This window comes from Aethalodelphis obliquidens, unplaced genomic scaffold, assembly GCF_003676395.1.
Source record: "Aethalodelphis obliquidens isolate GAN/ISIS:26980383/991018 unplaced genomic scaffold, ASM367639v1 scaffold26, whole genome shotgun sequence".
NCBI lineage: Eukaryota > Metazoa > Chordata > Mammalia > Artiodactyla > Delphinidae > Aethalodelphis > Aethalodelphis obliquidens.
In genome coordinates this window covers 12265457-12327416 of record NW_020837970.1, presented here as the reverse complement: position 1 = coordinate 12327416, position 61960 = coordinate 12265457, and the positions used below count along the sequence as shown (strand labels likewise).

The following is a 61960-nucleotide window of genomic DNA, read 5'->3' as shown; positions in this document are numbered from 1 at the left end:
CATACAAGGGGGTTTTTGAGACAAGGAAAGGGGAACACGACCCAGAAGCTTGGGGTAAAATTACTCCCTCCCTTCTAGGCAGGCAGGCAGATTTGCTGGACAGAGGGGTTTGGGGACCTTCCTTCCCAGTTGAAACTAGAAGGGTAGAAGGGGATGGAGTTCCATGGCCCCACTGCTTCCCACTCTATGCACCTTGAACATGAGCTGACGGCATGGAGGTGGAAGGAATCTCATCCTCTTGCAGTGCTGGAAGGGAGGGCTTCACACAGGACAAGGGTGATGGGCTCTTTTCATTTTGTCTTTTCTTTAAATTCAATCCTGAAGTCATTTTCTGTTGACCTACCACACAGGGACAAGCTTGACTTCTGTTTCCTGTGGAGAGAAAACAAGGTCATTTATTTGATTTTGCACCTCAGCCTCTCATAGGAGCATCAAGTATGTGGTCTTTTCTCCCTGCATTCATCTTTTCTAACTGAGCAGCACATCAAGGGTTAACTCTGGCTTCTGGGCCAAATTAGAAATAACCAGTCTATCTTTCCTTTTTTTTTTGAAATGGCGAAATGTCTCTCAGCGGAGTTGCAGCTTTCTCAGACCCTTTCAGCATTTGTGTTTATTACACTCGGGTGTCACTCACGTTTGACATCCGAACCTACATTTCCTCCTCCTCCCCCTCCTTCAGGCAGCCTATGATAACACTAAAGATTATTAATGTTGGTTTTGTATCTCATTAGGACAGAATTGTCACTTGTACTATTTCTGTAGCATTCAGCGTTGCTGTGGCTAACACTACTGTATATGTTTCATCACTGCTCTGAAGGTCAAAAGCCTCATTTTATTTTGCTGGTTTGATTTTTTTATTTTCTAAAGGAAAAAAAAAAAAAAAAACTGCCCTGAATTAAATGGCTGTTTTAACAGTAGGCTCTTAGCATTACACCACATAGTCATTTTTCATGTTCTTGTTTAACAGGCAGTAAGGTTCTGGTTTAAATTAAATAGCTGCAAATGAGACAATTTATAACCCATTAGGTTGGGTGGAAAATTGTTTCTCAAAAGCAAATAAGTAATAAATCTGGTATCTGCCTATAACTCACAGTTGATAAGAAAGTGGCCATTACTCACTAGCATTATATATGATTTGGGCTCTGGGTAATTTGGAAGTGTTAGGCTTGTGTCTTTGCAACAGCATTTTTATTAGAAAGAGTCCATTGGCCTTTTACAGGGTATTAATCCCTTTGTCATCTACCATTGATGCCTTACGGTTTTTGAGTCATTTAAAAACCTTTTCTTGATGCATGACAAGTGTAATCAGTACCTGCTCATTTATTTGTCTGTAGTTTTGCTGTATTATTTAATGATTTTTCCAGTGTTTTTTTCTCTCCTTACAAGTATGATATTCTTTAGTGTTAAGCCAAGGCATTGATCATGTATCTGTCCCTATAATGAGTTAATAAACTATTTTCCAAAAATGTTCTCTTTTGGAACCAGATGACTAGAATTTCCTCAGCCTTTCTGCACGAGAGAATGTATTTCCTACCAGGATGGGAAATGTTGGTTTTTGAGGGAAAGAGCAGGTGGTTATAAGAAAGAACGGATCTATCTCTGAAAAAAAGGTAACCCTTGTACATTGCTGATGGGAATGTAAATTGGTACAGCCACTGTGGAAATCAGTATGGAGGTTTCTCACGAAACTAAAAATAGAACTACCATATGACCCAGCAATCCCACTCCTGGGTATATATCCAAACAAAAACAAAAACGCTAAGTTGAAAAGATACATGCACCCTACTGTTCATAGCAGCATTATTTACAATTGCCAAGATACGGAAGCAACGTGTTTCATCAACAGAGGAATGGATAAAGAAGATGCGGTAAATATATACAATGGAATACTGCTCAGCCATAAAAGAGAATGAAATTCTGCCATTTGCAGCAACATGGATGGACTTGGAGGATATCATGCTAAGTGAAATAAGTCAGGGAAAGACAAATACCGTATGATATCACATATGTGGAATCTAAAAAGTAAACAAATGAATATAACAAAACAGAAACAGACCCATTAGACATAGAGAGTAAACTAGAAGTTACCAGTGGGGAGAGGAAGCGGAAGGGGCAAGATAGGGGTAGGGGGTTAACAGGTACAAACTGCTAGGTATAAAATAAGCTACAAGGATATATGGTGCAACACAGGGAATATAGTTATTTTATAACTATAAATGGAGTATAACCTTTAAAAATTATGAATCCCTGTATTGTACACCTGTAACATATAATATTGTACATCAAGTATACTTCAATAAAATAAAATTTTAAAAGAGAACGGGTTACTCAGAATCCTAGGATAGGAAGCCTCCCCACCAAAAAAACAAAACCAAAAACGAACTGAACCATCTCCCTACCTCAACAGGCACTTCAGAAAAGCACCTAAACCTAGGAAAGATGCTTTCTTTGATGACACTGTTAGGCTCTTCGGGGATCTCTTTCCATCTGGACACACATTTTTTAACTTTCCTGGGTGCAAGGGAGGAGTGAACCACCAACTCCGGAGATTTGGGCTCAACAACTCTTCTTTGTTAACTCTGGTCTCCAGAATTGCCCATGGCTGCATGTTCACACATGTGGGCACTGTGCCTACAAGCTCAGAGACCCATCCTACATGCACTGTCACCTTCACAAACACCCTTGTGTCCATTAACTCAAACCTAAGCACAATAGTCACACACCAAACTCCACACTTAAACCCCACACACATCTCAGGATCACAGCTGGCAGCTGCTCTGTTAAGATCTTTACAGTGCCTGGAGTGTGGTTGCTTTTCTACTGCAGGGAACCAAGAGCCAGAGGCTGCCCTGCCCAGGACCACCCCCAAAGTGGCTAGTGAGCCAGCCCCAAGTTAATTGACAGATCATAGGGAGAGATACTGCACATTTTGCATGCAGGAGAATAGCCATTATTTGCATATCACTCTCAGAGCAAGCGTTGTGATAAAGAAGAATTAAACACTTGTCAAAATGAATTTAAAATGACAGCATCCCAGGACACCAATTTGACCTCTCCTGAGTCTAGGACAAGCCAAGAAGGGGTTGTTGAGAATTCAAGCCCTGCAGGAGGGAGTTCCAGGACTTTGGGCCCACGGGAGGGCCCCCCCTCCCCTCCCTTTCCTATGGCCAATGGAAGCTCATCATTCCTGCCCTTCCTCATAATGAGATTGGTTTGGAGCTTCGGAGTGTGCCCGACCCTGAATTTCTCCATTGCCTCCTACTGCTTGCTCGTGTGTCTCAAGTCCTGCCTCTCAAGCTCACCTTCCAGTTGCTACTACAGAGTAAGGAGTCCCTGGGCTGCACAAACCCCATCACTAGTAAACTTATCTGATTTCTGGAGGCCTTTTCTTTACTCATCTGCACCAAAGTTAGTTTTATATATGGTTAACATTCCTGCTCCAAGATTCCGGAGTTGGTATCGAAAGAGAGATGTAATTACTCCTCTCCCAGACCAGTCCAATGCCAATAGCTGAGTGAGGCAGAGACTACTCTCTTTAAGCCTCCTTCTCCTTGAACTTAGTAGATGCTCAGTAATTTTGATGGACTAGCACATCATGCTGGACTCAACAGAAGATCATTTAATAGTGAGTGGCCGAGACTGAAGATCTCTGAGGGCCCGCATGGGGATGTATCTCCTAAGAGGCATGCCTATCTTCCATAACACTTCTTACCCGAGACTGATGCTGTCTCCTTTTATGTTCTCTGACATGAAACCTTGAGTCTTCTTTGTGGCATAGAAATGTTACTGGGAATTTTAACTTTCAATATGCTTTCCCAGTTACCAGGCTATTTGTCATGACCTGTGTCCTTTAAATTTCCCTATGAGTGAGCAGGGGAGATATGATTATCTCTCAGATGAGTTCCAAGAGTGACTGCCTGGGTTTGCGGGTCTAAACAGCGGGCAGAACATCGGAACCGGGTCACTTAAGTGTTCTCATTGTCCTGTTGGTTCCGCTCTCCCAGGGCCCGGGATGAAGCTGCCTTCCCACTTCTCCTACCTCTGTCCACCCAAGCGGCAGAACTCTTCAGTCTGAAGAGGCCAGTCTTGCAGCTAAACGTCCTAGCCTTTGGCTGGAAGGACCGGAAACCAAAGGAAAACCGAATCTTTGACAACTTTGTGCAGCTTTTAGGGAATTATCTCGACAATATAGACTTGGACACGGTGCAGGAGGGCGCAGCAGAAAGAGTGGGTCAAAGGGAATCCCGCAGCTTTGCGGGTTTCTCCGCAGCCCAGACCCATTCGGCGGTCCGCTGGGTCTCCACTTCCCCAGTCGCCCCCAAGTCTGGGGCTGGTCCGCGGGGGAGGGGTACGGGGCTGCAGCTCAGGACGGCGCCCGCCGCTCCGGCCCCAGTTCAAAGCGCAGGGGGCGCGTCCGCCGCGCAGCCGGGAATGTCCGGCCGCTTAAAGCGCTCGCCGGCTCTTTTGTTCCCCAGACCGGGCCTCCGGGGAGAGGGGGCTGGGGGAGGGGACCGGGAGGGGAGGAAAGGGGGGGCGGCAGGCGGCGGGAAGAGGGAGGGGCGGGCGCGGGCGGTGCGAGTGCGGAGCGCGCACCCCGGGCGAGGCTGACAGATCGCCGGGGTGGGTGCAAGATGGCGCAAGCGGCCGCGCTCCCCCTGCGCCCCCGGCGCTCCTAGGCAGGCATGTGGCCCCAGCCCCCAGCCGCCCGGGCTCGGCCCCGGCCGGAGCCCCGGCCTCGGCCCCGGCGCCGGCCCCGCGGGACGCTGTGAGCCGCGAGAGGCCCCAGAGCCGCGCGTAGCCGAGCCGAGCGGACCACGAGCCCCATGGCTGCTCCGCGCGCCGCGCCCCCGCGCTGCCGGCCCCGGCTCCTGCTGCCTCTGCTGCTGTTGCTGCTGCTGCCCGCGCCGAGCGACGGTGAGCTAGGGCGCCCGCGAGCCGGCGGCTGAGGACCGAGCCCCGGGAAGGGCGAGAAGGGAGTAAGCGGGCGCGAGGGGCGGACCCGGGGAGAGCGGCGCGGACCTGCGGGTCGGAGGGACTTGCCCGAGAAAGGGAGGCGAACGGGACGGGGCGCTGAGGCCGGGTTGCCGGGGGCGGCAGGGGAATGCTGAGGATGGAGCCCCCCCGAAGAGAGACCGGCATTCCGTCCGCTGCGTCTCCAGGACTCAGGGCAGTGCCTGAGCCCGGACTGAGGAGCAAGGAGCGCGGCAAAGCAGGAGCTCGGCGGGCAGGCTGGAGTTGGGGAGAGGGGGAAACGAGCCATGGGAGACCACAGGGCTGAGGCCCGTCCGAGGGGGCGCGCTGGGGTGCTTGGAGCCCAGGGGTGGGCACAGAGTGGCCCGAGGCGGCCGAGGCAGCAGACGGCAGACCCCGGGGGCGGAGGCCGGGACCGAGCGGGCTGCGCTGGGCGGAGAGCACGTCGTGGATTTGGAGCCGGGACTGGGACGCGGAGTGCGAGGGAGAGGACGAGGAGGAGGAGGAAGATTCCCGGCGGGCCGCGCGTGGGGAGGGAGAAACCCGAGAGACACCCCGCGAGCTGAGGAAGAGGGGAGAGAAGCCGACCGAGGGCTAGCGAACGGTGGGGATGCTCACGTGCCCGCCCTGCCCCGGAGGGTGCACACGCAGAGCTCGGGGTTTGCCGGCTTTGCCGCCCGGAGCTCCGTCACCACCATCCTGTTCCCTCAGTGGCTGTAACGGGCCCATCTCACGGGAGAGGGGCGCAAATCTAGTCCCTTCCCCTCCCACCCCAAGTTCTCAACAGACACTCCTCTGGGCAGTATCCTCTCCCCTCTTAGCTCGGAGAAGCGGAGTATCGCGGCCGCCTCTAGGAGAAACTTTATCCCCCAGTTGCTGTACTGGGCTTGGGGTGGGGAACTGAGGCTGCTGAAACGCAGTTCCTGGTAAAGATGGGTAGAGATTTGAAGGGGCGTGACCCTCAAATGTCTTAAAATACGAATTACCTATCCCTGAGGGTGGGGGAAACGCCCCTAACCCCAGCCTTCCTCCTTCTTTCTCCCCACCCTCCGCCCCATCTCCCCCCAGCCAGGGAGGGCGCTGGTCTGTTAGGGACGGGCCAGCTCCCGGATCGCTAGTTCCCTGGAAATGTGAGGAGGGGTCTGTGGATGCCTTTTCAGCCCAGGTGGGTTCATTCCTCCTGGAGTGAAGTTGTAACTGGTCTGGTAAGTTGCTCGCTTGAGAAGTCGGAGACTCGGCATCATGCCTGGGATTGGAGCTCTTGTCCTTCCTCTCTGGCTTCTTCTGATTCCCTGACCACCCTCCTCCCTTCTCTTCTTTCACCTCCTCTTCCAGTTCTTTCCTCTTCTGCAGGAGGGAAGAGGTTGCTGGGAGTAAAGGTTCTAGGAACCTCCCTCTTTCTAAATTTTGGGAAATCTGAGTAGATGTTTGGTATCCCTCATCCTCCTATGACAAAGGCAAAACAAGAAAAGCAACCAAAACCCAGAGCATCCTAGGGGTGGGGCAGTGGAGCTGGACCATCGCCTAGCCTGTACCTGGTACTGGGCCCACACACCTTTCTCCCTGCCAGGCATCGGACCAGGCCTCAGATGGTTTTGCCAGCAAAATGAAGCAGTGATTTATTACTATCTCACTTTATATTTGTTTAGAAATTTTAACTTTTCATAGTGCAGTGCCTTTGAGTCTGGTAGTCATATTTAACAACCCTACAATGCAAGCCATATTGTTGTTCCTGATTTAAACAGACGAGGACCGAGAAGCCCGGAGAGGCTGAATACTTTACCTGAGGTCACACCCTGAAAGTCTGTGAGGCTTCAGTGCTTAACCAGGGTGACCGCAGAAGTGGCAGCGGCTGCATTGTAATCAGTGTTGCTTTTAGAGCCCAGATTTGCAGCTGTTAACTCTGAGGCCTCCAACAAGTTGCTTAACATCTCTGGGTTTCAGTTTCCTTTTCTGTAAAAGATACAAATAAAAAAAAGATGGTAGAAACAATATCCATTTCTCTGAGATGGTCTGTTGATTAAGTAACTATACTGCATGAGATGCACAAAGGTCTATATATTAATAGAGATTCCTATTAACATCACAGAATGATGGGGACACAGATCCAGAGAACTTGGAACACCTGTGTCTGCTCATTCCACACTAACCTCTCCTTTTCCTCTCATCTCCCCCGCCTGATGCAGGTCTCGGCCACTCCGCCGAACTGGCGTTTGCTGTGGAGCCAAGCGATGATGTTGCAGTCCCTGGGCAGCCTGTAGTGCTGGGCTGCAAGGTGGAGGGGACCCCTCCAGTGCGAATCACCTGGAGGAAGAATGGGGTGGAGCTGCCCGAGAGTACCCACTCCACCGTGCTGGCCAATGGGTCGTTGATGATCCGCCACTTCCTGCTGGATGGAGGAGGCAGCCCTTCAGACGAGGGGGACTATGAGTGTGTGGCTCAGAACCGCTTTGGGCTGGTGGTCAGCCGGAAGGCTCGAATCCAGGCTGCAAGTAAGTGGGTGCCCTTACTTTTTTTTTTCCAGGCCCTGGGGGGATAGAGGGAGCAGTTCCATCTTATGCAGCTTCTGGAACCCGAATTTCTCAGCATGGGTCAGTTGAGAGGGGCATAGCAGTAATTTGCAGTGGTGGAATTATATCTTATACTCATTTAACTGATTGGAATGCAATTTGACAAGAATGTAGCCAGACACTGTTGTGGGAAGAGGGAGAGAGAGACAGCAAGCTTTATCCAGTTCTTGGGTCAGTGTGTCTTAGTTTCCATATGCCTGTATATTGTGAGCATCCCAGTCTATTGAGTATGATTTTTGTGTTTAAATATAAACAGTTGTCATACTTTGGAGATAATTTAAGAGATGTTTTTTTTTTTTTTCCTTTGCGGCACGCGGGCCTCTCACTGCTGTGGCCTCTCCCCATTGCGGAGTACAGGCTCCGCACGCGCAGGCTCAGCGGCCATGGCTCACGGGCCCAGCCGCTCCGCGGCATGTGGGATCTTACGGGCACAAACCCGCGTCCCCTGCACCGGCAGGCGGACTCTCAACCACTGTGCCACCAGGGAAGCCCTTTAAGAGATTTTTGAAGGGTAATTTTGGTTACATGCAATTTTTCATTACGTGCTGACTTTCAAACCTTTTGGGTAGAATAAAACCTCACTGTACCGGTGATGACATTCTGAAGCTTGTCAACAATTTGCTTTACAAAAAATATGATAGAATAATTTCAGGGTTAACACAACGATGACATTACTCCCACTCACCTTCATGCTGGTGTACTTTTTAAAAAATTTCAGCTTTATTGAGGTGTAATTGACAATAAAATTATGAGATTTTTAAAGTGTACATTGTGGTGACTTGATATTTGGTGTGCTTTTTAGATTGGGAGAGAAGAGGTGTTTCAGCTCTAGACTTGTGCTTTGCTTGTGCTGTTGGGCCACCAGTAATTGTGGTGATGAAATGATGGCTGTGCTTTACTGCCCTTTCCTGCAAAAAGTCTGTTGTTGTTGTTTAATCTGTATACACTCATTGTTACAAAACAATGAATCTTTACATAAACCAAAATTATTTATGTATCTTGGGAAGGTGGCAGGCTGTGAGGGTGGGCGGTCATGGTTGAGAACCACTGCTCTTGAGGAAGGGCAAAAGTTTTGCCAAGTGGAAAATGTTCTCCATCCCATATCTCTATGCTTCTGTGTGTGTGTGTGGGGGGGGTGTCCCTTAAAGGGGTTGCTTTAACTTTGGTTGGTAATCATTTTAGCTAATACTTATAAAGCAGGTGCTGCATACTGGGCTCCCTGCCTAAGTGCTTTACATGAATGATCTCATTTAGTCATCGTGATGACACTGGAAGATAGGCAGTTATCATCCCTCTTTTACAGATGGAAAAACTGAGATTTAGGGGGATCTGTGACATTCTGGTGAGCAGAGGAGCCAGGACTGCAGTCTAGGTATTCTGAACCCTGCACAGTCCCACTTAGCTCCTGTGGCACGCTGCCTCTTCCCCATCTGATCGCTGACAAGTTTCTTCCTGGCTCTGAGGGCATTTGCACAGTTGCTCTGAACGGCTGGTGAGTGATGAATCATTCTGAGGCAGGAGCCCTCTAGTTGGGTTTAAGATGCCCCTTTGTTCTAAGGAAGGCTCATCCAAGCCCCCATATGGAGCTCTCTGGGAGGCAGCTCTGGACCTTGAGACTGAATCACTTCTGGCTCAGCGACCCCTCATCCCCCGGTCCTCCTGGCGGTGTAGGGGAAGGCTGGTGCAGCTTCTGAGCAGATGGCTGGGTGTGAGGAAGAGAAGCGTGGACGGAGTGTAGGGACCCGAGGAAGATTTTCGGGCGGGAGAGAAGAGACTTCTCAGGGAGCTGCTCCCTGGCTTGTGTCCACACTGAAAGTTAGATGGCCCCTGCATCACCAGCCTAGAATTCTGGGAGATGAATCCCCAGGTGTTTATATATAGCTAATTGTAAATGTGCTTTTCTGTAAATGGTAATACCTTCAAGATGTTTGGCTTCCTTAAACTCCTAACAGTATAAGAAAAGTGAGCTGTGGGCTCTGACTGGGGGAAGGGCCAGTGGGCGAGGTCAGCTTGGTTAATCCTTTGGGGTCCTGGGGACAGCTGGGGGTTTGCCTCCAAACACGGGCAGTCTGATGCGGCCTCTCTCCCCCACAAGGCTCGTGGCCCCATGGGGAATGCTTGGATACCAAGCAACCGGGTGGCTGGATCCCCTTTTCTTACTTCATAGGCTGATGTCCCTAGGAACCTCCAAAGCTGATTAGCTGCCTGGGTTTTCTCCTTTGGTAGTAACTCCCTGCCCGCATGCCCGCAGGCAGGGCAGATGTTGTGTGACATGGGAGGGTGCCTTCTGAAAAGGTGTGAGGTGCCCTCCAGAGCCCCTGATTCTCCTGCCTGCTCTACAGGGGCTGATAGGGCGGGGGTATGCTAAGCACCTCTCACAGACACACAGTCCACCCAGTGGACTACCCCAGTGAGGCAGCTAGGGGTCCAGGTGAGTGTGGGCAGGTCTGCTGGGGCATCCAAGCTCTGGGCCAGAGGCCGATGGCTGGGAATGCCCCCTCTCCCATCACAGTGGGCTCGGATGCTGTCATGGAAAGATGGCCTGCCCAGGATGGGCTAGACTACAGGCTGATTCCTTGGGGGCTTTAGTTCCAAGTATCTCCTTTTTAGGACAGAGTGGCTCAGGGTCCTAGGAACACTCGTGCTTCCAGCACGTCTGGTTTCTCTGCCTTGCCGTTCCATGTGTTTATAGTTTGGGGGCTGAAAATTGAGACACTTGTTAAGGATGAGACCCTGGACAAGTTAATCTCTCCGTGGCCCAGTTTCCTCACCATTATGTGAAATGTGCATATAATCCTGCTTTGTAGGATGGTTGTAAGGACTAACACACCCCATGCTTTGCCTGGCACAGAGGAGGCACTCGGTAATGGAGGCAATACCTTTTTCTTCATTTAAAGGTGATTCCACTCGTGTTGCCAGCAATAGCAGACTGCCTGAATCCGCTCCCAGCCCCCCAGCTTTCTCCCGCGCTGAGATTCAGTTAGGGAGTACTCTAGGGAAATCTCTCAAGGAGTAGAATTATTGGAGCCAGAGTACAACCTGTTCTGTTTTAACCCCTTTGTGGGAGGGCCTGGGGATTCTCCCAAGCCTCTGAGCATCGTCTGAAGCTTGGCTGGCCTGTGAGACCCTCTGCCATCCCTCTGGAGGGGCTCCAGGAAGGGCATGTGGGTCACCCGATCCAGTGGGAACATGCATTGACTCACACCTGTTGAGGTCTGTGTGCCTGGATGACTCCAAAGAGGGATGGGCTAGCTACGAGGAGGGGGGATGATTGGGAGGGAGACCCACCCCCAACTCTCCTCAGGCAGATGCCCGCATTTCCTGCCTCTCACTTCCTGGCCTCAGTTCTTGGTCTCAGGCCCCTTGGGAAACTGGAGCTAGATGATCTAGATCAGGACTTCTCAGACTATGCCTGTGAGTTACCTGGGGATCTTGATAAAATTCAGATTGTGAATCAGTAGGTCTAGGCCAAGGCCTGGGGTTCTGCAGGTCTAACGAGATCCCAGGCGATGCCAATGGTGCTGGCCCACAGGTGCGGAGGAGAGCCCCCTCCCATGTCAGAATCACTGGTGGGGGTGGGTGGGTCTGTGGGCAGCACAGTGAAGTCCGTAGAATGTGGGCTTCAGGGCCGCACCTAGGTGGGTCTGAGCCCCAGCTCTGCCACTCACTGATGATGTGTCCTTAGCAAGAGTTACTTTTAATTCTCTTGAGTCTTTGTGCTCTCATCTGAAAAGAATGAGCATAATCCCATCAGCCTATCAGGGCCGTCGGAGGATTAAATGAGGTGATGGATGGAAAGCACCTGGCACGGGACTTGGCCTCTAGGAAATGCTCATTAAGTATTACTGTTAGTGCTAGGTATTGAGCGCTAATTTAGGATGAGGACCAGCCTGTTCCAGTGCAGGCAGGGCTCTCAAAGAGCCAGGAATGCCTTCCCCGCAGCCTGGGGCCATCCTGATTGGGGTACCCAACAATGGTTATGAGGGTGGGCTGTGGAGGCAAACACACCCCCAGCTGGAGGGACTTGGGTAACTGGACTCTCTGAGTCTCAGTTTCCTCATCCTTAAATTGGAGGAAATAATACTTAGCAAGGAGGAATGCTATGAGGATGACCTATGAGAATATGCGTAAAGAACTTAGCACAGTGCAGGGTACGTAGAAAGTGTTCCTTAGATACTATCATTATTCTGGGGAGGTAACAGAGGTGAGAAATGTGAAGTTCTAAGCTCCTTTAGATGTGATGGTTCCAGGAAGGCACTGGTGAGCCCGACTCCTAGAAAGTGGCAGCGGAGTATGGTGAGAGGAGTGGAAGTCCAATTCTAGTCCCCTGCTGTCTCCAGCCCAGTAAGTCACCTACGTCTCAGGCCCTCAGTCACCCACTCCTAAAGGCTGAATCATTCTCAGCCTGTCTGAGGGAGGACAGCTGAACCAACTACTCTGGAATCTCTTTCAGCAGCAAGACCCATGCTTGTGTGGATCTGGGGGCAGGGTCTGGGCATAGGTCTGTGGAACCAGGTCTGGGTGGGGGGTTGGGAAAACTTTGGGCTGGAGCTGCCGGGTGGTACAGCTTGTGTGAGGGGACCCCGGAGGGCCTCAGTGTAGACAGTGGGATGTGCAGGGAAGCGGTTCCTGGCACAATGGCTGGTAACCCTGGAAGCCTTTGTCACCTGGAGGCCTTTGTCACCCAAGCTTTTCTTTCCCCCTTGAGGGGCAGCTCAGCCAAAGTAACCCTGAGGAAGTCTCCCCTCTGCCCCTTGCACGCGTCTGCCTACCCATTAGAGCAGGAAGCAGGTGCTGCAGCTGAGGTGCTGCCGGTGTGATGAGTGAGTGGCCATGACAAGGCCTTCTCTCACGCCAGGCGGGTCACCCATAAGTATGCTGTGGCGCAGAGGTAGGTGCAAATGGGTGAGGGTCGGGGCCTTCTCCCTGCCAGTCAGTACTCCACAGACCAACCCCATTTGGTGTTCCTGAGAAGCTGTGAGGTGTGATGGAAAGGGCCTTGCCTGGACACAAGGAGTCCTCTGTGGCTCTGGGCAAGCCACTCACCCTCTCTGGACTTTGCTTTTCTCATCGTAATATTGAGCAGTTGGACCAAGGTTCATCTCTGCTCTACTGTATTAAGGCTTCCTTTCCATCCAGTCAGTCCTTGGGACATGCCTGCCTTCCCTGAGCCTTTTCCCAGTCTATTCTGTCCCTTACCCGATCCCTCCCCAAAGACCACTTAGTTTAGAGTAATTTCTTCTTCCCGCTCCTAAGGCAGGGAGTACTTGTGGGCTGCGGCATTCAGGCTCAGCCCTCCTCTCAGTGAGGGCTGCTTGCATTGTTAAGTAACTGTTTTGTGGCTAGATAGTCCATCTGTCTCCTCAACTAGATTTTAAGCTCCTAAGGGGCTTCTCTTCCTTTTGTATTTCTCACATCCCCTGCCTGTGGAGCTTGGTAAAAACTAAATGAACATGTGGCCTTCTGGGTGCAAAGCTCTGTCTCTCTCAGCTTCTCTTTTGCTTTCTCTCTTGTTTCTCCCTACCTCGTAATTGATAGCATAGCTCATAGGCACAGAAGCTTGTGAATGGGGAGGATCGGCAGGGGAATATAACACACTCGGAGCAAAATCATGGGGTGGCGGCTGCTGTGTGTTTATCTAGAGGAGTTGAGACTCTCTCTTCCTCACCAGATGGGGTGCGAATCAGAGACCAAATTGCTTGGTAGCCCTCATGCCTGGGCCTCGGGATCTCCTGCCTTGGACTTTATTCCCTGGCTGGATGAAGGCTGTGTCCCCAGTCCCCCACTGGCCCCAACTGTGGGGGGAGGGCCGCCCCTCACCCCACCAGCAGGACTTGAGTGTGGAAGTCGAAATCTTCTGGTTCCCACACCTTGGCTCCACTGTCGCAGGCAGCCAGCTGGCCCCTTGAACACAATGTGCAAATCTTCTCTGTTCCTGTTCCGGCATTGTCCGTGGCCGGGCGCCTTGGCTGGGAATGTGGGCCGGTGAATAGGAGAGGCATTTGCAGCCTGCAAATGAAACAGGCCCCCAGCCCCCCTTAGCCCCCTATTCCCTCCCCACCCCCAGGGAGAAAGGACTTTTTCACTTCTGGCCTTCTTGTATTGCCTTTCCCTCTCCTCTCCAAAGTCCCTGCAGCCGCGCGCGCGCGCGTGCGTGTGTGTGTGTGTGTGTGTAAGAGAGACTTTTCACAGCAGCTTGAAGGTTGTTCAACACAGCCTTCAATAAAAGTAGAACAGAAGGGCACCCAGGATGGAAAACCAAACAGCTCACTGCTGTCTTTGTTTAAACTGGACCAAGTGATTCCAAAAATGTCAGCCTGTGTAACTAACCTATGCCTCCCTAAGATCTCTGGCCGTAGCCTTGTTGCAACAAGAAATGTAGAAACCAGTAGTGCGTGTGTATATTGCCACGTGGGCCTCTGTGGGCACCTGAGCATACAGGTGTGTGCTGAAGGAGGTGCACGGGGCTTACGATTGGGGTCCAGCTCTCCTCAAAGGAGTCTCCTGCGGGAATCCCTCCTCCCTTGAGCAGTGTGACCAGGCTAGAGATCTAGAGTGGACAGAACTGGTGCAGGGCAAGAGGGAGTGGTAGATAATTCTATTAAGTCCTGCAGCTGAAGTGAGGGAGGAGGGAGGAAAAGCCTTAGGTCACTGGTGGAGCGTGGGGCTTACATGACGGGCATGTGGGCCTGGCCATAGTACCTCTGGGGAGTCTAGGCCATAGTTTTCTTACTCATTAGACGAATGCCAGCAATCTGGCTGCAATCCGAGCCTGCTGGCCAGGGCTGCTCCATCCTCCATCCTCCCTCCCCTGCCCCAAACCCCCCGCCTCCCCACCAAAGGACCGTTCTTTGATTTCTGAGCTCGCTTCCCCTGCCCCCAACTTTGTTCACCCTGTTCCAAGAAAGGCTAACCCTTTGTGACTGCCTTCAAATGCAAGGGAGGAGCAGAAAAGAGAGTGACCTCTATGGATGGGAGCAGTCCCGGGGGCTTCCTAAAGAGGGGTGACTGGACAGATGACATTGTGACCCAGGGAAAGTGGAAAGGCAGGGGCCCAGCAAGGGCCTGAAGAGGGGCGAGCAAGGAGGAACTGCAGGCCAGACCCCAGACCACAGGGAGATGGAGCGGGTGGGAGTATGGGCTTAATCCAGGCCAGCGCCACCTGATTCAGGCAGAGGGCTCCAGCTCACGCTCTCCATCTCTTCTCTGCATCTTAGTCTCGGGGCTCCTCAGTCTTTGACACTCCCACACTCTGCCCCACCTCTGCCTTCCTGTGAGGCCATGTTTAGGGTCTCTGTCTTTATCGCTCCTCAGTCCTCGTTTCTCCGGCCCTACCGTCTTCCTCTCTCCGGCTCTCTTTATTGTTCTGTGCTTCCTCCTGCCTCTTTCTCCAGTTGTAGCAATTCCAATTCCTGTGTCCACCATCCTCTGCTGCGCTTGGAGGGAGATACCTGTGTTTCAGGAGCAAACGTAGGTGAGCTCAGGCTTCAGCATAGAGCAAAGAGATAGGAAGAGGAGAGTCTGAGAGGGTGAGGTTCAAAGAAGACCCCGAAGGAACGGGTCTGGGGCCTCCCCAGCAAGTCGGAGTCTCCCTGGGGGCACACCTTCCCGGAGAGGAATCTGAGAACACTGGCCCCTGCTCGGGGCCTGTCTCTGAGCCCGGACACTGACCACAGTGGGTGGGTGGGGGCAGCCCCCGGGCTGCTCTCTGGAATGCTGGTGTTGGGTTGCAGTGCAGATGCGAGCAGTGATAATGGGCAGGAACTGGACTTTCTGGTCTGGCTGCTGCCCCCAAGGCCATTGGAATGTGAGAGGGGGACTAGCAAGAGGCCCCAGGGACTTGGGGTGGGCAGATGGAGACCAGACCACCTAAATGGAGAGGAGGAGGAGAGAGAACCAAGTTCTAGCCCTTTCACTGAGTTGCAGGCTACAGCAAAAGAATCCTAAAATTCCTGGTTCGTCTAGGACCTTGGAGTCCTCCCAGCCTCTAAGTAGAATCACAGGCATCCAGACTACGGGGGACACGTTGGAGCTCAGCTGGTCCCACCTTCTCATTTTACAGACTTGAAAACTGAGGCCCCAAGGGGGTAACCTGCCTAAGGATGTGATTGGTCCTCCAGCCTGGGCAGGTTAGAGAATCCCTTGTGTCTCTTGCCTTGCCCAGTGCCTCACTGCTCTCTGGTTGGGGAAGGGGGAGATCTCTTTATATCCCCTCCAGGGCAGACTGGCACATATATTTCGATTTTCTGTGTGTGTCCTGCCCTACCCCAGGCTCTGTCTGTGGTTGTAGTTCTGTATGTGAGCGTTAGCCAGCAGATCTCGGGTATGGGCTTCTGGAATATTTCAGAGAGCGCCTGAGTTTCCACAGCACCCCGTATGCTTAGCTGAGTGGTTTGAGGGCTACCTAAGTGCTGGTGCTGGTGATGAACTAACCAGTAGTAGTGGGAGTGGTCCTAGTTATATGCGGCTGCACCGTCCTCAGCCCTCTCTGTGTGTTAATTTACTTAATTCCCACGGCATTTCCATTGGTAGTGTTACTAGTCCTATTTTACTAGTCCTATTACTAGTCATTTTACAAATGAGTAAACAGAAGCCCAGAATGGTGAGTTAACTTGCCCAAGGGTACACAGTAAGTAGAGAAGCTACATTTGAAACCCGGTCCACCTGACCCCAGATTCAATGGCCTGAGTGTCCTTAGTGGGGGGTGAGTCCCTTGAGAACATAATCAGTATTTTTGCCTCAGAAATAGAGCCAGGTACCTGGGCACATGCAGGGTGGGTGTGCCAGAGCGTTGGGAACAGAGAACAGCTCAGAACCCTGGCCAAAGTGGGAGCCACTTCCAGCTGTGCCAGACGGGGCTACATGCCCCCAGCCCCAGCTGCTGCGGGAGGCCTGCGGAGAGTCTGGAGAGCAGTTAGGCTGGAATGCTCTGCGGAGAGAAGTCTTGTCCTACCTGTGAGGCTGGACAGAGTGGCTGGGTACGGGTTCCCAGCAGGAGAGGAAGCCGGGAGGGTACTGGGGAGCTTGAGATAGAGGTGGGAGTTACATCTTTCCAGGAGGAAAGACACAGGAAAGACACGTTCCCCACCACCCCCCGAGGCCCCCCTCAGCTCCCTTTCCCTTTCTTGTTTCCCACATAATGACGCTGATTGCTCCACATCTGTCATAATTACTCTTTGTTTGAAAATTCAGAACAAATCACAGGAGAGGAACTGGTGTGGCTCGGGGAAGGATCCTTCTCCCCGGGGGTTCTGGAGGTGGGGGCTGGGTAGTAGGGAAGATACTAATCAGCCTGGAGGATGCAGGAGCCAGGCTGCTGACTGTCCTTGTGCTGTCCCCTTGCCTGGGCAAGCTGGCCTAAGACCTCGTGGAGTTCTGTGGTCCCCGCCCCGACCACAGTCCCTGCCTGCCGGGGTGCCTGGGAGATTCTGCCACAACCCCGACCTGGATGAGGGGTCTGTGTGAGGCCCTGGCTCCCCTGGCCCCACTGAACAATGTATTGGATGGCGGGCTTCATGGTAAACCCAGCAGCACCGCGGGGAGGGCAGGCTGTGTCTGCTGGGAGGGCACAGGGCCTTACTGGCAAGGGGAATGGGCAGTTGCGGCTGGGGTCCCTAGAACAGGGCAGACTTTGGGTCTCTGGGTGAGAACCAGGAATGGGGGTGGGGGAGGGAGCAGCAGACCAGACCCGCTTGGGATCCAGCAGCAGCCCTGGGTGCTCAGCGTTTCTTCACCCTCACTCTCGGCAGCCTGACTTCTGGGCTAGGTCCTGGTTCCTGCCCCCATCCCTACCTGAAGGCTCTTGGTTTGGGTGCTGATAATTCCATGGGGCATACGCCTTGGCCTGTGGCCCTGCCTACCATGGACCTGCCTCCGTGTCATCCTCCCCACCTAGCCCTTTCCCACCTGGAATGGTGTCTGCAAAGACGGCACTTGTGTGGGGAGAAATCAAGGACAACCTAGAATTCATCCCCAAACCCTGCCTGTAATAGAACCCCGCTTGCTCTTGCTGTGGGACTGTGGTGGGACTACAGACACCCTCAGGGAGCTGGAGCCAGTGTGAGATGCAGATAGACTTGCACTGACGACCGGCTCTGGGTTCAAGTTTCCTCCTTCCCTTAAAGCTGTTGGGCCTCAGTTTGTCTTGGTGGGAAATGGGGGGGAGCACTGCCCTGCCCGTCTTTCAAAGGCGAGAGGATGAGGAGGGTCCGGGCATTTGTAGAATGTAGGGTTATGCCCCCCATCCACCAGTGGAGGCACCCTTTATTCAGGCTTCAGAGGGCACTGGTGTCAGCAGGGCAGCGAAGCTAGGGGGAGGGCTGAGTCTTGGAGACCGGACTTTACGGGAGGTTCCTGACTTAGACTGGTTTGGAGGGGACATCTCTTCTGGCCTCACCATTATTGACTGAGGGTCACGGGAGGAGCCTGGACTTGACATGGACACCATCATTACTTCCGTGCCCTCCTTGGCTCCCACTTCAACAAGAAGCTGCTTTTAATATGTAAATATTCAACTCATCCCTGTGTGACTTGGAACCCACAAAATCCAAAGTTCACCTTCCTGGACCTCAGTTTCCCCATAGGTGGAAGGTAGCGTGGAGAGGACCAGATTGCAAGGTTCCTAAAGTCCCTTCCCACGTCTAAAATGCTGAGACACTGACTTGTTTTGTCTTGAACCCAGTTCCCTCCTCCCCGGCTCTCCTCTCTACCTGTCTCCAGGCTGGCTCTAGCTCTCTCCTCCACCTCCCTCTCCCACTCCCCTCTCTCCTGCGCTGGGCTTGGCCTCCTCCTTTTTGAAATATCGGGATCAAAGTTCTGCAGCAAAGCTCTCTTGTCATCCTCACCCTGTGTTGCTCCCCCAGCCCGGTCGCCGCCCGCCTGGCTCCCGGCAGCGCATGTGTCCGAAGTGGCCTGCAGGGTCCTCACAGCCCAGGCGGGGTGTGGCAGTGTGCTCGCCCGTCCTTCACAGGGACTGGCTCTCCGCCCTGGGGAGAGCACGGTGGGAAGAGAGTGGACCGGGGTGGGGGGGGGGGGGGGGGGGTGGTAGCCGCGCTCCAAAGAACGACCCCTCTCTTGCGTCGGGGAAGAGGGATGCCCCCCACCTCCAGCACCAAGCGAGGCTGCTTCTCCAGGAGGCCCGGCTGGCTTGGCTGGCCAACACGCGGCAGAATCGATGCGCATTCTATTAACCTTACCGCGCTGCGCTGTCTCTGAGCTGTCAGGTCACCAAGCCCCATGTGTCTGTGGCTGTGAGAACGCGTATGCGTGTGCAAGTGCGTATGAGTATCTGTGGCCTGCGAATGCGCGTGTGTCCTCGCTGGAGCTCCAGCATGGTGCGTCGGGGTCCCTATTTCCCTAGGCTTCACCTGGTAACTCGGGAACTGGCTCCCACTAACTGGTGGCCTCCAGCTGGTCTTGGGGAGCAAAATGGAACCGGAGAGTGGAGGTCTCGGGTTCCCAGACCCCTTCCTCCCAATTGGCTTGGGGTATAGGCCAGGGATTTCTGACATGGGGTGGGAGATGGACAAAAGTTTGTGGGCAAACCTTTGAACAGGCAAGCTCTACTAGGGAAAGGAAGCAGAGCAGGTCCCAGAGCCTTCGTAGAATGGCAGACTGAACAGAGATGGGTGCTTGTGGCCCTCACAGTGCTTGGGAGTGCACTCACCGAGCAGCAGGCAGGAATGGGGAGAGAGGAACTTTCCAGGTTTTGCTGATTCACCCTGACCCTACACCCCCTCTCCCCCAGCCTCTTGCCCATGTTTCTTACATCACTGCTGTGGAAGCTGAGATCCAGAGAGAGGGCCTGGACCCAAGTCCTGGGTGTACAGAACTGGGACTGAAAGCGGTCAGATGCTCTTTCCAATGTGCTGATTGGCCAAATGGGATGTGGGCTCTAACTTCAGAGCCAGGATCTTAGAAAACTGAAACCCAGTATTTGGCTTGTGATAAACAATTCTTGGATCTTCTTCTGCCATCTTCACATCTGGCTTGTTTCTTCCTCACCTCGCCCCCCACCCCCTCGTGGGTTATCTTTGTTTTGCCTTTTATATCCCAGCTTATATGGAATGTCACCTTTCTGCAGTAATTCCCCTCACCCTTATTGTTTTTTTTTTTAAAGAGAGGCATCTTTTTATTTATTTAATTTTTGGCTTTGTTGGGTCTTCGTTTCTGTGCGAGGGCTTTTCTCTAGTTGCGGCAAGTGGGGGCCACTTTTCATCGCGGTGCGCGGGCCTCTCACTGTCTCGGCCTCTTTTGTTGCGGAGCCCAAGCTCCAGACGCGCAGGTTCAGTAGTTGTGCCTCACGGGCCTAGTTGCTCCGTGGCACGTGGGATCTTCCCAGACCAGGGCTCGAACCCGTGTCCCCTGCATTGGCAGGCAGACTCTCAACCACGGCGCCACCAGGGAAGCCCACCCTAATTGTTTTGAGGTCTCTTAAAATTGTATTCCAGACCTCTGGTACCTTAGAGAAAACCCTGTCTAAATCAGTCCCACTTGAAGATTGGGTTAGAATATTCTTGATTCCAGTATATCAGAAGACCAATAATGATATTACATAGAATGAGCCTCAGGATTGAGCCTGTTTGTTATTCCTGCTCTCCTGTGTTTCTGATTTTGCTTCTCAAATCATTTTCCCATCTGTGACAAAATCAAGATTATTACAAGCAAGGCTGGTAAGCGTACGGTTGATGGGATCAAGGCTTTCCTGAAATAAAGCTATATAGCTTTTATTACATCAATTCAAGAAGGATTCCTTGAGCTGTATGCCCAGCTTTGCTCTTTTGGGGTGGGGAGAACCAGAAGACACTGGTCTGTTCTGGGACAGTGAGTATATAGCTTGTTCCACTGGTTTGCACAGTCCTTGGCAGGAGGGGCTATAGCTCCTCTGTGCATCCTCAGCTCCTCTGTGCATCCTCTGTGCATCCTCAGCTCCTCTGTGCATCCTCAGCTCCTCTGTGCATCCTCTGTGCATCCTCACATGGCTTGGCCTGGAGTTGGTGCCTGGGGAGGGTGAGAATGGGGAGCTGTGGGCATATGGAAAGGAGGGTAGGAACACCCATCCTCTGGAGCTCAACAGCCTGGACTTGGGGGAGGGCAGGTAAAACTGAGTCAGATATTACTCAAGGGCCTACTGGGTGGTTTCACCTAAACCAGTCTCCGAAGGTTTCCGAGTCCCTACTGTCAGGAGCTGAGAGCAGCCATGTCTGCATCTAACTGTATCCTGAGTCTCCTAATCCAGCTTCTTCTAGTCTTAAAAGGCACCCCTGGGCTTCCCTGGTGGCGCAGTGGTTGAGAGTCCGCCTGCCGATGCAGGGGACGCAGGTTCGTGCCCTGGTCCGGGAGGATCCCACATGCCACGGAGCAGCTGGGCCCATGAGCCATGGCCGCTGAGCCTGCGTGTCCAGAGCCTGTGCTCTGCAACGGGAGAGGCCACAACAGTGAGAGGCCCACGTACCGCAAAAAAAAAAAAAAAAAAAAAAAGGCACCCCTATCTCCCTATTCTGTTCCCTTCCAGGGTCGCACTGCTGACCACTTGGGGGAGGATTGGGACTGGACTGAGCTGCAGGTGCCATGACTGAGTGCTGAATGGGAAGGGGTTGGCCTGGTGAGTTCAGATCCCGGTGTGCCACCCCAGGAGAGGTGGCTGCTGGTACTCAGTCACCTCAGGGTGGAACACCCTTCCAGGCAAGCTATAGAAAGTCCCAGGATGCCAGACCATTGGCCTCACTCCCGGAATAGCTAACAGGCCAGTTCCATGCTGGGAAGTGTCCCTCTTCCCTCGAGCTTCATGTGCATCCTCTCTGGAAGGACTATACCTGCATATACATGCCTACCTTCCTGTTATCTTGAAAAGTCATAACCATGATAAATCAAAGCATCCTGTGAATGCATGTTGCTGTGGGAATGGATAAGAGGAGAAAAAACACACTCTCATTATTATACTCATTATCTTCTTATCAAAATAGTCACCCATGGAGCATTATTTTTAAAGTTACTTATGGTCTTGGGTTTGGGGAAAGAAGAGATGCGAGGAGAAACAGGCTTCCTTTAAAAAAAGCACTTTTTTAGTTAAAAGTATTGAATCTCTAATTTGGGCCTGGAGGCTCCTCATGTTTTATGAATAGAGGATCATTTCCAAAGTATAATCTTCTGGGGATTAGACATTCAGGCACTCTTGTTGAAATCTGGACAAACCATAAAGACACACGTATAGTAATACATAATAACAATTATACTTGTAGTTTCTGTTTGAATGGTCATTTTAGTCTTGTAAAATGAAGCTAGTTGCCTGTGTAGCATTAGAATGATCTCTGATTACTACCAACTAGCTGTTGCTTCCTTGGATAAGCCCTTTCTTTTCTCTAGATGAGGGGACTTTAAGCATCATTCCTAAGGGTCCTTGGGTCTGTGGAGGGGGCTCAGGGGCTGGAGATGGGGGAAAGAGAAAAAGTCAGATTGGTGGGGTTCCAGGCTTCCTACATCTACCACATCCACAGCAGCTCCGCTTTATCTTTTTGTTTTGTTTTGGAGTTCTTTAAACCAACTAACTAGGCAGATCAACTAAGTAGGCAGAAGGGCCTAAGCAGGGGAGTAGTTCAGCAGCAGCAGGTGCTGGGACGCCAAGTGGGCTTAAGATTCTAGAGCCTTAGGCAGAAGAAATATGACTCTAAGATGCAGATTTAGGAGAATTATAAAGAAAAACATTATGATCATATTGGAGGTTATGACCAGGGTTAAATTAAACCCTGATTCAGAGTTGGGTTAGAAAAACAATGACCTATACTTAGATTTTTCTCTCCTTTTAAAAAGCATGCTTTTCATGTATCACTGTTACAACCAGTGCTAGGTAATGTTAATGTGGTTGATCAGTCAAAAAAAGGAACCATTTTGGCTGCTGTTTAGTCCCTGAACAAGTGTTATGTGTTATCCATTCTTTAATTTTATTCTCTGATAAATGGATGGATGGATGGATGGTCCTGTTTCAGACTCTAGTTATGGGCTGCCCACAAAGGGCTTATAATCTAGTCGTGGTAACATGGACATTAGAACCTTAGAAAAGATTGCTGCCTCAGAAAGAGCTCTACTGTAATATGCATTGTAAGCGGTGCTAGCTAGCTAAGGGCTACTGGGTCAGCCCAACAGCCTACTGTTGATCTGAGCAACAGACCTTTTTATCACTTGAGAAGCCTGATAGAACATTGGATCTTATGTATGACATTCCTCCTTTAGGCAGAAATAGTCTAAGAGCCCATCAGAAGGGATTAGGAAGTACGTGCTCCCAGGAAAAGGATACTGGAACTGAAGGATATTAAAGCAGGTCAGTTCTCAAATCAGCACATCTCCAAGAGCATCTGTCCTATACCTACCTGCCTCTGAGCTGAGTACTCTGAGGGACAGAAAGATAAGACACCTCCTGATCTTGAAGGATGTAATCTCCTCTTCCCGCCCCACCAAAAAGCAACCTTACTTGGTGGTGACCGTGAAGAGAAGGCAGCCTGATAAGGCACAGAAACTGTTGAATGCATAAACAGTGTGATCATCAGCTTGTCCATGTGCATCGTGATTTCCTTTAGTGCTGATTTCTAAGCTGAGCCCCTCACATCCTTATACAGGAAAAAAAGGAAATGCCTGAGGCTAGTCTGGTTCCTGATAATGAGTCGGCTTCCATAGGCAAGTGGTTGGAACTCCAATCTTACCTTTCCATCCACCATTCTCATCGGGACCTTTCTTGAATCAAAACAGTGGCCTCCGTGCTTCCGGCATTACCTCCGAATCCTGAAACCTGGCTCTGCAGACCTTGGATAATTTGGACCTCCCCTTTCCAACCATTTCCCTCTTCCTCCCAGAAGAGGGAAATGGTTGGAAAGGGGAGGTCCAAATTATCCAAGGTGCCAGTCCTTTCCTCAGTCCAGGCTCCCCACAGCTCCCCATCTTCCTGCCCCTTCTTTTCAGGGTCTTGTTCCTCTCCTCACATCTCTCCCAGCCATTCTCTGAACTTCTCCAGCCCTTTCAGCTGGTGGCACACAGTTGAGCACTGAGGGATACAAATACCCGACTCCTCCGATTGTTCCATGTGTTCCCAACGAAATCTAATTAGGCTGTCGAAGGCAGGGCCGTGCCTGTTTTTTTGCTGTTTTTTTTTTTTTTTCTAAGTCGGGCACAGAACCGGGCGACTGCAGTAGGTGCCGCTAAGAATCTGCTGGTGGAGAGGGGAACCCCGGGCTGTCATGTGTCCGCCCGCTGGGCTTCCACGGGAGGCGGAGGGATTCTTTCCCGGGGAGACCGGACCTGCTTCCTCAGTTTCCCCGGGCCAGCCCGGTCCTCCCGGACCCGGGCCCAGCCGGGGAATTTGCCCCCGCCGGGGGGAGGGGGTGGCGGGAAATGGTGCCTCGCTCGCCCCAGCGACATCAAACCCTCGTTTGGCTTGCGAGGACAATGGCTGTCTTATTTTCTCCATTCGCCGCGCACAATGCCGGATTCTCTCATTCACCCGCGGCGGTGCGAGCGAGGTAATTAGCCAGCGCCATTCAGCGCGGACACTATTGCTATGCGGGGGGGCGAGGACGCCCGCGTCGGCGGGGATTAGCCGCGGGTCGGGGTGTGCAGCTGCGGCCACTTCAAAGGGGCCCGGCGGCCCGGCCGGCTGTGGGAACCGGCGCCGCCTCCCTCGGGAGCCGCGCCGCCGGCTCAGGCCCGGGCCCCGCGGACGGGACGCGGCCGGTCCTCCTCGTCCCGCAGCCGCCTGCCGCGCTCTCCTTCGGAGCAGGCCCGGCTCTGCGCGGGCCCCGAGCTCCGGCGGCCGTCGTCGCTCCCCATCACACTCCCACTTTCATCAGGACCTCAAGTGCTTTTTTCTTTGGAGTCCCGGGAGTCAAAGGGCAAAGAGAGGGAAGGTGGGGGAGGAGCGAGGGGGGGATGGGAGCTTGACACAAAGCGATGACCTTTGCGGAGTGGAGCAGATGGTCCCACTTACTCCTGCCGCCGAGCGAGCGGCTCTCAGGGCCCTGACCCCGCCCGGCAGCCGAATGCCTGCACTGGGGCCCCGCGGGGGCCGGGCTCCCACATGCTCCTCCACCCGCCCCGCCGCCCGCTCTGCGCCTGCTGGCATCGGAGTCACACTGCCTGGACTAGCCGGCCCCGTTGCTCGCGGGGGGTGTGGGGGGTGTGCAGGCGGGTGCTGGGCTGAGAATCTGCCCTCGTCGGATGCTGGAGCCCGAGGCGAGATCAGGGTTCTCGAGAACCTGCCAGGCCAGGAGTTCCCAATTCTGGCTGTGCATTATGAGGCAGCCTCCTGCGCTTTCACAGAAATATAGGTTCCAGGGCACCACGCCAGACCAAGGGAGTGGAGTCCGGAAATCTGCATTGTTACCCAGCACCCTAGGTTATTCTGATACACAGTCAAGTTTGAGAAGTGGGTAGCGGGTGCTTGGTCCAAGTCCTTCATTTCATTGAAGAAGTTGAGACTCAAGGAGAGGAAGTAACTTGCCCACCATAGGCAATGAATTGCGGTAGGGTGGGGACTTGGGTGGAAAAGAAGATAACGGGGAATGATCCCCAAGACCATATGATCCTTAAAGCCAGCATTCAGGACACAGTTAATGAGGACTTATTATCTACCTAGTATTTGTTCTAGGTGTTGGAGGTAGAAAGGTAAATTAGACTGTTCTGCGCCGGTAAGGGACTCATCGTAGGCTACTAGTAGGCGATTGATGTGTGAGCAACTGATTCTAATAAAGTCTGATAAGAGCTAGGAGAGAGGCACAAGGCAACACATTGGAGGCAGGAATTAATTCTGCCTCCTTTGGGGGATGTGGAAGGTGGGGTGCTAGTAGAGAAACTGGCAAAAGAGTTCCAGGCAAAGGGCACAGCAGAAGTAAAGGAATATAAGCATGACCATCTATGATATGTCTCGGGAAGGCAAACTTGTCTCACACAGTCAAAGTACAAATCACATGAAGAGAGAATTAGCTGCATTTGGAGCTCGAAATATGAATCAGGACCTAATAATGGAGACCTTGAATGCCATCCCAAGGAGAGTACCTTGATTCAAGGCAATGGAGAACCACCAAACATGTTTAATGATCATATTGGATATTCAGGAAGATAATTATGGCTTCAGGATGGAGGAAGAAGAGGAGGGAGAGAGCACTGGAAGTGGGAAGGCTGGAGAGGGGAAGCTATTACAGAAACAGTTGAGAGTGATGAGAGCCTGAGCCAAGGCAATGGGAGGGAAAAGGGAGGTTAGACCAGGATTTGGTGACCAGTTAGCTGTGGGGGAGAGGGAGACGGATGAGGCAGTGACACCTTGGTTTGTTTTAGCTTGGGTAGTTGGTGCGTGATGAGGTTGTTAATAAGAGGCACAGGAAAAGGGAGAGGTTAGGAGTGGGTGTGGTGATTCCTTTGAATTTAAGGGAAAGCTCTTTTTTTAATTGGAGTATAATGGCTTTACAACGTTGTGTGAGTTTCTGCTGTACAATGAAGTGAATCAGCTATACGTATACCTATATCCCCTCCCTCTTGGACCTCCCTCCCCCCCACAACTCCATCCCACCCATCTAGGTCATCACAGAGCACCGAGCTGAGCTCCCTGAGCTCTACAGCAGGTTCCCACTAGCTGTCTATTATACACATGATAGTGTATTTATGTCAAACCTAATCTCCCAATTCATCCCACCCTCTCCTTCCCCCGCTGTGTGTGTCCACAAGTCTGTTCTCTACATCTGTATCTCTATTCCTGCCCTGGAAATAAGTTAATCTGTACTATTTTTCTAGATTCCACATACATGTGTTAATATGCAATGTTTGTTTTTCTCTTTCTGACTTCACTCTGTATGACAGAATCTAGGTCCATCCACATCTCTACAAATGACCCAATTTTGTTCCTTTTTATGGCTAAGTCATAAATCACAGCAAGATCTTTTATGACCCACCGCCTAGAGTAATGAAAATAAAAACAAAAATAAGCAAATGGGACGTAATTAAACTTAAAAGCTTTTGCACAGCGAAGGAAACCATAAACAAGACAAAAAGACAACCCTCAGAATGGGAGAAAATATTTGCAAACGAAGCAACGGACAAAAGATTAATCTCCAAAACACACACAGCTCAGTATCAAAAAAAACAAACAACCCAATCAAAAAATGGGTAGAAGACCCAAATAGACATTTCACCAAAGAAGACATACAGATGGCCAAGAGGCCCATGAAAAGATGTTCAGCATCACTAATTATCAGAGAAATGCAAACCAAAACTACAGTGAGGGGCTTCCCTGGTGGCGCAGTGGTTGAGAGTCCGCCTGCCGATGCAGGGGACACGGGTTCGTGCCCCGGTCCGGGAGGATCCCACATGCCGCGGAGCGGCTGGGCCTGTGAGCCATGGCTGCTGAGCCTGCGCGTCCGGAGCCTGTGCTCTGCAACGGGAGAGGCCGCAAGAGTGAGAGGCCCACGTACCGCAAAAAAAAAAAAAGCTACAGTGAGGTATCACTTCACACTGGTCAGAAGGGCCATCATCAAAAAATCTCAGGGAAGGCTTTTGAAACCCTCTACGGACGATTCCTAGGGCTTTAGGAGACCTCCGACAACTAGAAGGCAGCAGTGGAGTTTCCCAAATAAGTCTACTTCCAAGAGTTGGTAGCCCTAACCAACCAAGAAGGTTCATGATCCTCCCATGGAATGTAGGCCTCCCTCTTCCCCCAAACTGATAAGGCTTCTTCTGGAGTGCTGTTGGGGTGGAGGATCTGCAGGCCTTAAACTATCGGGGTTCAGTGCTGAGCTGCCAGAGGTCCTGTAGAGCCATGAGAGGTGAATACAGCATCAGATCAAGGTTTGAGAATAGGAGAGGGTCCTTTCATGGGTGGAGAGCGACCATTTTACCTAGTGTTATCCTAGACTCTTAATGGTATGGACCTTCGAGATTCTCTTGTCTGTCCTCCTCCACTCCTCTATTTTACAGATGAGAAATCCAAGGTTGGAATTGAAGGGTCACATAGAGAATCTGTGACAGAGCCAGGCATGATCCCAGGTCACCTCTCCATTACCTAATGCCTGCTATATTAGTCCTACAAATCCTAATATATGGCTCTGGAAATTTGGGGGAAGTATCTGTTTTTGTTGAGTGGTCCTCATGGTCATGTGAAAGCAATTTACTTAATAGCTCCAGCCTGGGCCCCCTAACCAGACGCCCTTCCGGGAGGTGAGGGAGATCCGGTATCCTGACCAGAATGACGGAAGTTAAGGATGTTGTGGGCCCGGGCAGGTTTACATAAGGAAGATTGGTGACCTTGACACGGGCGGAGACATGCAGTCTATGGAGAGGGGCTCTGCTGGGCCTGGACATTTTCAAGTCTAAGGCAGAGAGAGATTCCCAAGTCGACTCCCTGACCCTGCACCCTTGGCTGGTGCCTGGAAGCACATGTGTCTCAAAGGCTACAACCGGATGAGACTTTATAACTTGTCCAACTCAACTACCCCATTTTACAGAGGAGGAAACAGAGGCCCAGAGAGGGGCTTTGGCTTTATCAAGATCCAGTTATTAAAAGGACTGAGTCAGTCACAGCTACCCTTCCCTTTAGCACATCCACCTTCCGTCTCCCCGCCCCCTACCCCCACTCACCCCATGGAAGCTGCTAGCATCTCACAATGCTTTGTCCTCCCCCTGCAAAACCAGGAAAATAAACTACTCTATTTTATAAGGGCCCAACAGGTGACAGGAGTAACCCTGCAGGCCCCATCCTTGCAGCTTGGTTTCCCGGTTTGCTGATCTGGAAATGTTCATGGAAGAGCTACCTGGAGACTAGCATCTGGGTTGTTTATTTACCTGTGTTAATAGAATTTAGGAAACATGTGTGGGCTCAGTGACCACTAGTGGGCTAATAACACCATCTTATCATGGTGCTTATCTGCATTAGTCACGCGCTATGAAACCTACCTCAAACCCTGGGGGAGTTCAGCTAAAGTGAAGCCTGCTGTGTCACGGGTGTCTCTGAATGTGCGTAGGCATGGTACTTTTAAGGGTCTGGGATGTTGTGCGCCTCTGTGATTTTCTGTGCCAGTGCTTGCAGGTATGGTTAGTCATGTCTGAGCAGCATTTGAGTGTGTGTGTGTGTGTGTGTGTCTCACAGCTGTGATGCAGGGAAAGAGCACTGGATTTAGAGTTAGACCCACTCTAAGTTCAAATGCTTGCTTTGGCATCATTAAATGTTAACGTGTGATCATCATTAAATGGCTGTGTGACCTTGGGCAAGTTACTTAACCTCTCTGCACCTCAGAAAAGCTAGTAATCCCTACCTCTCAGGGTTATACTGATATAATATCTTACCTTTGCCCATCATGGCTTCTGCAGGTTTCTGTTTTTCAGGACCACATTACTATGATAGTACCTAAGACCCTGGCTCTGGTGCTTTCACCTTTCTGATATTTCTAGGAGCTTGGGTAGAAAACCTAAGGACAGGGCCTGTGGGATGAAGGGAATTTACTTCAGGAGTGCCAGAACATTCTCTCAGACACATCAGTAAGTATCTGTTGAATGAATGCTTAGAGTTAATTCAGTGGGTGTGCTGTGTAAATAGGACAGAGGACTGTATTTCCCAAACCAGGACACATCCTGTGACTCATTGCCTGATACGTGGGATGAAAATTAGGGCGAAATATTTGAAGTTGGGACTGCTTTTGAAAACCTAGCAGTGGGGGAGGCAGGGTGGTCACGTGGGGTGGGTGATACTCCTCCCCCTTTCCCCTCCCCTGAATGTGTAGGGTCCACACTGACAGCAGCAGGGCACACCCACCCAGTGGTACATCCAGTATGCCGCATCGGGCAGGCATACCACCTGTGTTCCACAGCACACTCTCCCCCAGGCACACTTCACTCCCTCCACGGTGGGCTGGAGGCAGGGGAGGGAAGGGGAGCACAAGACTTGATCTGAGGAAGAACCGGAGCCTCTGAATTGTGGGCTGAATAATTAAAAGTAGGGCTTTGAGAGGTTTTATTCTCCTTGGGTTGTAAAAGCCCAGCCCAGAGGCTGCGGAGAGCCCCAGATTGCCCCTCCTGCAGCTGTGCCTTGGGTCTTACCATCCGTTGGAATCGAAGATCAGACCATAAAGGTTCGATGCTCACCAGCCTACAGTGGGCCAACAGCTGGATGCAAGGACTTTCCCAAGCTGAGTCTGGCCCCCCACTGTCCCCCACCTCCCCCCACCCCATTTGTCAGAGGTGGCTGCCAGGAGGGAGGGGAGAGACGTGGATTTATGGCTGCTGACTTGAAAGACAAAGTTGCCTTTTGTGTTAGAATTGGGGTTGGGCGGGGAGTGGTGAGCTGGTGGTGGTGTGGGAGGGTGGGAGGGAGGGGCTGGGGTTCAGAGGCCCAAGGCAGGGGGTAAGGGGCTTGAAGAGGGAGACAAAAGGTTCCAGAGGCTTCTCAGAGCAGGGTCACCAGGCAAAGGCCCAGATGAATCAATCACCCCCAGCAAAGCTGAACAGGGCCTCTGAGCCATCGCAGTCTTCTGGGGATGTTTGTAAGCTCCAGACACCATCTACCCACACCCATCCAACACCCAAACCCCACACAGTGCCTCCCTCCCGCCCCCCGCAAAAAACACCTACTCTTTGGATTCAGAACCTTAATTCAACTCTCAGACTTCCCTTTGGAGAGCCAGGGAAGTAAATACACGTCTTCTAAGTTCATACTTTCCTCAACTCCAAATGTCATCAGCCAATCAACGTAGGGGATCTTCCCTAACGGAGCCAAAGTCATGGGCAAGGTGGGGACCCAGATATTGGAGAGACTGGGACAGAGTGTTGGAGAGGCTAAGCCTGGCCCAGAGAACCCTGATGACAAAACCAATATCCCACCGGGACTGTGGCAAGTTGCCAGCCTCCCTAGGACTCAGGGTTCTCTGCCGTCACCTCTTTCCTTCCCATGCGCATTTAGAGAGGACATTTACAAGTGCTCTGCAGAGTTTAAAGAGCATGTGGACTTGGCTGGCCTCCTCGCCCTCCAGGAGTCACTCTGCCTGGTGGGTCTGGGTGGAGGCCAGAGTAGCCATCGGGTGCCTGAGTTCAGCAGGTGCTTTAACTACACCTTGGAGAGCCACATCCATCCCCCGGAATGAGCCTGGCCAATAAAGGCATGAGTTTATGGGCTTCATAAACATTTTACTAGAGAAATCAAGGCCTCAATTACCCAATGGCTTCTTCCAAGTGACAGCTCACCTACTGGGGCCTCTGTGAAGCCCCCAGGCAGAAGTGAAATACAAGCCAAGCTCTGGTTTATACCAGGCTGCCCCCTTCCCCCTGCACTGACCCTCTCACCATTCAGGCCTTGCAGATTCTGTCTTTACTCAGTTCTCCAGAGGGCTCTGCCACTAGCTCTCTGAGCTTTTGCCTCTCCATGGGACTACGGCTACCCTCTTGGAGTAGATGGCCACCCAACCCCAATCCTACCGTGCTCTTCCATAACCTCTCAGCACCTTTTAACTCAAGATTCTACTATTTTCCCCTCAACAATCACTGGCAAGTATTTGCTATTTTTCAAGGACTGTGCCAAGCACTGTACAAATAAATCTCATTGATTCCTGCCAGTGCAGCGGCTCTAGCAACATGAGCTATTGTCATCCCAATTTCATAAGTGAGAAAATAGAGGTTCTGAGAGACTAACTTGTCCAAGGTCACAGAGCTAAGAGTGGCGGAGGTGAGTCTTGTACCCAGTTCTGTCTGATTCCAGAGCCTGTACCATTAACCTCTTCACTGCATTGCTCCCTCAAAATGCTCTCAGCAAGTATTTATTTCCCCACCAGAAGTAGAAATCGTGCTGTGTGAGGCCTTCTCTGCCATGCAGTGTGACAGCCTTAGGATGCGATCAAATGCGGGCCTTGTCAGCAGTCTCTGAGTCCATGTGGCCAGGAGAGGAGGGATCTGCTAGGGGCAAAGCTGGGCTAGTGATGAAGATGGAGAAGAAAGGGGGCTTTCTGGCGGGGCGGCAAGAGAGAGGGAGCAAGACAGAAAGCAGCTGTGGGTCTGAGGCCTTGCCTTGGGTGTGGACCAGTGCTGTCCAAAAGGATTTTCTGTGATGATGGAAGTATTTTATTGGTGCTGTCCCATAAGGTAGCCTATAGCCACTTGTGGCTATTGAACACTTGAAAGGTAGCTAGGGAGCCAGAGGAACTGAATTTTTAATTTAATTTAAGTGGCCACATGTAGCTAGTGGCTGTCATATTGGACAACACAAGGATGCTCACTACAGATGATGGCTGAAATCTGCTCCAGGTCCCCTGCTGGTGTAAGGCCCTTTGGGTTCATACCATCCCCAGGGTCTTCAGGCTTAAGGCATCTGAACATCATTTCACATCACAAGTGGCTGAAGGAATTAAGGGTGTTTCCCCTCAGAAGATGTTTCTCAGGGAACAACCCAGACCTCAAGTATTTGAAGATCTGTTGTGTGAAGAACAAAATTGGTCGTGTCTTCTAGAGCAGGACTGTCCAACGGGAGTATAATGCAAACCACGTAGGTAACTTTAAGTTTTCTAATAGTCACATTTACAAAAAAAGTAAAAAAAAGAAACAAGTGAAGTTAATTTTAATAATAAATTTATTTTACTTAATATATACAAAATATTATCCCAACATGTAATCATTATTTTAAAATTATTAATACTTTTTACATTTTTTGAACTGTCTTTAAAATCCAAAATATTATCATTTCAGCTTGTTAGCAATATTTTAAGTTATTAACTATTATCAAAATTATTATTTTTCCAACTTTTAAAAAATATTTATTCATTCATTCATTTATTTTTGGCTGCATCGGGTCTTAGTTGCGGCACCAGGATCTTTCATTGCGGCTCACAGGCTCTTCCTTGCGGTGTGCAGACTTCTCTCTAGTTGTGGCATGTGGGCTCCAGAGTGCATGGGCTCTGTAGTTTGCGGCCTGCGGGCTCTCTAGTTGTGGTGCATGGGCTCAGTAGTTGCAGCGCACCGGCTCAGTTGCCCCACGGCATGTGGGATCTTTGTTCCCTGACCAGGGATTGAACCTGCGTCCCCTGCATTGGAAGGTGGATTCTTAACCACTGGATCACCCGGGAAGTCCCTCCAACTTTTTAATTGTGGTAAAATACACATAACATAAAGTTTACTGTCTTAACCATTTTTTTTGTCTTAACCATTTTTAAGTGTGCAGTTCAGTGGCATTAAGTACCTTCATATTATTGTGCAAACCGTCACCACCATCCGTCTCCAGAATTCTTTTCATCTCCCAAAAGTAAAACTCTATTCCCGTTACACGGTAACTCCCTATTCCTCTCTCCCCACCAGCCTGTGGCAACCACCATTCTATTTTCTGTCTCTATGAATCTGCCTACTCTAGGTGCCTCATATAAGTGGAATCATACAGTATTTGTCTTTCTGTGACTGACTTATTTCACTTAGCATAATGTCCATAAAGTTCATCCACATTGTAGTATGTGTCAGAATTTCCTTCCTTTATTAAGGCTGAGTAATATTCCATTGTATGTATAAACACATTTTATTTCTCCATTCACCTGTTGATGGACACTTGGACTGCTTTCACCTTTTAGCTATTGTGAATAAGGCTGCTATGAATGTGGCTGTACAAATATCTCTTCGAGACCCTTAATTCTTGTGGGTATATACCCAGAAGTGGAACTGCTGGATTGTGGTTTTATTTTTAAGTTTTTGAGGAACCTCCATACTGTTCTCCATAGTGGCTGCACCAATTTACATTCCCACCGACAGTGCACAAGGGTTCCAATTTCTCCACATGCTTGTCAACACTTGCTATTTTCTGTTGTTTTTTGTTATTGCTCTGGTAGTAGCCATCCCAATGGGTGTGATGTGGCCTCTCATTATGGTTTTGATTTGCATTTCCCCAATGCTTAGTGTCTTTTTATCTTGTACTAAATCTTCGAAATCCAGTGTGTATTTTACACTTACAGCCCAACTCAATCTGGACTGGTCACATTTCTAGTGCTTAATAGCTGGCTACTTACTTTATTAAAAAATGAGATTCTCAAGGGGGAAGTTGGGGCATTGGGTGGAAGCATATGGGATTCAGCTGTGCCTCTGGTAGAAGGAAAAACATTACAATCATCTGAGCTGCGTGAGGAGGAACCGGGCGTTCGGGGTGTCCCTGGTCCTTGGCAGGGATGGATACAAGGAAGGGGACTTTGGATGGCCTTTGGAAGAGTCTGCAGGTCGTGGTTATTCCTCTTGAATGGCAGTATGAGTGGGGGCAGTCGGTGCCTCAGACCTCCAGTGCCGCTGGCTTCTGCAAAGGCTGTGTTTTGAACTCTCCATCCCAGCAAGCCCACTGATCTCTTTGTCATCACACACCAGATAGGAGTCTGGCTGTAGCCAAAGGGTTGGAGGCTGGGCTTGGGGTATGCTGCCGGCTTCCTTCCCAGCACTCTGCCCCGACCCTTCCTGCCCCTGCAGCGTCCCCTTGGAGCCTGTCTAATCAGATCCAGGCCTGACCTCGCCAGAGGTCGTGGACCAGGAGGAAAGTTCCCCTCCCCTCCCTGAGCCGCTCTAGATCTGGCTCTCAGGAGACTCCCCTCCCCTCGGGTGATTTATAGGGGTGTCCAGGAGCCATTTCCTGCTGGTTTCTGCTCCCTTCCAGCCCGGTGGGTTGCTGGGCTGTCTCTGTGAACCCTCTTTCCCCACGGCCTAGCTGTACCCCTGGCAAGGACAGGGAGCGGCTGGGAGATTCCTTCTCAGACTGTTTGAGGACAAAGGTGCTTTCTTCTTCCTTTCTCCATAATGACCCCCAAGCAGGCCTCTGTCCTCCCTGTCACTCTCTCTGGTCCTCACACAGGAGGGGCCTCCCAACACGGCCCCCTCCCATAACCCAGCTTGAAGTGAGGAACCCGAAACAGCTCCTACCCGACCAACAGGTGTGAGCAGGAAGGTAAAGCATCGTTAGCCGCAAGCCACAGCACCACCTTCATGTCCACCAGCCCCATACACAGTGCTACCCACACTGGCCACAAATAGTGCCTCCACAGTGGCTAAGAACCCGCCTGCCAATGCAGGGGACACAGGTTCGAACCCTGGTCCGGGAAGATCCCACATGCTGCAGAGCAACTAAGCCCGTGCACCACAACTACTGAGCCTGCGCTCTAGAGCCCGTGAGCCACGACTACTGAGCCCGCGTGCTACAACCGCTGAAGCCCGCACACCTAGAGCCTGTGCTCTGCAACAAGAGAAGCCACCGCAACGAGAAGCCCGCACACTGCAACAAAGAGTAGCCCCCGCTCGCCGCAACTAGAGAAAGCCTGTGTGCAGCAACGAAGACCCAACGCAGCCAAAAATAAATAAATAAAATAAAAATTTTAAATAATAATAATAAAAAACTATTGACAAATAGTGCCTCCAGCCACTGTGCCCACCACTGTCAACCACACAGTGGCCTCCAGAATGACTTGCTCAGAGGTCAGCGTTTTCTGAGGTCCAGTCCTCAGCCCCACGTCCTCATGGTTGCCCAGGGACCCTCTCCCAGAGAGACACGATGAGGGACAGCTGGCTCCATGGCCTGCTCGTACAAGCCAGTGCAAAACAGACACGTAAACCAAACGTGTTTCCCCTCTGAGAGATCGGAGATCTAAGTGGCCCTGAGAAATTTTCTCCCCTGACTTCCTAAAGAAGTCAGCAGTGAACTCAGAGTGAGTGGACAAACTCGGAGTGAGCTCAGCTGAGTGTGGACAAAGGCCTGTACAGGAAGGCGGCAGGAGTCTGACGTGGGAGGCCCTGCAGAGTACCTGTTCACCCCTTCATCTGTGGAGGAAAGGACCAGCGCTCCTATTATGGGAGGCAGGGTTCCCAGAGATGGGCCATCATGTATACTTTAAGCTCTAGGCAACATCCCTTTAGCAACTAACTTGTAGCAAAAGCAATAGAATACAAAGGTTAAAGAAAAAGAAACAGATCCAACATGGAGTCAGGTTTGTTCTTCCCTTTTATACCCTGACACTGCCTGCCCACGGTCTCACTGCAATCCCCCAGGACACCGAAGGGATATACAGGGCTGACCCAAGGGTTGAGTAGGGGTGGGAAGAAGGGGAGGGAAGAAGGAGCCTCAGATAAAGAGGACCACACCCTCCTATTGCACCCCCTCCCCCGGACCACACTGCCTAACCAGCTGGGCTCCGAGGGACGGGACAGAAAAACCTTCTTGGGGGCTCACTGTCGTCCCTGCAACTTGTCACACAGTGCCAACTCACAGCCAGTGAGAAGAGGCTGGCCCAGCCTGCAGTCTGCCCTGGGGTCACCTGTCCTTGGAGAGTGAAAAATTTGCTGGAGACACCCCAGCAGAGGGCTTGGGGCATGGAACTTCTGATTTGGGGCCAGTAGAGCCACCAACTGGGCCTGGGTCTCAGTTTCCCTTTCATAAAATGAATGTGTTGGCTTTACATGCGTGGTTTTCAAGCACTTTTAAAAGCAAAGCTACCTTTCAAATGAAATGTTTGGCAGAACTGCAGTTAAGTAAAGCTGATAGAGAGGTTTTGCAAGGTGCTGCTCTGATGGAGGGGAGATGTGAAGCCCTGGGTGGGGAGGGGCCCCAGGTGCATCCCAGGGGCCCCTGGGGACCCCTCGGACTCTGTTGTACAGTGTGAAGATGATCAGACTGGCTCCTTAACTACCACCCCTTCCTGCTCGAGCATTCCTCTGCAGCATCACATTCAACCCATGCTTCTTCATTGTTTAGTTTTAGGGGGAGAAAGAAGCTAGAGGCCAAACTTTCTCCATCCAGTGCGCCCTGATGAGAAGCAGCCCTTTCCCTTGCATCTCTCCTCAGGCCAGCTCCTAGCTCTAGGCGCCTCCAGGGAGCCCAGAATGGGGGCTAGAAACACAAAAGGATTCGGGTTCCTTAATGAGGAGGCATCTGTAGTCAGCAGAGCCATTAGTCCCCGCCCCAAGTCCCTGGGGGGCTGCAGGCTCCTCTCCAGCTGGAGTGAGGAGGGGGCAGGCAGCTCCCCAGCTCCTGAAGGGCAGGGCTGGGTGGGTGGGGCATAGACAGCTGACCCAGGAGCCGGGGTGCCCTCTCCGCTCGCTAGCCCTGCCTCCAGCCCTGCGCTCCTAGAGGTTGAGGCCTGGAAGCAGTAGAGGGGCCCTACCAGTGCCTCAGCCCCCTGCCCCAAACCTCTGGGCTGACCTGCAGGCCCTTGGCCAAACACAGCCTTTGGCCTGAGCCTGGGCAGGCTGACCTCACAGTGCTCCCTGGGGATCATCTCACTGAGCCTGATGGGGACACCAGCTGGGGCGCTTGCCCCCATCTCCCGCTCCTAGGGCCCCAAGGTGCCCTTTGTAAGGACTATACCTACACAGGGACATGTGTGATTGATTACCTACACAGAACCAGAATCACACACCAGCCACAGGAGCTGAGGGATACAACCCCTCCCCCATTCACATCCAGCTTGGACACTCACACCACATACACAGAGGCAACCATGTCCTCCCAGCGAGCACAGCTCTGCACACACGTGCAAGGACGCGCTCACACCCATCAGCCATACTCCCAGGAGGCCCTGAAGGAGGAGGAGGCTGGGCTGGGGATTTTTATGCATGTTTATATTTAATGAACCACATGCAAATGAGATGGAGAATGTGCCACAAAAGAGTCAGCCCCCAGAGACTCTGGGAAGAAGGGCACAAAGGCTCGGCCTTTCTGAGCTGCCCTGGAGTCCTGAACAGACCGGTAGATTGAGGGGGCCTGAGACGGGGTGTGCCCACCCGCACCAGGGAGTCAGAGCAGGGACCAGGACAAACTCCAGCGTCCCTGCTGCTGTGGGGAGAGGGAGGGCTTCTTCTGGGAGGGGACAACTGTCCCAGTTGATGGAGTGTTGGAGGGGAGGGGCTGCCTGCCTGGACAGATGGTGAGCCTCCTTCCTGCACTTGAAGCAAAGTGGATTTTAATGAAATCACAGCCCTGGTGCTGAAGCTGGGAACCCATGTGGGAGGGGCCCCTTCCCTGGGCTTTACAGGTTGGGGAGTAAGGATGGATGGGAGTGAGGGTGGGCAGGAACACTTCACCGGCCTAAAAGGGGGTGGGGGGCGTGCACCACGGCCCCTCCCATGATCAGAGCTCAAGCAGTTCAGATCCCCAAAAGGTGGGAAGGCAGCCCCTGAATATTTATGGCACATTGAAATGTAGATTGGTAGGTCTGACTGTCTTCTAAGAGGCTTGTCACCTTGGATGGTACACCACCTTCTTGGGGTGCATTGAGAAGCTGCAGAAGAACTGGGGATAAGGGGGTGATGATGAAGGGCAAAGAAAGCCACTGGGTGCTGGTAACCAGGCTCTAACGACCAGTGTCCCTGCTGGGTGACACTGGACTAATCGCTTCCCCTCTCTGTTTCCTATTCTGTAAAACGTACAGCATAATACTTAGCACTTGCATACCTTACAGGGAGTTTATAAAAATAAATCCGAAAGCCGCTGTAAAAGTGGGGAGCAGGCCGTGGGAGCAAGGCTTTTCTCTGACTAGGCTTCGTGGGTCCGCAGCCCAAGATTTCCATGTTAGAGGTTTATCCAAGAATTTGTCCAGACCTTTCTCAAAGTGTCCCAGCCCGGCCTATACCATCCCTTAGGGGGAGATGTTTCCCACAGGTAGGAGGCAGGGTAAGTGCCGATGTACCCCCAGCAAGCTGTGCCCTGCACCTGCCAGCTCAGCTTGGGGGAAGACACCCTGTGCCCTGAGCCGGGTGAGCTCCAGGGCTCCAGGACACAGACCCGAGGCCCCCCATGCCCTCTCCCATCCCCTCTGCACCTCAGCAGTGTGCCTTCCCCATATACATTTCCTTTTCTTTCTCCAGCCATGTCCGACTTCCACGTGCACCCTCAGGCCACCGTGGGTGAGGAGGGCGGTGTGGCCCGCTTCCAGTGCCAAATCCATGGGCTTCCCAAACCCCTGATCACCTGGGAGAAGAACAGAGTCCCCATTGATACAGACAATGAGAGGTGAGCCCCGGGTGGGGAAGGTGGAGGGATGACCAAGAGGCAGGCCAGTCCAGTGTCTGGGCCTTGAAGTAGGCCTGCCTGCGGCCTCCAGGGTGGTGTTTCTGCAACTTTGTTGAGGCTGAGTATCTGTGTGGTTTGTGGGCCCAGATTCAACACTTGAATGCACGCGAAGATCTGTGTGTGATGGTTGTCGAGGCTGGAATCGCAGGTGCATCCACCTGTGAGAGTCCCGTAGTGTGTCTGTGATGACAAAAGTGACATTGGGGTAGTGGCCGGGTCCTGGGCTGTGTCCGTGATGCTGAGTCACCCTGTGGCCAGTGGTGCTTGTGCTTGCTTATGGCTGACCGTGCCCTCCCGCCACAGGTACACACTGCTGCCCAAGGGGGTCCTGCAGATCACAGGCCTTCAGGCTGAGGACAGCGGCGTCTTCCACTGTGTGGCCTCCAATGTCGCCAGTGTCCGGGTCAGCCATGGGGCCAGCCTCACTGTGTCAGGTGAGGGTCCTTGGCCCTGTCTCGTTCTTCTCCCCACCCTCCAATCAGTCCCTCTTCAACTGAGCCCCAGAGCCTGGACAGCCAAGTGCATACAGAGCACCTTGTGAGCACAAAGTTCTGTGCTCTTCAGGGTGAGGGTTCAGGAGGCGTTCGAGGTCCCTCCCTGGCTCAGTTCTCCTTGAGGAAGCCCACCCTCTGCTTATGGGTGGTTGGGTGAGGGTGGCTCTCCCACCGCTGGAGGCCCTGCGGGGCCTGACCGCAGAGATGAGTGTGAGCAACGTCCTGGGGCTGCTGGCTTCTCCTCTCTACGCATGGGACCCAGCTTCTGGGCTGGAGCTTGTCTCCCACCCACCATGTCCTAGGCCGTGCATTGGGGGTGGGTGGGTGTGGTGAGGAGGTGGGAAGGGTCCCAGCTAAAGTGAAGAAATATGGCATCTTCCTCCCAGGCTCGGGCTCTGGGGCCTACAAGGAGCCTACGATCCTCGTGGGGCCTGAGAACCTCACCCTGACTGTGCACCAGACCGCCGTGCTCGAGTGTGTCGCCACGGGCAACCCGCGCCCCATTGTGTCCTGGAGCCGCCTGGGTGAGCCCCATCCTGCAGCCCCTGCCTCTCCCACCCCTGGGAGGGCCAGTCTCTTCATCCAGCTCCAGGGGGAACTTGGAATCCTGTTTGTTCTCCGTGGGGGTCCGTTCTCCTCGAGGCCTGGGGAGGGGGTGGGTTCCCCTCTCCTTGGCAGGACCAGGGAGGTCCGCCTGCCCACTGCATTCTCCCTCCCTCTGTGCAGATGGCTTAGCTCCCCAGGTTACCTCGTCCAGTCCTGGCAGTCCTGCGCCAGCTCCCCTCCCCCATGCTCCCCTCACTCTGGGCATCTCCATCGGGCCCTCCAGAACCCCTCTGCAGCTCTCAGCACCCCTAGTCTCTTTCCGGTCGGACTCATCTCTGCCATCTACACCCTGGCCATCCTCCCCAGTGATGCGATCCCAAACCCCTCAAAATCTCAGCCAGTTGTCACATCCTCTCTCTGGACCCCCCAGTCTCTAACCTGGCCCCCTAAATCCCCAGCCTAAATCCCTAGGCAGCTGAAGGAGAGAAATGAAAGGGTGCAGATGGGCCCACATTGTCTGAGTGGAAAGGTCACTGGGGGAAGGAGAGTCTGGAGGGGATGGGGTGGGGTCGCATTCACAAGGAGACTGTGCCACATTGTAGCAGCTGAGTGATCGGGAAGGAGGGGGCAGCAGGCAGGATAATGGAGTAGATTTCACCACTTCAGGGACTGAATGGGGAGCTGTCTCCTCGCATTCTGACTGTGCTAATCTGATCCTGGGTGGGGGGAGGGCCCGGGGACTGGGAGAGGCTGGAAAGAGTGGCCTCACCATTAGGAGGAGCCCATAGGCCCTGCAAGGACCATCTGGTGCAACATTTCCCAAAGTGAAATCTGCAAGGGGAAAGAATGGCTTGGTGGTCTAACAAGTTTGGGAAACAGTAAACCAGATCCCTTTGCTACAGGACTTCTCAGAGCCTTTATATTAACGCGCATTGTGACAGTCAAGGAGAAGAATGGATATCTGACCAAGGAACTTTTTTCAGGAGAGACACATCAAGCTGGGAAATGTCCATGTAACCCAAACCCCTTACTTTCCTGTTTGAGAAACTGAGGGGAGGGGACTTGAAGGTCACCAGTGAGGCAGTGACAGTGTTAGGATCAGGAGCCAGTTCTCTCCTGCTGGGTGAGAGTTTTCTGTGCTGCTCTGGCCGCCTCCACAATGCCATGTTGCTCAGAGGGAAGAGTCAAAGACAGGGGCTCCCTGGAAGATTGATGGTGGCCGATTCCAAGTTTGGACATTCCTGCACACCTACCTCCCTGACCCTCCCCTTCCCCTTCAGATGGTCGCCCCATTGGGGTGGAGGGCATACAGGTGCTGGGCACGGGGAACCTCATCATCTCAGACGTGACCGTCCAGCACTCGGGCGTCTACGTCTGTGCAGCCAACAGGCCCGGCACCCGGGTGAGGAGGACGGCACAGGGCCGGCTGGTGGTGCAAGGTACGGACCTCCCCGCCCCACATTCCCTGCCTCATCGACATCCCTGGCCCAAGCCCAGTGCCGTGTACTCACCCACTTTCCTATCCTTGCCCTAACCTTGCCCCTGCTCCCTCTCCAGGGCCCCAGCCCAGGCCAAAGGCAGCAGCTCTGTGTCTCTCCCCCTCCCCCAGGAATGTGTATGTTGGGAATGCGAGGACATTCTTGGTCATCTGCCCCTCCAGGTGCCATCGCCACCCCCCCCAGTCATTTCCACTTTGTCATCTCAGCTGGTCTCCCCCACCTGTGTCACCCCCATGTGTCCCTCCCTCCACGTGCTGTTCTCATTCACACGTGTGGCACTTCCACGCTCACACCTGCCTGCACACTCTCAGTGTGTTTGTCATTTCACACTATCACACCCCAGCTCCTGACACACACACACACACACACACACACACACACACACAGAGCCGGCCTCCACTCCCATGGTATGTGGGGCCTCTGCAGCTGACCAGCTCATTCTGTCCATCCTCCTGCCCTGGGGCTAAACTGTCTCCGTGAACCGGCTTGGAGTCCCATTCTCAGGGGTTTTCTGTGGTTGTTCCCTCCCAGAGAGGTGGGAGAGAGGGGAGTTAGGAACTTAAATGCCCATTTGTTTAGCGTTCCGTGTGCTGTTAATCTGTCCAAATGGAAGTGATGGAGCATTTCATTTCTCTGGTGTTAATGGAAGTTTGAGGCTTGGGATTGGAGGAGAGTGGAATTGAATGTAGGGGTGAGGGGGGCCGGTCCTGAGGGCTCATCCGTCTCCCCGTCATTACCGGCCTTCGGCCTTAGAGGTGCAGCCAAACCTATTAGCACATTTATTTATTTAACAATTTCCTGAACAGGGAGCTCAGCTTGATTGCTTTCGGATACAAATGTCAGTCTTTTAAACAGTCATTAAAATGGAGTCCTCTCTTGGGTCTGCCTCTCTGGGGTGGAGGGACGCGAGGGCTGCCACCATCTCCCAGAGGCTAGGCTGGGGGAGGAGGGTGGGCCCCACCTGGAGGATTCTCCCCGGGGCAGGGTGGGTGTGTATGTCCCCTACCCACTTGTTCCCTGCAGACCTCTGGCCCTACCCTCTTCCCCTTCCTCAGCCCTTCACTCACAGCTGTCCCCTCCCTGTACACCTGACCCCTCGTGACCCTTATGCTTCTTTGTGCCCGCCCCCGCCCCAACCCCAGCCCCAGCAGAGTTTGTCCAGCACCCCCAGTCCATCTCCAGGCCGGCTGGGACCACAGCCATGTTCACCTGCCAGGCCCAGGGTGAGCCACCCCCTCATGTGACGTGGTTGAAGAATGGACAGGTGCTGGGGCCAGGAGGCCACGTCCGGCTCAAGAATAACAACAGGCACGTGTGTGGTGGGTGTGCCGGCGTGAGGCCCAGATGGTAGGAGGCTGTGCACCTCCTACCAGGGAAGAACACTAAACTGGGGGTCTGGAGACTTGGGTTTGAGTCGTCCCAGGTCTGCCCCTAACTTGCTGAGAGATCTCAGACAAGCCTATTGTCTTCTGGAGGGGCTCAGTTTCTCCATCTTTCAAATGGGGAGATTTGGCCAACCTCCAAGGGATACTCCGGAAGGAGCAGGGGATCTGAGGCTCTCCCTCCCCCTGCAGCACCCTGACCATTTCTGGAATCGGCCCTGAAGATGAGGCCATCTACCAGTGTATGGCCGAGAACAGCGCTGGCTCCTCTCAGGCCAGCGCCAGGCTGACTGTGCTGTGGGCCGAGGGCCTGCCCGGGCCCCCCGTCAACGTGCAGGCGGTCTCTGTGTCGTCCACTGAGGTCCGCGTGTCCTGGACCGAGCCCCTGGTCAACACCAAGGAGATCATCGGCTATGTCCTGCATATCAGGAAGGCTGCTGGTGGGTGGGGCCCAGGAGGGCAAGGCTGCCTCTGCATCCCCTCCCTCTTACTCACTGTTTCTCATCCCCCTCGATCCCACACGTGCTGACGCAACACCTTCCCTCTTTCTCCCGGCTGCACCCTGGCTGCCCTCATTTCACCAGTGTGGGTAGGATTCCCTCATACCCCTTTAATCCCCTGCCCTACCCTTGGCCTCCCCAGACCCACCAGAGCTGGAGTATCAGGAAGCAGTCAGCAAGAGCACCTTTCAGCACCTGGTGAGCGACCTGGAGCCCTCCACTGCCTACAGCTTCTACATCAAAGCTTACACACCCCGGGGGGCCAGCTCAGCCTCTGCCCCCACCCTGGCCAGCACTCTAGGTGAAGGTGAGGTCTGGGTGTGGAGCACAAAACCACAGACACTCAGGGTATTAGGACAGAACCCCTGTGCACCGTTGTTCAGGTTGTGCACTGCACAGAGTGCTTCGCCCTGAGGCTGAGTCGGGGCTGGGTCTACTTGGAGGAAGGGGTGTCCTTTTCTTTTTTCCTTTTTTTAAAAAACCTGACAACACTTTATTTCTGATTTTTTCTTTTTGGTTGTACTGTGTCTTCATTGCTGTGCACAGGCTTCAGTAGTTGTGGCATGCAGTCTCAGTAGTTGTGGCACACGGGCTTAGTTGCTCTGCGGCATGTGGGATCTTCCCGGACCAGGGATCGAACCCGTGTCCCCTGCATTGGCAGGCGGATTCTTAGCCAATGGACCACCAGGGAAGTCCCAGGGGTGTTGTTTTCTAATTCACGTAAAGGTGCTATTTAAGCAAGCAGAGGCCCTGGGTTAGAGGTCAGAGAGCGGTCAGGCTCTGGGTGGGGGGGCGGTGTCTGGGTCATTGGTAGCAGGTGGAAGGGTAGAGCTTCAACCACCAAGTCCTCACATCTCGGCCTCCTTTTCCGCCCACAGCCCCTGCCCCACCCCCACTGTCAGTGCGAGTCCTGGGCAGCTCCACCCTGCAGCTGCTGTGGGAGCCCTGGCCCCGGCTGGCCCAGCACGAGGGCGGCTTCAAGCTGTTTTACCGCCCAGCAAGCAAGGCCTCCTTCACCGGCCCCATCCTGCTGCCTGGAACTGTCTCCTCTTACAACCTCAGCCAGCTCGGTGAGGCGGACACGGCTGGGGCTTGGGGAGCTGGGCGGGGGTGTGGTGCCTGGTGCCAGGAGGTGGTTCACAGAGGTCTTCTCCAGTTCACCCTGCGGACAGCCGCCTGGTGGGGCCGGGGGAGGTCCCTCAGCATCCTGGCTTTCCCCCCAGACCCCACTGCAGTGTATGAGGTGAAGCTGCTCGCTTACAACCAGCATGGGGATGGCAATGCCACAGTCCGCTTCGTGTCTTTGAGGGGAGCATCTGAGAGGACAGGTGAGGGCTGGGGATGGGGTCTGGCTAAAGACTGGCCTTCAGGAAGAGAGGCTGAGGGAGGAGGGGAGCAGGCATCCAGGGAAGGCAGGAGGGTAGAACAGTACATGCAGCCCTGGAGAACAAGGCTTAGACCTGAGTTTGCTGTTTGGCTGTGTGACCTTGGGCAAGTTACTTAACCTCTCTGAGCCCCAGTTTTCTCCTTCATAAAACAGGGATAGTAATACCCGCTTTATAGAACTGTCTGGAGGGTGAAATGGTCCATGTAAAGTGTTATTCCCAGTATTTGGCACAAAGTTAGTGCTCAGTAACTGGTAAAAAAACCCTAAAGGTTGGGCTGGGGTCCCATTAACGAGGACAACTCATATGTCGAGCAGCCGAGGGAGAAGTAACCCTCAAGGGCTGGGTGTCTGGGAGCCACAGCCCCCAACCTGCCGCTGCTTCCACCCCCAGCCCTGAGCCCACCATGTGACTGCCGGAAGGAGGAGGCCACCAACCAGACGTCTACCACAGGCATCGTCATTGGCATCCACATCGGGGTCACCTGCATCATCTTCTGTGTCCTCTTCCTCTTATTCGGCCAAAGGGGCAGGTGGGTCCTGGGCCAGGGAGAGGGGGCTGGGCCAGCATGGGGTAGACAGGCCTGGAGCCGGAAAACCGCAGGGGAGGCAGGGTTTGGGGCCCATTGTCTCCATCCTTTTGTTCTTGCTCCTCCCACATCCCTCCCCCTAACTCTTGGCTCACCCCCTAGGGTCCTCTTGTGTAAGGATGTAGAAAACCAGCTCTCCCCTCCTCAGGGCCCCCGGAGCCAGAGGGACCCTGGCATCCTGGCACTGAATGGGGCGGGACAGGGAGAGCGGGGCCAGCTGGGCCGAGATGGGAAACATGTGGACATGAAGGAACTGGAGCAGCTATTTCCCCGAGCGGGGGCCGTGGGGCAGCCCGACCCCAGACCTAACCCCAGACCCACGGTGAGTGCCCCGCCTTCCCCCGAGCCAACCCCCTCCTTCAGGCTCCACCCTCCTCACCTTGGTCACAAGCCTTGGTCACCGGCCTCCGCCAAGCTGCAGGGCTTCTCCAGGCACAAGACTGGCAGCTGGTGCTTCTCTCTGTGCCCCCGGGTCAGGCAGGGAAGCCTGGAGACTGAACCCCCGAGTGGGATTGGCTCCAGAGCCTGACTCCCTGGCTGGGGGCTCACGAGCCTGTGGCCCTCCTGTTGACGCCTGTGTGACTGGCCCTTTCCCCAGCAGGACCCCGAGGCCCCTACCCTGTGTGAGGAGACCCAGTTCTCCATGCTGCCGCTTCAGGGGTTCGGGCTCCTGGAGGAGATGACGTCTGAGGCCAAGGCCCCCTGTGTAGGCCCCCTCGCTGCCCTGCCACCCCAGGACACGGGCCCCGGCCTCCTGAGTGAAGGACCAGCCGCCCTGCCAGCTCGCTCGGGACAGTAGCCAGTGTCCAGGAGGCTCTGGAGGGAGCAACCCCCCATTCTCAGGTCAAAGGCAAGATTTCTCCTGTCATGTGGGATTCGGATGGGGGCTTCCCAGCATTTCTGTCCTGACTGCTCCTCTGATTGTCAAGACTTACAGTAGCCTTGGCAAGGGACACCCTGCAAGGACCCGGAGGGGTTCCTGCGGGAGCCCCTCCCTTGGGCCAAGGCCCCCCCCCCCCAACCTCTGCCTGGTACCCACATGACTTGGAACTGAACTAACGTTTTTCTTTAAAAAAAGAACAAACTTAAAATTTAAAAAAAAAAAAAAGGGAAAGAGAAGAGAGAGAAAGGTGAATTCGACTCCAAACATGTGCCCCTGCTGTGGCTGGGCCCCTGACACTGTCACCCTCCACGACTTGTTTTCTCAGGATGGATTTTTGCTGTTTTGGCTCTCAGCACCTACCTCAGCCGGCATGAATGTCCTCAGGGGAGTGGGGCCGTGGCCTCAGCCCCCCCGCCCCACAGAGCCCCGAATGTACTCCTACCTCGAGCCCCTTGAGGGGCACCCCCTCTCCCTCCCCACATTGTTGTCCAGAGTTTAGGAAAAAAAAAAAAAAGGAAAAAAAAAAGCACTTCCCCATTTCCAGGTGTGAAAGAAAATGTCTACCTCGAGGCTCGCTGGCTCCCGGGCCTGTGCTGTATCATTGGACCCTCCCTCCTGACTCCTCACCAAGTGTGGGCTTCTCGGGGCCTGCAGAAAGAAAGATGGAATTGGTCAAAGAAAATGTGAAAAAAAAGCCAAAAATAAGAGGAGAATTTGTTCCTGGGAACAAAAACTAGCCATTTCCCAGCACGCTCCCAGTGCTCTGTCTTGTCTGCCTGTCCACTCCCATTTTGACCCTCTCCACCAACTCATCCTTGACTGGGACCCCCAGGACCCTCTCTGCACGTGGGCCTTGGGAAGGTGGGCTGTCACCCCACAGCCTGCCTCCTGTCCTGCCCACAGAGCCGCTGGAACAGACGGGCCTCCGGAATGTACTGTGTGTGTGTGCAAGGGGGGGTCCCCAGCCCACTGTCCCTTGGGACACTGCCAGCTGGACCCAGCCCCTGGACAGTGGAACAACCGATGTCAGCAGATGTGGCCGGAAGCTATTTTTCTATAAGGTGTGTTTAAGGATTTATGTTCTTGTGACTTCTTGTTTCTCTTTTCTGTTGTGTTGTTCTTTGAAAGACTTAAAGGTGAAGAAAAAAAAAAAAAAGGAAACAAATACCTATTTTTGGTTACACTCAGAAACATTTTTTTAAATAGCAGAAAGAAAACTTTTTTTAAAAGGAAAAAAATGTGCATTCCTTAAGTATGAGATTAGACCATAAAGTCCCTGACCCCCCCCAACCCTCTAGGGACCCCCGCCCCCAACTTTAGTGAATTAGCTGAAGAAGGTACACTTGGTGGTGTTTTCCTGGAAGACTGCGGTTTCATCTGTGTGGACTCGGGGAAGGTTATCGTCCCTTCTCCCCAGTACTGGGCCTGAGCCCAGGGCACCTCAGACCTCCCAGGCAGTGCCCCTTGGTCCCTGCAGCGACTTCTCTGCACCTCCTTTCATCCTGGAACCCCCTCTCCCAAGGAAAGTGTGGGTCTGGGGGAGGGGGGCCACCTGGCCTGTCTTGGGTTTTATCACACTCATTTTGACTGAATAAAAGTCCTGTTGCCAAAGTGGATCTTGGGTGTTTTGGTGGCTGTGTCAGGCCCTGGGGGAGGGGTGGGAGTGCTGGGATTAGGGGAGCCAGGGTGGTGAGCCAGGTGGACCCTGACAGGGTCAGAGCCCGTGGGGATAACAGCAGACCCCGGGGTACTACTTACAGGCACCGTGCATGCAGGGTCTTCTCCACAGGCGGGGAGGCTGCCTAGGTCCTCACAACCCCCTGGGAGGTCGATGTTCTAGTTATCATCATCTCCTCTTACAGATGATGAAACCGAGAAGGGATAAGAGAAAGGAAGGAAACATCCTGAATCTCACACTGCCAGTCTCAGCAGGATCAGAGTTTGTGTCCGGGCCAGGTCGCCAGGTTCCAGAGTCTGCAATTCTGACCACTGCTTGTGCCTCCTTAGCTGGCAGTGAGGGATCCGAGACCAGTCCTTCGGCCCTATAGTGACAGACCACCAGTATTGAGCCAGCTGCTGGGCGGGGCTATATGCTTTTCATGCACTGTCTATGAGAAAGGACTGTTTTCCTCCCCATCCTGAAGTTGAGGAAACTGGGGCTCTGACTGGGTGACTGTCTTCAGAGCACACAGCCAGACCCCTGGCCAGCCCTCTTTATTCCTCCCTGTTCTCTCTTCAGTCCAGGCTCCTGAAGCCAGGTATCTGAGGCTGCCAAGGCTGAGGATAGACCACGAGAGACTTGGCTTAAAGGTGTTGTGCTGACAAAGATCAGGAGGTCTCAGCGGGCCTCGAGCTTAGTAAGAGGCAATGGTGTAATGCAACTGCTTAGACGGTCAGTGTCCCCTCTGCTGCTGAAATGGAAAGCCAGGGCTCACCCCTGGGAGGCTCTGCAAGTCTGGAGGGTGGGATTCTATACCCAGAGGCATCGTTTGAGAGGATAGTGGTTTGCAAGCTGGGTTCTCCAGCTCTGGCTAGGGGCCTGGGGGAGCCTCCCTGCCCCCCCTCACCTAGAGCAGCTCTATTTTTACCTGTCTTAACATGTTAGACTCCACGTGAGATTTCATTTGAAAACAGGATACTGCTCCTAAAAGAAACATTTGAAAGCCCCTGGAAGAGGCCAGAAGGGGTGGTTGGGGTCGATGTCAGACCAAAAACAGTGATGGCGCTGTGGATGCTGAGCTGAGAAGGAGAATCCTGAGACCGCCATGGTACCTGTCCAAAGTGTTGGGGGAAGCGGTTGATTGATTTTCCCAGAGGAAAGAACTAAGTCCACATGTAGACATAATACCTCACCTTTCTTTACACAGAGCTCCACAAACACAGAAATTGTTCATCAACCTAAGCCATCCAAGGACCACCTGGGGAGGTGATGGGTTGTCATGTGGTGGAGCAGACAGTGAGTGGATGGGAGAGCAGACCAGGTAACTTCCAGTGCCCCTGTCCCTCCAGAGTCCAAGATGGTAGTACCTCCCCCAGGGAGGGAGGCAGAAACCTTTAAAAACCACCTAATATGACTCATGTAGATGTATGCAAATTGCACACAAATCACATGCAAATACAGGAAGGACCTATCCTAACAAGGCCCTGAACTAGGCTACGGTAAAGGGAGAAGCAGGGTTCCAATTAGGAAGTTTAGCAGAAATTGGTATCAGCTGAGTGGCCCAGCTGGAATCTGGGTCCTGAGGTCTCAAACGATCCAGCAGCCTCAAGCCTCAGGCTGAATACCGTGCTCCCCCCTCAACACATGCGCGCGTGTGCGTGCACGCGCGCGCGCACACACACACACACACACACACACACACTCACTCGTCTTTGGGCAGAAAGCAGCAGCAGCCAGGGCTTGCAACCTGCTCCAATTACCTAATGCTCTGTAACAAAGCACCCACGTCAGTGGTTTAACCTAACATCTCTTCTGCTCAGAAATCTGCAGTTTGGGCAGGGCCCAGCAGGAATAGCTGTCTCTGCTCCACTGAGGCAGTTTGAAGCCTGGGGGCTGGAATCATCTGAAGGCTCAATGGTCTCACGTCTGGTGGCTGACGCTGGCCCTCGGCCCCGTCACCTACCTGTGGCCTCTCTACGGGCCTGGGCTGCCTCACAGCCTGGTGGTGGCTGGGAGCCAGGGATCAGCGTCCTGAGAGAGAGAGAGCCAGGCGGAAACTGCCTCATCATTTAGAACCTTGCCCTGGACGACCCACAGTGCCACTGCCATGTTCTGTTCTTGAGGAGCAAATCCCTAAGGCCAGCAGATTCCAGGGAGGAGAGTTAGATCCCACCTTTTGATGGGAGTAGAGTCAAAGATGTGGACATGTTTGACCACGGGACCACTTTGGGGGGACGGGTGGAGAACAAATGTGAACTGGGAGGCTGGGCAGTGGGAAGGCTCCCCACCATGGCCCTGGGGTGTGATGGGAGGGGCGCAGGATGACAGGGAGTGCTCCCAACTCCTAGCCAAGCCCTGTTTGTGGGTCTCATCCCTATGATTAGTGAAGATCGGTCTGGGGGGCGGGGGCAGTCCTGAGGTCACAGGGAGGGAGGACCACGCCCCTGTGCACACCTAGCAGGGGCCCCGCTCCACTGCCGGCTCCATCTCCTGGTGCAGTGAGGGGTGAGGGACCCAGGAGAGCTGGTGCTAACCTGAGATCCCCACCCACCAGGGACGGGAGACCCGGAATGACAGAGGCCGAAGGGACCATTGGCCCCCTTGTGAGGTAGACAAGGCAACTGAGAGCTATGAGGTGTAGGAGTTGCTCAGGATCCCAGAGAAGTTAGAGGCAGAGGCAGGGCTGGAAGACAGGACAGCCACGCCCCAGCTGGAGCCCTGTGCATCCAACCCAGTCAGGCCACAGTAGAATGCTCGGTACTAGACTGAGCCCCAGAGCCCCGAGGGACAGGAGAGGGAAAAGAATGGGTATGTGAACATGGAGACTAGGGGTGGGGCAGTGAGGAGAGTAGTCACCCTGCTCAGGACAGGGTTGGGGGAAGCTGGGCTGGCAGCAGGAAGGGGGCAGTGGGAGCAACCAAGGATGGGGGGGCCTGTCCTGAGCTGAGTTCAGGCTAGAGTCAGGGAGTGGGACATCTAGACCCATGCCCCTCCCATAAAGAGGGACTGTTCCCCTGGACCCTCATGTAGCCACCTGGGTCAGGGAGGTGAGGGCAGGAGAGGCTGAGAGGAGGGCCCAGGGAGGAGCCAGGCTGACCGGGAAGGATAGGGCCTTGCTCCTTGAGCTCAAGAGGGGTGTAGTTGAAACTGGAGCTCCCAAGTTCACAGGTAGCCTGTTGGTCACCCTGTGCTATGTGCCCATTGTCAAGATGCAGGGACTGGCCCTGCCATCTCTCCAAAATGCCCACAGCCTGGCCCGACTCTGGATTAGGCAATAGTTTCTTTGATATGATGCCAAAAGAACAATCAACAAAAGAAAAAAAATAAATTGAACACGATCAAAATGTAAAACTTTTGTGTTTCAAATGACACCATCAAGAAGACAAAAACCACAGAATGGAGAAAATATTTGCAAATCACATCTCTGATAAGGGGCTTGTATCTAGAACGTATAAAGATGGGAATTCCCTGGCGGTCCAGTGGTTAGGTCTCGGTGCTCCCACTGCCAGGGACCCAGGTTCCATCCCTGGTTGGGGAACTAAGGTCCCACAAGCCGCACGACACAGTCAAAAAAAAAAAAAAAAAGAATGTGTAAAGAACTCTTATAACTCAATAATAAAGACAAGTATCCCAATGGACAAAGGATCTGAATAGACATTTCTCCAAAGATACACAAATGGCCAATAAGCACATGAAAGAAATAAAAAGTAAAACCACAATGAGACACCATGGTGATGTCTCAATGAAACATCATTATACAATGACACCCTCACACACTGCTGGTGGGAATGGAAAATAGTACAGCTGCCGTGAAAAACAATCTGTCAGCTCCTCAAGAGGGTGAACATACAGTTACTATATGACCCAGAAATTCCATTTCTAGGTATATAAACAAGAAAAATGAAAACGCATGTGTATACAAAAACTTGTACAGCAATGTTCATAGCTGCATTATCGATAATAGATAAAAAGTGGAAACAACCTAGATGTCCATCAGCTGATGAGTGGATAAACAAAATGTTGTATAACCATACAATAGGATTTTATTCAGCAGTAAAATGGATAAACCTTGAAAACTATGCTAAGTGAAAGAAGTCAGTTACAAAAGACCATATATTGTATGATTCTATTTACATGAAATGTCCAGAATAGGCAAATCGATAGAGACAGAAAGATGATTAGTTGTTGCCTAGGGCTGGGGGCTAGGAGTGGGGGGATGGGTAGTAACTGCCAGTGGGTAACAGGGCTTCTTTTGGGGGTGATGAAAATGTTCCAAAATTGATTGTGGTGATGATCGCATAACTCTGTGGGTATATTAAAAACCATTGAATTGCACATTTTAATGAGTGCATTGTATGGTATGTGAATTACAACTTGAAAAAGCTGTTGTTAAAAAAAAAGGAGTGCCTGACAGGACTCAGTTCATGTAAGTGAAGAGTTCAGTTTGTGTTCAAATGATCCCATTGTTACAGGCAGAGAAACTGGGGTGGGCAGAGCAAAGTGACCCAAAGCGGAAGGGGTTGGTGAACGAGATAAAGAAGAAAGTGAGCTTGAAGGGATCTCTACTCCTAGCCTGGTCTCCCTGGAGCTGGGGGGAGCCTCTGGATACAGCATCCCAGCCTGCGATCTCTGCGCTCCTGGGACAAGGGCTGTGATTGGAGGATTTTGCTGCCACCCTGTGGGGTTAGCGAGAATTACAGCTACAGGGATGAAAGCCTGATCTCAACCCACGTCTGACTGAAGCTTGCAGTTAAGATGCGCTCAGCCCCACGCAGGAGAGACAGACTCAGCCCTCGGTGAGCTGACAATATGGGCTTGAATTAAAAAAACTGCAATTTATCCAAGTACTTGCTTGGATGGGTACCGGCAAGCTGTGGAAGCAGAAGAAAACGTGATTCATTGAAGGCCAGGATTAAGGAAGACTTCGAAGAGTGGAGAAGGGGGAAAGGACACCCAAGGCTGAAGGCAGAGGGTAAGCAAAGCGCAGGTAAGATCACAGAGCAGCCAGGAGGCTATCATTTGCTGCATGGAGGCTGGCACTCAGTAGATACTCAATAAATGTATGAATGAACGATTACTAGATTTCCAGAGCATATGCTTTTTGCATTTCTGATGTATCTGAGTAAAGTCTTGTGTGGCTTTCCAGGTGGAAAGGGAAGTAGCAAGAAGGCCAAATAGCCTGCAGTTTCCTCAGGGAAGGGAAAGAGCCTCTATGGAGTCCTTGTGATAATGATGATTCCTCTGTTATTACTTCTTGTGACGTTTAACAGAACACCTCCACATTACCTCCTGTGCGTCTTCTCACAGCCTTGTAGTGAGCAGGGCTGCACTTCTTGTCATCCTCCCATTTAACAGATGAGGAAACGAAGGCCCAGAGAGGTGAGGTGGTGGAACTGGGGCTTGAACCTGGGCCTCCTTTTTCTAAGCCCATGCTGGCTGCTGACTGAGGATAAGGCAGGGTGGGGGAACATGGGGGAGGAATGGTCTAAATTGGCTGATACAGAGATTTTCTTCTCAAACACTGAGGAGAAATCCAGTAATGTCAGACCCTGAAGAGGAGGGTTGAGGAGTTGGGGCATGTCCGAAAATGCATGTTGGGTCAGGAACCTGCCATAGCTCCCCAGTGCCCCTGGAGCGGTCCAATATCTTTTTTTTTTTTTTTTTTTTTGCGGTACGCGGGCCTCTCACTGTTGTGGCCTCTCCCGTTGCGGAGCACAGGCTCTGGACGCGCAGGCTCAGCGGCCATGGCTCATGGGCGCAGCCGCTCCGCGGCATGTGGGATCTTCTCGGACCGGGGCACGAACCCGTGTCCCCTGCATCGGCAGGCGGACTCTCAACCACTGCGCCACCAGGGAAGCCTGGTCCAATGTCTAGCTTAGCATTCAAGGCCCTCTCACAAGAGGTGATGTAACCCAGTGGTTAACAGCATGGGTTAACTGGTTTATGATCCCCACTCAGCCACTGACTGGCTGTGTGACCCAGAGGATGTCCCTTAACCTCTGGTGCCATTGTTTCCTTTTCCATAAACTATGGACAAGTGTAGCACATACTTCATAGGTTGTTGAGAGCAGTAAAGAAGTCAGTTATGAAAAGCAGTCAGGACTGTGCTTGCTATTATTATTATTATTAATCAGAGCAGAGCCTAATTTTCTGTCCGTCATCCACATCAATCCTCCAAGCTGGGCTCCTGGCTTCTCCAGAACACGCCAGGCAGTGGTGCCTCCAGGCCTTTCTACAAGCTGTTCCTTCAGCCTAGAATGAGACTGTTTGATCATCTGTTCTTTCCAGATCCTTCCAAACATCACCTCCTCCCAATCCTCCCTGATCCTCTCTGACTAGAACCACCTCTCCTTCCTCTGCATCCTCTCATACAGAACTATTTTTTTCTGTAGCATAAAATGCATATGATGTGTGTCAGTCATGCCTGCTTGGAGAACTTAGGATGTGAGCTTCCTAAGGATGGGTGTCGGTTTCTTATCTCTTTATGACCCTCCTGTGCTGCCATGGAGCAGCACTAAATACTCAATAAATGCTTGAATATTTAGAAAGCAGGAAAGCAAAGAGGGAGGGACGGAGAAAGAAAAGATGAAGAGAAAGAAGGAGAGAGAGATGAAAGGTGGACTAGAGAGGAAACCGAGAGACACCTGAAGAGAAACCCGCTCCATTCAGCTTCCAACCACTTCAGGGAAAAGAATGCTGTGACTGGAGACTGGGTCATTTGCAACTCTTCCTTGGGTCTTCTTTTCATCCCTTGAGCCATGGCATTGGAACAGACTTTGAAAACCTCAGGGACTTCCCTGGTGGCGCAGTTAAGGGTTAAGACTCCGCGTTCCTAATGCAGGGGACCTGGGTTCCATCCCTGATCAGGGAACTAGATCCCGCATGCCACAACTAAGGAGCCTGCCTGCTGCAACTGAGACCCAGCACAACCAAATAAATAAATAAATATTAAAAACAAAAAAAAACCGAAAACCTCCAAGTGGCTCTGGACTTGCTCTTTAGCCCCTCTGAAGCTCCATTTCCTCACCTGTAATAGAGATAATAATGGTACTTATCTAATTGGGTTGTTATGAGGATCAAATGAAAAAATAACTGGAAAATCCCTGGCACCTGGTCCATGGTAAGCACTCAATAAATGCCGTGTATTATGATGGTGATGGTTCGGTGATTCTAAGAATTCCAGACCTGTCAGAATAAAGGGCCGAGCCCTGCTGGGGAGGGGCCGTGCTTCCTAAGCTTGGAGAGATGCCTATTGTCCTAGAGCCGGGCCCAGTGGTCACATAGAGGTCACACCGTGTCGTGTTTTCTCCCAGGCCTTCCCACGGGCGCCCCCCCCACCGCCCCCAGCAAGACACAAAATAAAGACTCCTGATTGCTTGATGAAAGGAAGCGGATACACAATTCATTTCAACTTTAGACTTAACCACCCCCCAACCTTTCAAAAAGAATTGCACACCCTATTCCAATTTACACACTGAACCCACATGGAATTTTCCAGCGGGTTCCGAAGCCTTTGAAGTGACCAGACCAGACTATTGATTTATTTCCAACTAACCTCTCTCTTTGAACCCAGAAGAGTCAAGGTTAATTATATAATAAAACACACTGTGCCCAGCTGCCCCCTCTGCGGGTGCAGGGAACCCCCAGACCTTTCCGAGGCTGTGAGAGGAGGATCGTGTTTCTGATCCCTTCCTCGCATTCATTTCCTTTATCAGGGCCCATTAAGAGGAAGAAAAAAAACCTACCCCCTCATTTCCTCCCTGAGAGATAAATTTTAATTTGCTGGAAACCAACAAAAGGGATCTAAGCTACGTCTCCAGGCTGCACCCTGCGGTTGATAAATCTTGCTGGGAGCACCTATTCTGGAGCCGGTTGGGAAAGGGGGCGGGGTGGGGGAGGGAAGCAAAGGGGTGCAGACCCCCGAGTCTGCCTCTCCCACACAGAGGGAAGGGAGCCCCAGAGGGCCTGACTCAGCGGATGCTTCCAGCGTGGCCGCGTCCCCATTAAGCCTTCTTTGGCCGTTGAAGTGAGTTAACCCACCAGCCACAGCTTCTCCTGTATGAGCTCAGTTCCCACTTTCCCAGATGATGGAACAGGCTCCGAGTGGTCTCAGAACTGGTCCCACTTATCACAGGTAGGAAGTGGCAGGGCCAGGACTGCAATCCAAGATTTTGTTCTCCTTGTAAAACAATGGATTCTTCCCACCCACCCCCATCCTCCCACCCCAGGGAAACAATGTAAATGTTCTTCTCATTTCCATCCTTTAAAGAAAAAACGTTCAAAACTGTTATCTAATATACAGTCCATTATCAAATGTCCCCAGTTGTGCCAACAATGTCCCCCTCACCCGTGTTTTCCCCATCCAGGATCCAGAGACTCGCCCACTCCCTTGGTTATCCTGACTCTTTCCTCTCCCTTCTTCTAGAACAGCACCAGCCTTTCCTGTTTTTCCTGACACTGATGTTTCTGAAGAAACAAGGTCAGCTGTCCTGCATAGTGAGCCACATGTGGATTTAGAGTGTCCTGTTGTTCGGCCGCTCGTTGCTCAAGAATCCAGTACTGAGAGACAAGTGTCAGGTAAAAAGGAAAGACAGCTTTACTGAGGAAGCTGGCAACCCTGGGGAGAAGGTGGACTCACGTCCCAGAGAACCAACTCTCCAGGTTTTGCTCGGAAATTATATAGGGAAAAGAGGAAGGGGCTGCATGCTGGGGAGAGGGTTGTGTGGTGTGTGATCAGCTCGTGGACCTTCTTCTGATTGCTTGGTGGTGAAGTAACTGAGAATCAACATCGTCAACCTTCAGGTTCCAACCAGTCTGGGGTCTACGTGCTTGTGAACAGCAGACAGTTAACTTCTCCCACCTGGTGGGGGTTTCAGTCTCTGCAAAACAGCTCAAAGGATGTGGCTCAGGATATTATCTCTAGCCCTTGAGGAGGAACTAAAGGTCCTTGACTTTGTTTAATGGCTAAACTATTATTGTTTTGTCTTGTTTGACTGTTTTCCTTTGCTTCTTCTGCATTTTCCTCACTTCTCTGATTAAATGTATTCTTTGGAACTGGGGGAAGGCCTGGAGGCTAAAGTTTTTCTACAGACCAGAGGCAGGCAGACGACAGGGTGGGAGGGGAGGCCACATAGGCTCCAGCTCAGTTACAGTATGTAGGGCATCACATCTGGAGGCCCACGCATGGGGCCAGCTGTTTTTGGCAAGGGACCCAGGATTTCCAGCTCCAAGGCCAATGCTTATTCTCAGCCTCCTGGGGGCTTCCTGGCATGCAGGGAAGGAGTGTGAATGCTTCCACCTGGGGGCGCTGTCAGCACTGGCCACCAGAGAAGCTCGTTCCCTGGGATTCTTCCAACCCCACAGGTTGCAACCTTGAACCTTGGGAAGAAGCCTACCCATCGCGGCCTGAGATGCATTTGCCCAATTCTTCTCTCTGGAATGTTCCTAAGGTTGTGTCAAGGCTTCATACCTCCCTCCTTTCTGCTTCCGCAGCCCTGTGTTTCTGCCTCATTGCATGACTTGTCTCAGTGTAGCAGAGGTCACCATTCATGGGGCTTGCTGAACAGCCTGGAAGAGGTGCCGGAGGATCAATTATATTACATGTCATATTCTAAAGAGTCCTGAATATTCTCTTTGACCATCTTCTTCCCTATTATCTCATGGCTTCACCTTCACCTCCAAACCTCTCTCTCTCCCCAACTCCAGTCTATGCTGGATTTTCTCTTATTCTTGCCCATATCCCTCCTCCCTCTGGATCAACTTGGTTCTTCTTCAAGTAGCTCTATGCCTTTCAATTTTTTTAAATTAATTTAAGGGACTTCCCTGGTGGTCTAGTAGATAAGAATCCACCTTCCAGTGCAGGGGATGTGGGTTCGATCCCCGCTCGGGGAACTGAGATTCCATACGCTGCAGGACAACTAAGCGTGTGCGCTCTACAGCCCAAGTGCCACAACTAGAGAGCCCGCGTGCCACAACCACTGAGCCCGCGTGCTGCAATGAAGATCCCGCAACTAAGACCCGATGCAGCCAAATAAATAAATAAATAAATATTTAAAACATAAAATAAAAAAATAAAACTCAGGTCTCCCAACTTTCAGTCCCAAACATGTAGAAAACTATTGGCATAGAGATAATACCTGTAAGAATGTGAACTCCCTGGAACACCCATCAATATTTTTAATATAGAGTAGTTAACTTCTTAAAAATAAATAAATAAATAAAAATAAGTTAAATAAGCAATACACAAAAACATTCTCACTGTTAAAAAAAAATAGTAAAATATTACAGAGGTCCCCTCTCCATTGCCCCAAGCCCAGTCCCTCTCCCAGGGGTAATCATTGCTGTTGCAATGTATGGTATCCTCCCAGGCCTTATATGGAATTATAGATTTCCATATGCACTCAAGCAAAATATATGGTATACTAAATAATGCCATTTATATTTTCTGTTTCCAATTTTTGGTGCTGTAGTGGACACCCTTGCACCGTCTCCCTGTATTCACCAGTGTGTGTTTCTCTAGAGTAGGAATGAGAGGATTTGCTGTGTCTGTGGAATGACCACCCTGCACGACTGTGTGTCCTTACTGTCTGCCTGCAGACCGTGAGAGGGCTGGGCCTGTTTCTGTCTTGCACGGGCAACTTCCTTCCCTCCCAAGGCAGCTTTGCAGATCAGAGAGCATCCTGAGAACTTTGCCCATCAGTAAATGCCCAGTTCAGTCCCAACAAACCCCATCTATCAATCTTAGCTGATTTAGAAAGGATTCACCCTCTAAGTATTGCAGCTGTTTTCAAGTTGGAATGATCTGTTTTCTGACTTGGCCTCCTTCTCCAGTTTCTCGGTGTCCTAACTTCTCTCTGTCCCCTGGTTCCTCTCCATTTCCCTGACACCCCTTCCCCACATACTTGCCTCTCTGACCCTCCAATCCTCCTCAGCCAGGCTGGACAGTAGCCCCGGAGCCGGGGCTGGGAATGAACGTGCAGCCCCCAGGCCAAGGCCCCGTTCGAGTCCCCTTTGCTTCTGCCCAAAGTGGACACAGGAGTCCCGCCCGCCTCTGCCGTCATGCTTCACAGCAACCCTGCAAATGTTGTGGCCTGTGTATGTATTATTTATTCAAGAACATTATATGTTTAAAAAAATCTAAATCACAAAGCAAAAAGTAATGGCACCATAATGAAATTGTCATGTAATACAAAGAAAACATCTGCATAAAAATACTTAGCATAGAAAAATTTCAATTAAAAATAAAACGTGTCTCTTTTCACATTCCTACTGTTCTCTTAACTGAGATCCTCTTTTTTTTTCCCTTATGGTTTTTGTTTGTTTGTTTGTTTGTTTGTTTTTTGCAGTATGCGGGCTTCTCACTGTTGTGGCCTCCCGCTGCGGAGCACAGGCTCCGGACGCGCAGGCTCAGCGGCCATGGCTCACGGGCCCAGCCACTCCGCGGCATGTGCGATCTTCCCGGACCAGGGCACGAACCCGTGTTCCCTGCATCGGCAGGCGGACTCTCAACCACTGCGCCACCAGGGAAGCCCCCTTTCCTTTTGTTTTGATTCAGATCAACGGAGAGGGCCAGTGCCTGATTTTAGTAATGTACAATAGCCTCCCTTATATGGCACAGACTAGATGCCACACGCCCATGTTGACACTCTTAAAACTAAACTTATGAGGTAGATACTACTATCATTATGCCTGCTCATGGATGAAATATTTCAGGCACAGAGAAGTTAAGTGACTTGCTTGAGGTCACACAGCTAGGAAGTAGAAAAGCTGGGATCAGAACCCAGACAGGTTGGCTCCAGTGCTAGGATGGTAACCACTGTACCACACTGCCTCTCAGCCTTAATGTGGGCAACTCCCACCCCCCAATTAGGCACATATGTTTGTTTTCCAAAGCACTATTCTTATTCTGATATTTCACTTGAATCTCTCAATGACTCTATGAGGGAAGGGAAGACCCAGCTTATGGGCCAGCACAATGCCCCGCACCCAGCCTCACAGACAGACCTCAAGAAATGGTAGCTTGTGACCAAGGGCAGAGAAATGGGTTGGTCCCCAGACTTGGCAGTGCTGTGTAGCACGCAGCACTTGGCGGTGTGTGTGCATGAAGTTGTGCGTGAATGTGTGAGCATGCGCACATGCATGTTTGTGCATGTGTGTGTTTGCATGCACGTGCATGGTGTGTGTGTGGGGGGGCATGCACTGGTGTGTCCAGCCTGGCCATCTCGGCATGACCATGTAGCCCTGCGTTGGCCCCGCTGCGTCTTTCATCCCCGCAGGGAGCAGCGCCTCAGTCGGGCGTAGTGGGATCAGCTGTGTCACTGAAAGCAAGGGCTGTTCAGATCATAGGCAGTACTGTTTGTTTCTGTCACACTCTTATCTTTACTCCCCTGAGCCCAGACCTTAGCATCATAAAATGTCAGAGCCTGGATGAAAATGTGGAGATTATCTAACTCAGGCTGTCCCTTGACAAATGGGGAGACCAAGCCCCAGAGAGGATATTGTTAACATTAAACACAAAATGGAGACCAGACTTGAGAATTCCCTGAGCAGATAAAACCGTGTAGGTCCTGAAAGCAAAATGAAATCCAGCTTATTTCATGAAGGTAAGTGAAAGTTAACTTAGGTTATTTCTTGTTAATGCCCCTGACAATCATAAGAGAAACTTTATAGTCTTTTTCCTAAAAATGGTATGAGATGATCACTTTAAACCTGCCAGCTGAAACCCCATTGTAATCACCAGTCATTGTAAACGCTAGTAACTTCCTCATTTTCATTTTATAAGCCATCCTATAACTTCATGCCCCTGAGCTTCGTATCAGTCTTTGAATTTGGAAGCTCCCAGTTTGCGAATTGTTTTTATAGGCATGATAAACTCTTACTATTTACTGATTTGGTGGTTTTAGTTTAGCTATTTCTGGATTTTTGACAGTACTCACGACTGGAGGAGGTCACCCAGCTAGTTAGGGACGGGGCTGGGATGAGAACCCACATCTCCCCACCCAGTTTCACGCTCTTGCCACAGTCCTGGAGTTTTGTCTGCAAATAATAGACCAAAGGTTCCCAGGCTGCGGCTGAGGCTGCCTCAAGGCTGGAGAACGTGGTCGGGAGTCAGAGCTGCTTTGATGTGTCCACTGCTGTGCCTTCTCCACCTTCTCCTCCCAGGGCTAGCATACCACCCTCTCTGGGAGAGCGCTCTGTTCTCACGCTGATCAGAACTCCAGTGGGTGAGCGAATATGCTTTTGATTCATTACAAATGGAAAATGAATAAATTCTTAGTTGATAAATGCAATGAGAAGAAATAGTAAATTGTGTCTTTGATGAAGGTCTTGGGAATGTTTGTGGAATGAATGAATGAAGCATGACAGGATAACAGGCGCCCTGGGAGAGACTGAACTTGAGAGGGCTTTGGTCTCTTCATCAAAAGAAAGGGTCAGAAAGTCCCTTGTGTCACCTCAGGAGGTAAATTACCTTTGAGGAAATGAAGAGGCTTCTCTATGGTGGGGAAGGGGTTCCCCTAGACAATAACTCAATTGTTCTGGAAAGGGGGTGTAATTAGAATTCCTGTGTGTTCTAGTGGCCATCCTGGGGCTGTCCTTAGAAAGCCAGGATGGGAAAGGGGTCTTGAGGGACGGGCTCTGAAGGGAGGGGCAGCTAGCACTTGCTGATTCGGGCTCTGAGGAAACAGAGGGGTGTGTGCTTGGGGCTGCCCTCTCAGCTATGTGGCAGGCTGAAAACAAGGAGGGGATCCCTTCATGCCCGGAAGACACCCAAAGCAAGGCGCCATCACTGAGTGGAGGTCCCCATCTGTATGATCAGGCCACTCAAGACGACTGTTCTCTTGCTCTCTGGACATCCCCTGCTCGACCAGTCCCTGCCTCACCTACACCCAACTCACCTGACTGACCTTCCCTCTTAATCATAGAGCCTAATCAGTTAAATGCCTACATACTTGCCCCCAGCCTCAGCTGGTGATTGTTCTAATCTTTAGATCAGGACATCTCCACCAAGATAGCTTATGAAAGGGGCAGTGAGGGGCATGCGCCTCTGCTGGTTTCCCTGGCAACCAATGAGCCAACCTGATGTCAATTCCCTCTGTAACTAACCTCTCTCTTTACCCAGGAGTAAAGACTGCTGGTGAGGTGTCCCTCCAGGATCTTACTTCAGCCAGGTAAGCTCCCCCATCCATTAAACCACTGATGTCTCTGTCGCTGACTCCGGGCTCTTGCTTCAGTCTTGAGGCTGGGCAAGTACAGGGCTTGCAGGCCTGCGGGGTGAGACCACTGCTGTCCTTAGCGTCCGTGAGGTGCTGTTTGCACGGTGATGTGGTGTGGCTAGAGCAGTTCTGGCTGCAGGGACTGGCTGGACAGTGGGGCTTCGGTGTGGAAGGCACCAAAGGCTCTCAAGCCTCCAGAGTTTGGAGCAAATGGTGTGTGTGTGTGTGTGTGTGTGTGTGT

The 61960-nt window shown here is 52.1% G+C and overlaps 1 protein-coding gene across 1 annotated transcript; it reads left to right on the top strand.

Annotated features, from left to right (window-relative positions):
* The first annotated feature begins 7134 nt into the window (after positions 1 to 7134).
* Positions 7135 to 46523, top strand: IGDCC3 (immunoglobulin superfamily DCC subclass member 3). The gene is made up of 13 exons (XM_027123754.1): positions 7135 to 7463; positions 38364 to 38508; positions 38872 to 39002; positions 39449 to 39586; positions 40889 to 41047; positions 42250 to 42415; positions 42682 to 42929; positions 43132 to 43296; positions 43868 to 44059; positions 44213 to 44317; positions 44768 to 44906; positions 45066 to 45285; positions 45562 to 46523. Exons 1-13 carry the CDS (start codon positions 7343 to 7345, stop codon positions 45760 to 45762), a joined length of 2130 nt encoding a protein of 709 aa, XP_026979555.1. The 5' UTR covers positions 7135 to 7342; the 3' UTR covers positions 45763 to 46523.
* Positions 46524 to 61960: the final 15437 nt, after the last annotated feature.

Excerpts from the sequence above, each read along its gene's own strand:
- IGDCC3 (XM_027123754.1), top strand. The coding sequence starts at position 7,343 with ATGATCCGCCACTTCCTGCTGGATGGAGGAGGCAGCCCTTCAGACGAG. Across the intron at positions 38,509-38,871 it reads ATTGATACAGACAATGAGAG|GTACACACTGCTGCCCAAGG; the intron begins GTGAGCCCCGGG and ends CTCCCGCCACAG. Across the intron at positions 39,003-39,448 it reads GGCCAGCCTCACTGTGTCAG|GCTCGGGCTCTGGGGCCTAC; the intron begins GTGAGGGTCCTT and ends TCTTCCTCCCAG.